The sequence below is a fragment of the Oryza brachyantha genome, chromosome 1 (genome assembly GCF_000231095.2).
Source record: "Oryza brachyantha chromosome 1, ObraRS2, whole genome shotgun sequence".
NCBI classification, from domain to species: Eukaryota; Viridiplantae; Streptophyta; class Magnoliopsida; order Poales; family Poaceae; genus Oryza; species Oryza brachyantha.
This window is the reverse complement of record NC_023163.2, coordinates 30,844,110-30,905,057: the sequence shown is the minus strand read 5'-3', so window position 1 is coordinate 30,905,057 and position 60,948 is coordinate 30,844,110. Positions and strand designations below refer to the sequence as shown.

The 60,948-nt window shown below is 41.4% G+C and overlaps 4 protein-coding genes across 10 annotated transcripts in view; 3 read left to right on the top strand and 1 right to left on the bottom strand.

Moving 5' to 3' along the window:
* The first annotated feature begins 8,799 nt into the window (after nucleotides 1-8,799).
* On the top strand, nucleotides 8,800-13,094 carry LOC102702233 (zinc finger CCCH domain-containing protein 12). Its single transcript, XM_006645165.3, has 7 exons — nucleotides 8,800-9,048; nucleotides 9,604-9,764; nucleotides 10,147-10,209; nucleotides 10,759-10,878; nucleotides 10,962-11,258; nucleotides 11,845-12,171; nucleotides 12,705-13,094. Exons 1-7 carry the CDS (start codon nucleotides 8,877-8,879, stop codon nucleotides 12,885-12,887), a joined length of 1,323 nt encoding a protein of 440 aa, XP_006645228.2. The 5' UTR covers nucleotides 8,800-8,876; the 3' UTR covers nucleotides 12,888-13,094.
* A 7,160-nt stretch (nucleotides 13,095-20,254) lies between these two features.
* Nucleotides 20,255-22,942, top strand: LOC121056316. 5 transcript variants are annotated; one of them, XM_040529945.1, is made up of 3 exons: nucleotides 20,255-20,454; nucleotides 20,540-20,794; nucleotides 22,648-22,942. In XM_040529945.1, exons 1-2 carry the CDS (start codon nucleotides 20,380-20,382, stop codon nucleotides 20,789-20,791), a joined length of 327 nt encoding a protein of 108 aa, XP_040385879.1. In that variant the 5' UTR covers nucleotides 20,255-20,379; the 3' UTR covers nucleotides 20,792-20,794; nucleotides 22,648-22,942. The 5 variants fall into 5 exon arrangements, with proteins under 5 accessions (XP_040385879.1, XP_040385878.1, XP_040385877.1 ...); XM_040529944.1 differs by lacking the exon at nucleotides 22,648-22,942 and adding an exon at nucleotides 22,210-22,641; XM_040529943.1 differs by lacking the exon at nucleotides 22,648-22,942 and adding an exon at nucleotides 22,206-22,641.
* A 2,135-nt stretch (nucleotides 22,943-25,077) lies between these two features.
* On the bottom strand, nucleotides 25,078-27,946 carry LOC102708210. Of its 2 annotated transcripts, XR_005813486.1 has the most exons (3): nucleotides 27,686-27,942; nucleotides 25,343-26,799; nucleotides 25,078-25,249 (listed from the first exon to the last, which is right to left on the bottom strand). XR_005813486.1 is itself a non-coding variant. In XM_006646547.3 (2 exons), exons 1-2 carry the CDS (start codon nucleotides 27,940-27,942, stop codon nucleotides 25,410-25,412), a joined length of 1,647 nt encoding a protein of 548 aa, XP_006646610.2. In that variant the 5' UTR covers nucleotides 27,943-27,946; the 3' UTR covers nucleotides 25,078-25,409. The 2 variants fall into 2 exon arrangements, 1 of the variants encoding a protein (XP_006646610.2); XM_006646547.3 differs by having other exon boundaries at nucleotides 25,078-26,799; nucleotides 27,686-27,946.
* Nucleotides 27,947-47,934: 19,988 nt separating this feature from the next.
* LOC102707645 (THO complex subunit 2) overlaps nucleotides 47,935-60,948 on the top strand; it is a 16,507-nt gene continuing 3,493 nt past the window's right edge. For both annotated transcript variants that reach the window (XM_006646545.3, XM_015843654.2), the window contains exons 1-30: nucleotides 47,935-48,201; nucleotides 48,308-48,433; nucleotides 49,422-49,463; nucleotides 49,591-49,650; nucleotides 49,759-49,821; nucleotides 49,918-49,998; nucleotides 50,575-50,649; nucleotides 50,740-50,787; nucleotides 50,888-50,956; nucleotides 51,062-51,195; nucleotides 51,651-51,726; nucleotides 52,590-52,780; nucleotides 52,949-53,029; nucleotides 53,164-53,365; nucleotides 54,037-54,225; nucleotides 54,307-54,387; nucleotides 54,480-54,599; nucleotides 55,551-55,610; nucleotides 55,732-55,859; nucleotides 56,033-56,129; nucleotides 56,208-56,336; nucleotides 56,412-56,515; nucleotides 57,375-57,552; nucleotides 57,661-57,812; nucleotides 58,423-59,029; nucleotides 59,122-59,226; nucleotides 60,068-60,223; nucleotides 60,295-60,375; nucleotides 60,487-60,562; nucleotides 60,643-60,908. In XM_006646545.3, coding sequence (XP_006646608.1) covers nucleotides 48,055-48,201; nucleotides 48,308-48,433; nucleotides 49,422-49,463; nucleotides 49,591-49,650; nucleotides 49,759-49,821; nucleotides 49,918-49,998; nucleotides 50,575-50,649; nucleotides 50,740-50,787; nucleotides 50,888-50,956; nucleotides 51,062-51,195; nucleotides 51,651-51,726; nucleotides 52,590-52,780; nucleotides 52,949-53,029; nucleotides 53,164-53,365; nucleotides 54,037-54,225; nucleotides 54,307-54,387; nucleotides 54,480-54,599; nucleotides 55,551-55,610; nucleotides 55,732-55,859; nucleotides 56,033-56,129; nucleotides 56,208-56,336; nucleotides 56,412-56,515; nucleotides 57,375-57,552; nucleotides 57,661-57,812; nucleotides 58,423-59,029; nucleotides 59,122-59,226; nucleotides 60,068-60,223; nucleotides 60,295-60,375; nucleotides 60,487-60,562; nucleotides 60,643-60,908 — 3,924 coding nt within the window. In that variant the 5' untranslated portion in view covers nucleotides 47,935-48,054. The remainder of the gene's footprint in view (nucleotides 48,202-48,307; nucleotides 48,434-49,421; nucleotides 49,464-49,590; nucleotides 49,651-49,758; nucleotides 49,822-49,917; nucleotides 49,999-50,574; nucleotides 50,650-50,739; nucleotides 50,788-50,887; nucleotides 50,957-51,061; nucleotides 51,196-51,650; nucleotides 51,727-52,589; nucleotides 52,781-52,948; nucleotides 53,030-53,163; nucleotides 53,366-54,036; nucleotides 54,226-54,306; nucleotides 54,388-54,479; nucleotides 54,600-55,550; nucleotides 55,611-55,731; nucleotides 55,860-56,032; nucleotides 56,130-56,207; nucleotides 56,337-56,411; nucleotides 56,516-57,374; nucleotides 57,553-57,660; nucleotides 57,813-58,422; nucleotides 59,030-59,121; nucleotides 59,227-60,067; nucleotides 60,224-60,294; nucleotides 60,376-60,486; nucleotides 60,563-60,642; nucleotides 60,909-60,948) is intronic.

Here is a 60,948-nt window from a genome sequence, read left to right as displayed (position 1 = left end):
AATTTAAGGAGAGATAAAGAATCATAGGATTTTTTCAATGAGTTTCGACCTCATGTTAAAATTCCTCCAGAACTTATATGAAAAGTGGCATTCCATAGGAATTTCTTAGGATTTCATATGATTTATTCCTTTGATTTAAAGGGTTTTGTAGAAAAAATTTTTATAGGAATAAAAAATCCTCTAAAATTTCTATGAATTTTCTTTGAATCAAAGCGGACCTAAATAATAATAATAATAATTTACAGGAATTTCTCTTGCTTGATGGTATTACTACAGCTAATGTCGGTAAATTAAAAGGAGATTGGGTTAAGGCCTGTGCTAAGATCAAGTACAGGAATGAAGTAGTACTAGATTATTAACTTCATTTTTTATTTTGCAATAATCTTTGCTTCAGGGACTTCTACTGCTCCCTTTATATTACTTATATTCAATATTTGATTATCAGTCTTATTTAAAAAGTATAATTAGTATTTTTATTGTTATTAGATCATAAAATATAAATGATATTTTATGTATAACTATATTTTGGCTTTTTTTTCATAAAATTTTCAAATACACGAAATCCACAATTATATTGGAAGGGAGGCACTCCCTATGTCCTAAAATAACCTAAACTTCAAGAAATTGGAAAATTATTAGTCATCTAGAGTGTTATTCATGATTTATCATCTAATAAAAATAAAAATATTATTCGTAAAGAAATTTTGAATAAGACGAAGCGTCAAAGTAGCTTTTTAAAAAGCGAAAGATTGATTTAGGGCTTGTTTAGTTTGCAAAAAGTTTTTGCAAAAACATCAAATCTAAGTTTTTAGACATCCATTTGAAGTATTAAACGTCCTCTAATTACAAAACAAATTTAATTTCAGGTTCCGTTTGGAAACCACGAGACAAATCTTTTGAGTCTAATTAATCCGTCATTAATGTAACATTTATGGCTATTTATCGTCTCTCGATTTCTTTGCTGCATAACTATATAACTAGTTTTAATGTTCATGTATATTTTATCTTATTTAGGTGTCAAAAATTCGATGCGAATGTTTTTGCGAAAACTTTTTGCGAACTAAACGGGCCTTATTTTAAGCTTGAGGGAGCAGTAGGAATTAACTAGAGAAACTGGATGAGAAGCGGATGTTTCTCCGATTCCCTCCCTGGGATTTGGACCATCATTTGGGTTCTGATTAGTTTATTGGGTCGTGTGGAGGCTGATCAACCAAGTACAGTTACTTCCATTATTATCTCAGAAGCTGCATTTATCAAACCAAGTCGGAGTACTCCAGCAGCAGAGCTAACAACAACAGAGCAGTGAGCCATAACTCTAGCTCTGCAAAAAAAGAGGCGATCACCAACACGCAGCCCGAGACAGCACGGCGGGGATTGCGCCCACGGGGACGGAATTCTGGAGGTCGCAGAAAAAGGAACGCTCGATCGATCCAGGAAAAGGATGAACAAACAAACAAAAATAACCCAACTACTAGAACCTTTGAGAAGACGAAAGATGCAATTTCATAACTTGAGAAGAAGCCAACAACACATACTGCTACTTCGAGCACGCACTAAGATTCTAGGAACAGAGCAAAACAAAAGGAAACGCAGAAACTGGAGAGGAGGAGAGAAGCAACCAATCGGCAATGGAGCAGCTACGGCGTACGTAGAACATCTGAGCAGGGGGGAAGGTAGGACGCATGCCGCTTACCCGCAACACTCGTCGCCGGCGACCGAAACGGAAACCCACCGGGGGGACGGGCAGAGCCCCGACGGCGCCTCTGCTCCTGCACTAGACGAGCACGGGCACGATCAGCGCGTGGAATGGCGAACAGCAGAGCGTACAAACGAACACAGGGTCGGGCGCGACGGATCTCACCTGCTCGGCTGGGCAGGCACTGGTCGCGGCGGCGGGCGCGTCGACGGTGCCGTGCTCCTGCTGGTGGTGGTGGTGGTGGCGGTGGGGTTTGCCAGGGGAGGGGCACGAGGGAGACGTGAGCAGCGGCAGGTGGGCGACGACGAGGTGGAGAGCGAGAGAGAGAGAGAGGGGGGGAGGAAGGAGACGAGGCGGTGGTGGGGACGAGAGGTTTTTCTCGCTCGCTCTTTTGGCTCTTCTCGGCTTTCGCTTCTCAAAAAAGTCTGTGTGTATCTAGGGAAGAAAGGGGAGAGATGTTTGTGAGGGTTTCAAGGATTTAAGTTTTGTTCTGTAGCTTGATTCCTCGTCATTTGTGTTTTTTATAAGGATGAAAACAATTTTTAATCCTGTATTTTGCCTTTGTGAGGTGCAGCAAATAAGATGAGTCATATTTCCTGAAGTGCAAAGGCAAAGCAATGTATTTTGTTTAAATATATTGTTTTTTCAAGTTAATATAATCAATACTTATTTAATCATATCCTACTGTTTTATGTCCTATCTCTAATATAGTAACCGAACGGGTTGAATCGTACACAATCGTAGCGAGATTAGTAGTTTTTAGGCATGTGCATAAAAGAAATAAACAATGAGCTTCCTAGTTCCAAATAAAACAATATTTGAGGGCTATGTTTAAATTTATTATCATGACTCGTTCTTATTTATGGACGGTGTACGTGTTAATGAAATGCTTAATACGTCATAGGCAACATGTGAGAATATAGTATTATATATATTTCTACTGTTTACCAGTAACAGTAGACTAGTCGATTTTACATTTAGGCAGTAGTATCAGGATTCACAATCTAAAGCTTAAGGAGCTCTTCGAATAGTTGAATAACCTAGTTCACTTATCAAAATTTTGACAACAAACATGAGAATATGTACGTTTAGCCAAGTTTTTAAGAGCAAGTGTAAGGAGTTGCTTTAAGAGTTAACCCCTGCACATGTCACTCTATCTAGTAATGTTAGTAATGTTTAATGTCTTATGCGGATAAAATTAGAGACAACAACCACCTCCCTCACTATACTTATCTACCAATACATAATATTTTTGTAAGGTTTTTCACTAGAAACATTCAAAATAAATCCACATAGGCCCATTGATAAAAGGGAATTTTAATTTTTTATTCTCCTCTCTCATATATACAGTATGTTACGAGAGAGACTAAACTAACTTAATAAGGGAAAAAAGTAAAAAATGAATTTCTAATCTTAAATTTAAAGTTAATTTTGGTGTTTTTATTCGCTAAAAATATGTATATAAAAATAACCATAGTTTTTAGATCACTAAAAATATGTACATAAAAAAATTATTCACAAAATATTTTTTAGTTATAAATATCTTATTTGTTACCACCTCCGTACATAAAATATTTGACATCGTTCACTTTTTTTATACATATTTGACCATTTGTCTTATTTAATTTTTATTGTAAAATATGTATATATATATACATAAAAGTATATTTAATAATAAATAAAATTATATAAAAATTATTAATTATCGTATAATTTTTTTAAATAACATAAATAGTTAAACATGTATAAAAAATTAACAACATTAAACATTTAGGAACGGATGAAGTATTTTCCAAATAAATCAGCCCCTGGAAGCCCCGTTGATAAATGCGCGGCAGTGTCCAGTAGTATCGTTCCGAACAACACAGCGCCTGAAGCCAGCGTCCAGCCAGTTGGAGGCCTCTTCCTTCCGTCCGGCCATCCGGTGCAGCAAGCAGTGGAGTTTGTTTGCCGCAGAGGCGCAGCAGAGCAAAAAGCGCCCCTCTCCAGAGTCCAGAGGAGGGACCACGCGCTCGATCGCGACAGGTGTTCCGTGTTGGACACGGATCGGACGGCCCATGATCCGTCGGTCCAGCGGAGGGACGACCGGATGGAACCGATGGATGGCTTCCTCCCTTCGCCTATCAGGTCAAGTGCATCTGCCATGGTTTGGGTTTGGGTGGTCCAGTCCCGTCCGTCCAATGTTCAAACCACCACGACTTGCTCTACTCGCTGCTCATGATGGCACGTACGACCACGCACAATCATACGGCTGCGAGTACACTCGAATCTCCTCGATCTCTTTCTCGATCAGTTTTTTGACTCGAACCTGTGGCACTTTTTTTGCTTGCAGCGCTCATCGCCATCACCATTTGATGCCTCATCTTTTGGTAGAAAATTTAGCATTTTATAACATTTTTTTGAGTTTCTCCTGGTTGTTGTTTTTTCAACATTACCTTTTTACCATTTAAGTCGCTAAAAATAAGATATAAAGATTTATAAAAAAAATTACCCCTGATGTGCTGTTTGGCATTTTCTTTTTGGCATTTGGTCAACCGACGTGGCCCTTGGCTCGTTTTGGTTATCGCCAAAACTGAAAAACTTCGGTTGCGAGAAAGGCTACAGCGTGGGGGCAAGGCGTGGCAGGGTGGCAGGCAGACTGGGAAGGGAGGATGATCCTGTTGCTGCGACGCGGGGCCCACCCGTCCCCGGCCTCCTGCAGGCAGCGCGATCACGGGGAGAGGCGCAGCAGGCTGCAGGGCCCGGCCACGCAGGGCGTGCCGATGCCGTGGGGTCGAATCGAATCGGATCCTGAGCCGTGTCGCTTCTACGCCTGCGCTGCGCTATGGCAAGATGAAATGTTTGCTGATTTCTAAAATAGAATTGTATTTTATAAACGATAAGAGTATCAGTAAAAAAATTATAAATCTATTTTAAAAATTGATATGATAAGCTTATACATATCTAAAAAATGCGTTATCGAGATGATCGAGAAACATGTGTGTAAAAGATGTGCGTAAAAGATAAGAAACAAGCTAGCTCGAAGAATGCAGGGTACCTCCATAGCTTGTTGCAATGCCTTTGCTACTAGTTGCGATCAACCCAGTTGCATCCTATGATGTGCTCTTCTCCCTTAATTAAATCATATACTTTTTTCAAAAAAAATACGAGCTTATCTCATATTACTAGATTAATAATTAATTTAATAGCTTACACCATTAAATAACTATTAAAGTAGTAGTCAGATTTTTTATTTTTTAATTTCAGTAGTAGAAGAATACAAGTTTAATCCTCCAAAACTTGCTCTACCATAGGGTCGCTCCAACTAGAAACTTCGGAACATAAGAATTTTTACACCAGACAATTTAAATTTGTTAAATTCATCTAAACATTAAAACGGTTTAGGGCATATTCGTTTTGAAAGGAAAAAACAAAGAATCCAATTCTTAAGAATTGAATTCCTTTGAAAATCATTTTTTCTTTCCTACCCGTTGTAGAGAAAAAACATAGTAAAATTTTAGTCTATTCAAACCTGTTGAAAAAATTCCTATAAATTAATATTGTCAAACATTTCTATTCCTATTCCTATGGGTTGCAATTGCTTCAACCGAATAAGCCCCTGGTTTGTTAAATTCATCCTAGACGAATAGATGCTTGCAATTGCTTCAACCGAATAAGCCCCTGGTTTGTTAAATTCATCCTAGACGAATAGATGCTCTGTTGCTGGAATGGCGTGATCACGTGAAATGTTCGGGTCGTAAAGGTATTTTTGGACCGTTTGGCTCTCCCCGCCGTCTTGGCCTCTTTTAGGCCCAAACAAGAGAGTGTCGTGTGGCCCAAGCTGGTTTGTTCCGAAGTTACTGGGCCCATGCACCCAAACCTAATGGATGGGCCGGCCGCAGACAATGGACCCTGTTAGTCTGCTCCGTATTCTACCGTTCTACCTGGGAACCCGGCCCACTTTCTTGTTCATTATTCATTCACAGGAATCATGCCGCGTTCTTCGCCCCCGCTTTCCAACCTATATTCTCTTTTTTTTTCCGACGCCACGCTTTGAAACGGTTAATCGGTATATTATTGTAAAAAAATCTACATAAAAATTGTTTTAAAATTCATATGAATCTATTTTTCAATTTTTTTATAGCGTACAATTAATTTATCATATACTAATGAACATTGCCTTCCTAGATCGTCTCATCTAGTGAGCACCTGAATATTAATTTTTTCATGTGGTTAATTACAATAAATAATTAGAGCTTCTTTAGAACATATAAAATTTACAAGATTTTTGCATTAAGCAGTTTAGCTCTTCAAAAATACCCATAAAATCCTTTGAAACCGAATAGACACTTAGCTCACACTGTCTATCTCAAAATATTAAAAAATAGTATTGTATTAGATACATCCTAGTACTATGAAGTTGAAGACAACAATCGTATAAAGTTTGATGCCTGGTGTTATTACCCTCAGAAAGTTATGCAAAAAAAAAATGTGCGGTGCTTTTGCTTACAAGGAAAAATAAAATAAAATGTCCAGGAGCACACATCCAACACCATAGTTGCCCACCGCAGTAGTGGCACGGCAACATGGCGCTCACACAGACAACTAGATTGGTCCATGCATGATCGGTGGTGGCCATCACGCACGAACACACACACGCCGGTGCAATTGCTTTTGCTTCATCCGGAAGCCGGACGACGATGACGACGGCGATGGGAAGGGACCAGAGCCTCCAAAAATCACCGATTCGCGGTACGGCGAGGAAAAAACAAGTGGTCGGTGAGCAAGAAGATTATGGGGAAAGAAAATCAAAATATACGTATCAAATGGAAGAGAAACAAAGAAAATAAAAAGGGATGGGACTATTCTTGTCTCGCTAGAGACTAAGCGCCTGTCCAGAAAACCTAAGATTATGAGAAATAGTCAGTGAAAAGCTAGCAACCAATCAATTTTTTAGAATCTGAAAAAGCTGAGAAGCTGGGTCCACTCAACGTGTAGAGCGGACTAATGCAGATTTTGGAAGCAGGGTGTTACAGTTGTTATCAGAGCATAAACATCCGCTGTACGATGCATGTGCTTTATACCATGGTCTGCACCGGAGGAGGTTCTAGACTTCTAGGCCTCTGCCATGTAAACGGTGAGCCGCCGGGACGTCAGCCCTTAAAGGGGTGAGTGTAACAACTCAGCCCGTTTAAAGCCTGTTAGTACTTAGTAGTGTGTTTGGCCCATGTGACCCAGAAATGGAAATGTAGTGGGCGTTTAATACCACCTTGGGAGTTTAGATGGAGGAGGGTCTGCTTATAAGCCTTGGTTCTCCAACCATGGTATCTTCGGATTAACTCTTTTACATAAAGCAAGGACGAAAGTATAAGCGGGATACCATGCGAACGCTAGAACAAAGAATATGGAAAAAACATTGAAACCCAGCTTTTGGCTTCTAGTTCATTTTCTAGATTTTACAACTTCAGATTAATAGAATTAAGTGTTGTTTAGAAAAGCTCGTGACTTTTAAAGATTATGTGAGAAATCCCTCGATAGATTTTACAACTTCAGATTAATAGAATCTAAGCGTTGTTTAGAAAAGCTCGTGACTTTTAAAGATTATGTGAGAAATCCCTCGAGGAGACACTAAGACTTCTAGAGAGCTTGTAGAGAGAAAAAAAAGGAGTAAAGAGAGAAATAAAAGAGAGAAAAGACGAAAGAAAAAGAAAATAGAGGAAAGAGGGGAGGGGAAAAGGAAGCCGAAACGACTGGCTGAGGTCACTTCACTCCCACTCCCTTGCTCCTCTCCTCACAATTCACACCCGAACAAAAAGAAGGCCCGAATGCACATATGGCGAGCCGAGCGTAGGAGCAAAACAACAGAGCCGAACGTCCCCCACGCACACTGGCACGCATACACACGAGCATCGCCGGACATAATTGCTACGTGCACTACACAATATAGTTCATGCACAATTTGGCGGAGAAATACGTTAGCATACAAATAAATGTAAATAAGTTCGAACCTTTTGATGTTTCGACTAAGCCAGTTGTGATGTCGTAGTATATCCTAATAGCAGTAAAATATTTGTAAGTGGCTTTTCATGTTATTGACCATTTGATGCAACCGATCGGTAGGAGTGTTCAATTGCAACCCAAAATATTTTATTTATCTTTGAGGTGCAATGTTCCTAAAACCGCAAAAACCACGGTGGTTCATGCCTATAGTTGTGGTGCATTTATGATAATTCAGCAGTAGTAACCCTAAATTCAAATAAAAATTCAAATAATTAAATTTGGTGTGGTTTTGCACTGTTCAATAGCGGCAACCACGGTAACATAACGGTGCACCTCTCTTGACAAGTAACCCATGGTTTCTTTCACTACAGTTATTTTTATATAATTTGCTTTTAATTCTCATAGAGACATATATAAAAGTTTATCCGTAAATTATTTTTATTTGTAACAAGTCATTTTATTTTTACTTTAAAAATAAAAGGATTGGGGCATAGGTTTTAATATTTTGATATAAAGAGAGTATTTCAAAGTACATTTTATACATCTGTACTATTATAACTACTGAACTAACATTCCTAGTTAGTGAATGGAGCTAACTAACAATAAAAACAAATATGAATAGTACCTTCAGACGTCACATAAGGTGTTTCTAAACTTCCAACCAAATTAAGAATTTAGATGATCTTCCATGTCCCTGCAAAGACCAAGGCTCCCATCATTTCGCTCTTTGGAGAAATAAGCGAAAATGTGTTTTTGCAAACGACAAATAATTTGCAGGTAAAACTTTTATATACGCGTCCATAACGATTCAAAAGCGAAATGTGTAAAAAAACTATAATAAAAAATCATAAAATTAAATTTAAAATTAAATTCTAAAATTTAAATTTTAACTTATAAACCGTTGTAACTGCGAAACAATGGAGCCCAAACAATCCTTAAACCACAACGCTCTCTTTGTGCCCCCATGCCACGCAAGCACCGCGAGCGCGCGAGTGCACGTAGCACGCGCGCACCAAAAACAGGAGAGAGAAAGAGAGAGGAATAAATACAAGGGGGCAGCGCAGGCAAAGGGCGCCCCCTCTCTCTCTATCTCCCCACCGCGCCACCACCGATCACTCTCGCCACCGCCTCGCCGGAGCTCCGGGGATGGCACCACGCGCCGCCGCCCCCGCGATCGCGTGATGGAAGCCGCCCGCCGCCGATGGACGACGCCGGAAGGGCCTCCTCCGCTCCCGCGGTGGTGACGGTGACGGCCTCCGCCGCCGCCCCCGCGCCTCCTCCCCCTCCTCCTCCGCCTCCGCCTCCTCCCTCGCAGCTCACCGCCACCGCCGCCACGGAGTCTCCCTCCCCCGACCCCGCCGCTTTCTATGGAGGTGGGGACTTCTCGGGCGCTTTGATTTTTTGCTTCTATCAGCACGCGTGATTGGTCGGGTTTGTTTGGACGATGGAATTGGGGTTTCGAAGGATGAATTCTGAGCAGGTTAAGCTCGGATGCTTAGTGTTTCGCGATTTTTTTCCCGGTGGAGTTAGCGGGTGCTCTCCTGGTGTTTTTGCTATGAATCACGGAGTAACAATCCTTCGAAATTGTAGCGTAACCACAGCTATTTTTTTTTCGAGTGTGCCGTTCTTAAGGTAGTCGCGTTACTCGGGTAGGTGGGGTTTTGGTGGTGTGCTTCATTCTGTTCAGATAGCGATATGTTTATCAATTTTCCTTCTCAAGGGAACTGGCGCTATCGTCGAATTTCACTGCTACAGGTGAGAGAAGTGAATCAAGTGGTGTTTGGTGCTGCTTGTGATGTTTCTGCCGTTGCTGGTGAAATGTGGGTAGTTTCATAGCGTAGCGTTACTGGCACCGAACAATTTCATCTTGTGCACCTGTTGGTATCGAATTTTTGTGTTTCATGTGGTGTGTGCAACGTTGGTTGCAGAGGGTATGTGGCAGCAGATGACCATGAGCGGCAGTGGTGCTATGCAGCCTGGACCATATCCTGAGAGGCCGGAGGAACCGGACTGCACTTACTACCTCAGGACTGGGTTGTGCAGGTTCGGCATGAGCTGCAGGTTCAACCATCCTCCGGATAGGAATCTGGTGAATAAATACTTTGTCCCAGACTGTCCTTATGTAGCAATATTGTGTAGTTACCACACTTATTCATGGGGTAGTCTCGGTCAGGACATCATCATTTGGGTGTAGTTTCGAATAATAAACTGAAACTGGGGAAAAAGTATGCAATGGACCATGTTTAGCTGTATGTCACTCATGCTACATGACATGTAGAGAGCCATTTTCCTTTTGATAACTGCCACCATCAGGGATAGGACATTTGTGTTGCATAGTGGTGCATTGCAGATTTAAAGTAGCGACTGCCGGTTTTCTGTAAATTGTATCTTAAATCTTCTACTGATTATTTTATCTGATTTCTTATCTCATGTTTTTATTCTCAAGTTAGATTGAATCTGTTTAATGTTAGGCTATTGCCTCTGCCAGAATGAAAGGAGAATATCCTGAGAGGATGGGGCAACCAGAATGTCAGGTAATGATGATTACTTCATCTGCCATTCAGGAGCATGTTTAGTAGTAATGGGTTTTACTAGTACTACTACTAAGGCCATGGTTTATTATTTAAAATGCCTAGCCAAGTAGCAATGTACTGCTTATGCGTTCCATGAGAAGAAATGGTGTACCATTTCAACACATGGTTTGAAAAAAAGTGTGGCTAGGAAGGAAGTATTGAATTTGTGGACCATAGGTTGAGAAAAGTTTGAAGTTCATGTGAGGGCCTAGATCCCTAGACATTATCTGTATTCTTTGCTTCTCCTTGTGAAAACAGTAACCAGACAACAATTACACACATTAGTTAAGAATTTATGCAGCAATAACAGAACAGCTTGATGATTAGCTTCAATTTCCTTCAAATTATAATTGCACACTTGCAGGTTACCGTTTTGTGTAAGAAAACTGTCTATTTTTATTTGTCTATGTTTCTAGAGTTGACATTGTGCAATCTAGGGTGTTATACAATTTTTTTTGTTAAGTTGGACAAGTATTGAACCGAAAGGATTTCTCAAAATTTTCTATTCAGTATTATCTGAAGACTGGAACATGCAAGTTTGGGCCTACATGCAAATTCCATCATCCCAGAGAAAAAGCTGGAATCGCAGGGAGGGTGCAGTTAAACACATTAGGATATCCACTCCGACCGGTTTGTAGTTTATTGCTGCAGCACATCATCTTTATAGTCTTTCTGTTTGATGTACTGAAGTGAGGTCTGTTTTGCTGTTGTAGAGTGAAAAGGAGTGTGCATATTACTTAAAAACAGGACAATGTAAATATGGGAATACATGTAAATTTCACCATCCAGAACTTTTCAATGCTATGGCTTCTTCACGTGGTTCTCCTATTTATCCTTCTGTACATTCCTCTGCAACCACGGGTCCACCTTCTTATGCTGGAACATTGGCTAGCTGGGCTTTTCCAAGAGGTTCTTATATTCCAAGCCCGAGATGGCAGAATCCCTCAAATTATGCACCAGTGATTGTACCGCAAGGTCTTGTTCAAGTGCCAAGCTGGAATTCATATCCTGTAAGACCATTTATTCTCATAGTCAGATTTGTAGTCTAGATATTTCATTTTCCCGATCATGGCATTGTTTGCATTGGCACTCTGTTAATTTATTAATAATCTGGATTGATCCTTAATTGCTCCCAAAAGTTTTAGACCATCATGGGTAAAAGAAGAAAACTGAATTGTAAATTATATCATTAGCTTTAGCGGTGTGATGTCACCAGAACTATACTGAATCGCAGGTCACTAGTAATGTTGCATTTCAAATTCTAGTTCCTATAATGATATTTTCTCTCATTCAACTAGGCATGAGATAATTTTAATAGAAGTAAAGGAGTCTATTCTATGTGATGATTGCTGAACAATTTCGTTTTTGCTGTGCACGGACTAATGTTGCTGCTGCTTTTGTTTATATAAAGATTGGATTGTTGTGTGCTACTGTGTTTCTAATTGATTAATAATCCTTTTAAGATCTATTAGCTGAAACATGCCCTACAATCTTAGTTCCTTGAATTTATTTAATAATGTTAAATTGAAACCCACTCTTACACCAATTGCTGGAGTCTATTCTTGGAGTTGATTTTTGTGGTTTTGCTTTTCCAAGGGCCAAATGCTGCCTGTTTCATCTTCTGAGAGTCGACTGCAGTCCCCAGGGGCTCAACAAACCTATGGAACTTCTCAGCAAGCTGACGCCAGTGCAGGCAATCAGGGAATGCTATCACCCTACAGATCTAGTTCATATCCTGGACCTCAATATGCATTGCAGAGAGAGAATGTATTTCCTGAGAGGCCTGATCAACCAGAATGTCAGTACTACATGAAGACTGGAGATTGCAAATTTGGTGCAGTGTGCAAGTTCCATCATCCCAGGGTGCGGTCAATGCCGACTCCAGATTGTGTATTAAGTCCAGTGGGTCTTCCACTACGTCCGGTAATTTATTAATGACCCCCTTTTCTTTCGTTGATCTGTACTTCAGTTTTATGTTCCATGGTTTATCACTTTAATGGCCATTGTGGATCATTGTACTGCCTCATCTCTTTGGAGGCTCAAGGGTACAGACTTTCTAAGTTCCTTTTTTCTGCCCAATCTTCCGTTGGTACTGAGATGAATCTTAGAACAAAAAATGCACTGCCTGCACATAAAGGTTCAGAGTCACCACACATAAAAAAAAAAAAGAAGCATGCTTCATAAATTTTTTATGTTCTCAATTAGGAGTTTATCTTGCAAGGTTATACCAAATATTTTTGACATGCTGCAATGTCAAAATCACAGCTTTTAGTTCCACTGTAGTAGTAAAAACCTACCCACTGCATATTATACTATCAAGATAACACTTCCTAAAAAGCATTGCTACAAATATAAGACTTAAATCTGGCAGCAGTGTGCTTATTAATCTTTGATTGTTCCTATAACACCTGATAGGACCTTTTGATCATGACAAAGGCTGTTTCGAGATTTTTCAGGGAGAAGAATTGTGCAAGTTCTATTCTCGTTACGGCATCTGCAAATTCGGCGCAAACTGCAAATTTGACCATCCATCAATGGCTCCTCCGATGGGAGTGTATGCCTACGGCTCTGCCTCGGCTAATGTACCTATGGTTCGTCGTCTCATGCAATCTCCATCCGCATCTGCGTACACATCCTAAGGTCGGCGTCATGGCTGTTGTTGACTCACCGTGATGTTGTATAAAAAAAAAAGAATCCATCGCCACGCCGTCTCAGAGCGCTGTGTGAATGATGTTGCCCCCCTTCCTAACTCCCCGGAAATCAAGTTCTGTAAATTGAGTTGCTACCGGAGATGTACAGTTTATTTTTTTTGTTAATGCAGATCTTTGGGAAGCGAAATGACGTTTTAAACTCTCAGGCATTGCTTCATTTAAAATATTGATTCATGTCAGGTTGCAAAGTAAAGTAAAGCTGAGGAACTCAAATCAGATGATTCTTTTTTCTTATAGATGCAATACATGTTTAGTTACATGGAACCTGTATTATCACCATCATTTACCATCTGCAAATGCACATCCTCGCTTCCTGAGGACCTCAGCCACATGCATGGTGATTGGTGAAGGTGAAAGGAAGATCAGAAGGAGCTACAATGCAACTGAATCCGGCTGTCACACATCACCATCATTGTTCTCTGTTCATAAGCATAAGCAGCTTCCTTCCAACGACCAACATTAATGCTGCCATGATAAGGTGCCGAACCTGGTCCAACCAAGTTTCTCGTGGTAAATGCCTCTAGATCAAAACAGGTACATGTAAAATCTATTTTGAGGTGACAGGTCCCTGTAGAGATCTCTCTTGTCCCCGTTTTGCTCTTCCACTCATGGAGTCTACTATTCTATCTTGTTATTCATGAAAATATTCATATAATGCAGTTCCATGTATTGAGTGCAAGATATAACAATTAGGCATTTAAGGTCCGATCGTAGTAACTTGTGTTCTTTTCTTCCGAAGATTTTAGATGATATGATTTTGTATGACAGCTATTTAAGTATATAAAGGCTAAATTAACTACTAACAATTTAACATTTTATTTTACTACGAGCTGATGATGAACTTTTGTAAATTTATTTTTCATGAAACACATTGTTTAACAACACCTTAAAAAATATAAAATTGGGAAAGAATGGACCCTAATTATCAGTTACAACAAAGGTTGCGTTCTTTTTCAACGCCACAGTGAAGACTCTTCCTCGGTTTTTACCTGCAATTTTTCCTGATTATTGAACGGTGTGTTTTTTTAAAAAATATTATATAAAAGTTTATCATTCTATATTTCTAAAGTAGATTTTTAAATATATATTATTTAATTTTATCGTTCACACTATTAAATATCTTAAAAAAGTTAAATAATCCTTTTCGTCTTTTATACGAGAAAAAAAACAACCAAAGAGAAATAATAACCGAACGGAGCCCCAAGTTTGAAGGATGTATATCCTCTACGGTACTGCACCTGTATGACTGATTGCTGATAAGTGAACCCCATAGATTATAGGCTCATATGTCAGTCAGTCTGTAGTAGTAAAGACTATCTCAATTCAAGTTTAGCGGACCATGGATATTTCACTGGTATTCATCACAGATTGTCGGTATCGGCTCGATGGATCTTGGCAGCAAGGACCCGACAGATTCCCCACAGCGCTCCACCGCCAAAGCAACACATACACGTACACTAGCCGAGGAGGAGAGGAGACCCCATCTCCTGCTCCTGCACTTGCGAGTACAAATCGGCACAATTTTTTAGGCCTTTGTTTAGTTTCTAATTTTTTTCCAAAAACATCACATCAAATATTTGGACACCTAAATAAAGCATTAAATATAGATGAACCAAAAACAACTAATTATACAGTTATGTAAGAAATCTTGAGACGAATCTTTTGAGCCTAATTAGTCCATGATTAGCCATAAGTGCTACAGTAACCAACATGTGCTAATGGCAGATTAATTAGGCTCAAAAGATTATCTCGTGGTTTCTAGGCTAACCGTGAAATTCGTTTTTTCATTCATGTCCAAAAATCCCTTCCGACATCCAATCAAATATTTAACGTGACATTTCTCTCAAAAATTTTCTCAATCTAGACACCGCCTTATATATAACCACTTTGCAAAATCTGCAGGAAGCAGACGCCACCCGTTGCGTCAGCATGCGCATCCCATGCTCTCACCAAACCTTGTCGCCGCTAAAGTTTCATGGGCGATCCCCACTGAACACAGCAGATCAGCACAGTGCCACTTTTTTTTTCTCGGTGTGGTCTGGAGGGGTAATTGATGATAGCAGTTTTTTTTAAGTACCAGCAAAACATCCATGTTATTTTTGAACAAAATATATTTTTAAATTAGATGTGTTTGTTTCACTTGTTTCAAATATGTGGTCTCCATTTGTTTGAAACAAATGTTGAACTTTTCCATAATATGAAGAAATATCAAGGCCTAACTTATAAAAACCGGCTTTTATAAATTTACCATTGGTATTTTCTAAATTACAAGTATATCACTGGAATGACATTCAGTGATATTTTTATGATTTTCTATTGGTAGTTTTGCAAATATTTTATACTAGTGGGAAATTTACCATTGTCTCTAATAAGAAGTAAGACAATGGACCACACTGGAGGCTTTTAAATGAGTATAGAAATTGTACCGGGGGTATGCCGGTATATAAACTTATTGTGCGTGGAAAATTGTATATGAACAGGTAAAACACTCATTTTAGCTCACGGACTTATCTGATGCGCAGGAACTAACACCGCAAACAACATTTGAATTTAAGAGCCCGACCTTTTTTTATTTTTATACTTATAGGCTAAATTTAAATTCAAAACTTAATTTCAAAATTGATTTTAGGATTTTTTATCATAGTTTATTTTTCAGCCATATCTTTTAGATCACTATGAACATATATATATAAATATATATAAGAGTTTAACCTAAATTATTTTTTAATCATTAATAAATTGTTTTAGTTGTACTTATAATTAGTAAAAAGATGGATCTGTAAAATATCTCGCACACATGAGGAAGGCACGAGCCATGCTGTATTTACAGATGACTTAGATTGAGATCAAGTGCAGCTGTGCAGTACATCTATAACCGCAGATGATCTTATCCATCCATTTTCTACGTGAAGAGTATAGATCTCATACTATATTAGATTGTCTACAGTAAGACCATGTCTTTTTTATTAAATTTTTTTCAGATGATCTTGTCCCTTAAAATTAGATCAGTTTGATTGCTGTCACGTCCGCATTTTTATCCCAAACCTAAATTCATAAAAACAATTAAAATAATAATTGGCTTAATTAACTCAGTAAAAATACCTCTAAAGAAATTAATTAAATTAAATCGAAGTTCGCAAATAGATTAACAGGATTTAAACTCAAATTGTAGAAGTATAAAATTTGGCAAAACAAATTAATTTAAAATACAGTAAAAGTGGGGCTTTTCTTTTTCCCTCTTTTTTTCTTTCTTTTTCCCTTCCTTCCCAAATTGGGCCAAAGTCCAATTTGCCTCCTCTTTCTTTTCTTTTTCCTCTTCTCCTTCACAGCCGGCCCATCTCCCCGCGACGGCCACCCCTCTCCCGCGCGCCCTCCCCTCCTCCCGGCCGGGCCGCCTCGGCCCAGCTTCCGCGCCAGCTCGCCCAGCCCGCGCCGCGCGACGTCTGCCGCCACCTCCCTCGCGCCACTTATAGGCGGGGCCCACCTATCAGTGACCGGTCCGGGCGCCGGCCGAGTCCGCCTCCGCCCCACCTTCGACGCACCGCCGCAACGATCGCCGCAACCGCCGCCGCCGAGTCCGCCTCGTCACCGACTCGGTCTCCAACTACCTCACCGCCCTAGCCGGCGCCTCTTCCCCCTATAAATCCCCCTCTCCCGCGCGCCGCCGCAGTTTTTCTCCATCCGCTCAAGCCGCCGCCGCGCCCGACCACCCTCACCGCCACCGATCGATCTGCGCCGTGCGCCGCCGCCCTCGGCCACCGCCTCCGTCGTCGTGCGTCTCATTCCGCGGCCATCGCAACCACGCCTTCGTCGTCACTGGCGGGTATCCCCAGCGCTCGCGCTTCCTCCCACCACTCGGCCGCCGCTGCATCACCGCCGTCTCCGCGCCGCCGATCACGCGCCTCGCTGCCGGTCGTTGCCGCGGGACCGCGTCATCACCTGCGCCTCGTCCTCGCCGTGCTTCCTCCGCCTTCGTCGCCGTCGGTAAGCTTCCCCTCTCTTCCCTCTCCCTTTCCCGCTGCCAGCGCCGCCGAGTTCTCCGCTCGCTACCGTCGCCGGACGCCGTGGGTCGCCGGAGTCACTGCCAGACCGTCGCCAGGCTCTGCCGTTGTCACGCCGTCGTCGCGCCACCCGCGCCTTCCCGCGCGGCTACTTCCCGCGATCGGACGCCGTCGCCGTGCCACACGTCGTCGTCGTCGTGTGCCGCGCTCGGGCGCCGCCCCTCGCGCCGTCGACGCTCCCGCTCCCCGACCGCCGTCGCCGCGCGCCGCCCCATCGCCGTCGCCGCCGGCCGCCATCGACTGGGCCGAAGCCGACGCCTGCGCCTCCCTCTGTTTTCCCCTCACCGACCGATGGTCCCCACCGGCCGGTTCCCTTCTCTCCCTCCCCTCTCTCACCGCCGGGTGGGCCTGGCTTGTCAGCCGCTCGCCGGTCCTCCTCCCTCCCTCCTCCCGTGGGGCCCAGCTATCAGCCGCCCACCTCCCCTTTCTCCCACCGACAGGTGGTCCCCACCCGTTAGCGCCTCCTCTCTCCTCCGCTGACGTCAGCGCCCCTTTTAATTACGCAATAATTGATTTAGGACTTTGCTGTTTAGTTAAAAAAACTCATAAAACTTCTAAAATTCATAAGTAATTCATCTAGTCTCCGTTTAGGGCCATCCAAATTTCATTAAATTCATAAAATTGTCAAGAATCCATTAAAAATACTTTCTTTTACTATTTCAGTAGAGTTTATGCCTGTTTTATTTATTTTTGTGCTTTGTCATTTAGATTCGGACCCCACCGAAGAGCCGGTTTACTTCGAGATCATCGCCGAAGTACCCCAGGGGCCAGAGCAAGGCAAGTGGCACTCATCTTTGATCATATTGAACATATTATTGCAAATCCCCCGCTTTATTTATTCAAATATGCATTGTTTTAATTAAAGTTTTTACTGTATTTATTTCTCGGGTAATCCTTATTATTATGTCGTTGATTATCCAGCTTTATTCATGCTAGATCAGGGGTAACTTGACTAGAGTTAGGTCTAGGTTAATGCTTAGCCGTGCTTAGATCAAGTAGCTCATGGGATCATTTAATAATCATGTTTAGTTCAGAATAGCTGTAATAATGATTTATTATCCGGTTCAGGTTAATGGCAACTAAAATATTGATAATGGTGGGCTGTGGGTGCATGGTTTTGAGAGTCGCACCATAGTAATTAAGGACCGGTTCACGGGAAACCCTAGAAGTAATTAAGTGCTAACCACATGCCGAATGGGTAAGGTGGGATCTGGAGCATGGCTTCGAACTATTTGACGTACCAAGGCAAGGGTGGGTGTGATGGAGTATGGACGGACAATCGTGGTGTAACGAAAGCCTCTGCTGCTTCCAGATCTACCAAGGCACAAGAGGGGACTGCCCGACTTGGTGTAAAGGAGGGGGTGAAACCTAAAGTGCGATGCGATTAAATAGGGAGGGTTATGTGACAGGTCCTATCACGGTCTCCTTTCCGGTATGCCATGGTGGTATGTCGGCGCACGTTCAAGTGCAGTGAAGTCGTGTCTTGTGGGTACAGTAGTACACCTCTGATCAGAGTATAATCTATTCAAATAGTCGTGCCCACGGGTACGGGCGGACTCCCAGCTTTACTGTGATTAGTGAACCTTTAATGACCTGGGTAAACTGGTTTTCACTTGGGACTACTGCAACGTGGTGTAATGTTGAGTAGTGGTTGGGCCTGTCGTAACGTGATGTAACGTTGGACAGTGTTGTGGTATTTTATAACTGTTATTTACTTATCATTTAATGTATTTAATTACTTTTATTCGATTTAATCTCTGATATTTATTTTAAATGCTGCTTTATTGCAACTAACCCTAGCCCCTAGTCTGTCCTTGATGATCCTTATGCATTATTTATTACCCTCTTTTCCATGCTACTTGTGGAGTACGGTGGTTTGTAATCAGTCTTGTCCAATTTCCCCCTCCAGAGTTAGAAGTGGAATCTGATGGAGGTGACTCTCAGTAATGAGCTGGTCTGCCGTCTAAGCTTTGCCTGTGGACTGGAACCGTACCTGCTGGAGCTAGTCTACCTTTCTTTCCACTGCATTTTTGTTAGAACAAGTGTTATTTTCAGTTGTTTCTAAGAACGGTGGTTATGTAATCAACATTGTCTTTTTGTATACCCTGCCTGGTTCTGGACAGGGATTTTAATACATAATTAAGTTCAGAAATTCGTGTGAGGAATTTCTGGGCGTGACAATTGCTTAAGTTGCAGTCATACCGCCGACTCCATAACCGAATCCATGTAACCTCTATAAAAAGTTGATGGAAAATCACCCCATCTTCTCGCTCGTGCTTATGTTTATAAGTTAAAAATTAAATTATTTTTCGTTTACAAATACACCGTGGCAACAAATGGTATGGCGATGGTGTCATCATGACATGTGTGCGTCCCAATGACTTGATGAGAGTTGTGTGTCACATGGCATCCTGAAATCTTGACAGATAGTTTCACTTAGAGCATGTAGAATAACAGATTATATGTCATCTATAAACATATTTTAAGTAGTTAAAAGAGTATAGAGAAGGGCAACATGTTACAGATTTGTAGCCAGTTGTAGCACGGGCTCTAAGACACGTGTGTATGACAAGTGAGACCAAATATTAATAGTGTTGTATATGTTTATAGATAAATATTGTATGAATTGACTATTAAGTTGGCTATAGAAAATTTTGAGCAGGAGACTTTTGAATCTACAATTAATCATCTTTCAATTAAAAATATATAATTATTAATTAATTAATTATGATTTGTTTTATTACGAAAGATACTTTGAAAATATTTTGTATATTTGCATAACCATTTAAATAATACGAATGATTAAACGTAAATCAAAAATCAACCGCGTCAAATAAATAAATAAATAAAACTAACGAAGTAATGCGAATGTGCAGATTAGCTTATACTCTCTCATTTTTTTTATTCTATGTCATTGACTTTTATATCTACGGGATCAATCATCTCATTCAAAAAATTTATCCAAACATATCAAATTATAAGTCATGCTTAAAATTCTTACTATAATAAATCAAATCATAACAAAATATTTACCAATTACATACAATTCTTAATTAAGATTAATAATTAAAATAGATCTAAAATCATCGTTAAATAAAAAAAATCGAAGGGATGACTCTCTTCCTGCTATTTTCCCCCCTTGTCCAGGGAGGCTTTCTCAGTTTCTCGCTCCAGCAGTCAGCACTACCGCAGTCAGTTTCCCTTCCCTCCCCCTCCCCCTCCCCCTCCCCCTCTCGATCCGCCTTCCTTCCTTCCACCTCCGCCTCGCCTTGGCCTCCTTCCCTCCCTCTCCCACCAACTCGCTACCTCCAAATCTCCCACCCACCTCAAAACCCTAGCACGGCCAGGCCGCAGCAGCAATGCCCTCCCACACGGCGCCGGCCACCTTCCTCCTCCTCCTCCTCCTCGCCACCACCTCCTCCAGTTGCAGCAAGGTAATCATCTGACTCAGATCGCGGGGGGCGGCTTGCTTGGTTGCGGACTCCTCAGGTTTCATTCGTCGTCGTTTTCGTGATGCAGGTCGGCGCGGGGGCGGGGGCGGCGAGGATGGTGCCGGAGGCGGGAGGGTTCAGCGCGATGGTGCTCAACGAGACGCGGCGGAGGCTGGGGAGCTTCCAGCTCTGCGCGCCCTGCACGTGCTGCGGGGGATCCCATGGCAGCTGCATGCTCTCCCCGTGCTGCTACGCCATCAACTGCAACATCCCCAACCGCCCCTTCGGCTTCTGCTCCTTCACGCCCAAGTCCTGCGACTGCCTCGGCTGCAACCTCTAGAAGGTGTGCCCTCCCCCCTCGTCCGCGCCATCTGCTTCTTCCCCCCCCCCCCCCCCCCCCCCCCCCCCCCCGCGAATTCGTGTTTGAGAGTGATGAGTAATAGTGAAACTAGTAGAGTGAGAGAGTGGGGGGTAGGAAAGGATTATAATGTCTGCCCCCATCGATGCTTAGTTAAGTGATGATTGTTACTGTTTCTAGCTATTTTCTTTCGATCATTGTTATATGGTGTATTGGTGTAGTTGCTACGATGAAATTGGTTAAGGAAAAAAAGAGGGTGATTTGGAGATTGGTAATAGGATTTTGTTGTGCCGTCGCTGTCCTTTACCCGTGGCCCGTGGGGTTTTTGTTTCTAGATTTTGTTGCATGGATGTGTGATTAAGACTTTATTGCAGCTAGTTTTTTTAGTGCTGAGATCCACTGCCTTTTGGTGGATGGTATCTCTTCGGTCTCAATCACTGTCCCCAAATGTGAAAAAAGGTCAAAATTGACTAACAAATTTCAAAGTGATGAAAGTTGATACATGGTGTTCTATTTACCTTTTGTTTTCTTATATGTTGTTTTCATGATAAAGCAAAAGTATGGACTATGGATGTAATTTTCCTCAGCAACATAATTTTCTGCTGACTCTGAAAACCAATGTTTTGTTCACCGCGTAGCTAAATTCGGATCAGTTAGCATATTGATGAAGCTATACTCTTTCGTGTCAGCCGTTTGTAAATACATGGAAGCATTAAAGTTAGTTTTGTATGCCTGATTGATTCACCACTGTTTGAGTTTGACTCTTACGCCAGTCATGAAGATATGTTGCTTGGTGATTTGTTAAAAGTGACACCATGCCTTGTTTTATCCTCTACATGTTTCACTGGATCCTAGGATTGACTTAATGACATGTGATTTTATTTTAATGGAATAGAACTTATAAGGCCGCGTTCGGGGAGTAGACCGTAAGTTAACTTATCCGGCGCGAAAAACGTACTAATAGATTAGTACATGATTAATTAATTATTATTATTATAAAAATATAGAATATATTAATATGATTTTTTAAAACAACTTTCCTATAGAAAATTTTTGCAAAAAATACATTGTTTAGCAATTCGGGAAGCGTGCGCGCGGAAAACGAGAGGGATAAGTTAACTTATCTGGTAGAACGAACGCGGCCTAAGTATATCTTTTTGACCTGTAAGGAAGCCATTTAATCCTTTAGCTATTATCATCTTTCCTGATCTAAAAAAGTAGCATCACACTAGTTTCATGGTATTTTAAGCATTAGTAGCAATGACTATTCTTCTTCAATTCAGCTTCACACCTTTTGCCTCCACACTGTTTGATTAGCTTCATACATGTACATTGAATTTCTATTTGTGAACAACAGAACAAGTAACAGAGAACTGCACAAACACATACATTGTAGGCAGGCCATGTTCCTAAGCAAGCTATGTTGTCCGCTTGAACAATGAAGATATTCTGAAGCCATAACGCTTGATTCTGGCTTGGCTGATGCTGTTCCTGTGGCAAACATTGCTAGTATTGTTACGCAGCTGTTCTGCTACAAATCTGTGTTCCCTCCTTTTTCAGGTGGTTTTGAGGACTATGGGGCATTTGAGTTACACGTAACACAAGTTAGGAGTCTGCATTAAAAAAAACTTCATTTAGCTTGTGTTGTTCATAGGTGGTGCCAAGTTATATGGCAAAAGAAAGCTGATGGTCCAATCATTCAGTAATCAGTAGTCATCTATGAGACTGAGTATTTAATAGAAGTACTTGAACTTGCATCTCCATCATACCTATTCCATACCTGCACGCTCATTGTTGCCTATCCTGCACACAGTCTAGTTCTAAAGCGAATAATGCAGGTTTGGCCATGATTGTGAAGTGACTTTTGACCTTATGCTGCAACTGCAACTAGTTTATGCTTGCACTTTCATGGAACTGGGAAAAGTAAGCTCAGAAGGTGAGTGTCTATATACCAGATTGAATTCCTCCTTGCTTGTCTCAACCGTCTATTTCTCACCTTAATCTACCCACTTACTTTTCATTTTTCCTTGGAACTAAACTGTAAGCCATCCGTGTCCGCACTTGTCATGTTGAGTGACTAACACTGATATGTCACTGATATTTGATGTAGTTATTTAATTTGGGTAAACGAAAGGTACTATATTAAACTGTGTTGTGCTGAGATATGAGCCCATGGAAACACCCCGGCGATGGTGAGAGTAGGGGTGATTGTCGAACAACAACATATTTGCAAAAGAAAAATAATTTATAAATAAAATTTATATATATATATATATTCTTAGCAATCTAAAAGGCAAAGCTAGAAATTAAACTCAAGTAAAAAATTTTCCTAAAATCAAATCTAAATTTAAGGTTGAAATTCAATTTTGGCTTAGAGCGAGTGGCTACAAATCTATAGTCAATCTAATAGTCAATTTATACAATAGCTATCTACAAAACATGCACTATTATGTCCAATCTGTCATACACACGCTGTGTCTTGGAGTCCGTGTTGTAACTGCCTATAAATCTGTAGCCCACTCATCTTCTCTCCTATCTTTTTAAAATATGTTTATAGCTAGTTTATAGTCTGCTATTGTACCACCTGCTCTTGTAAGCACAAGCAGTAGCGAAAAGATAGGGTGAATGTGAAGCAGAGAAGATTAATCGATGCAAATGGTTAAGCATTCTATGTTTCTTGTTCCTTGTGGGACATATAACTTACGAGTCCCATGAGCAGAGAGCCAGAAATGCATCAACATCAAGAAAATTTAGGAAAACCATGCCGATGCTTGCTTAGAGCAAGGCTTATAGTCAGTAAACCGGCCGTAAGACTTTTTATAGTCTTCTTTCAGTCTACCTATATACTAGTTAGCTTTTTATCATTAATATATGACACACTTATCTCTTATAAAGTTTTTTTTGTTCTTGTACCCGAGCCGGCTGTAAACTTATAACATGTTTCTTCTCTCTCCTCACATTTCTTATTCACCTCAACATTTAGTCGACTTATAGATTGCTATTATACTTGCTTTTAGTTGGATTCACCGATTTAAGTTGACTTTGATCTTTTGTGCCTCCAGCATTCCATGTCTGAACTTGACATTAATATAAATTTCACATTGTCAGAGATAATCGACTGCATGCCCTTATTGTGAAAAAAAAAAGAGCTATTGAACTAAAATGATATCAATCTTAAGTACAGCACGAAGAGAATGTGGCCAAAATGGATGTGTCTTCTCTGACGTACTGTGCTCTAACGTGGTCACTGACATGTTTGCCAAAGAGATGGGACTCATATATCAACCGCTCTTCAATACTCTAGTTAGAGGACATTAAGTTAGAGCATTTGTCCTGGTCAGAGGACAGCATTTGTTTCCAGCCAAAATATGGGAGACCAGAATTTGTTGTAGGCATGCGATTGCTGATCACTTGTTGGTCATCCATCGTAATCTGAATGAAAAGCATCGTCAGCCAATGATGCCTGAGCCTGACTGAGCCAGGCATTTTGGAGACAGGATGCTTCACAAGAATCCAACAGAAATATTGAAATGGCTACACGTACACGTACATTTGTGCGAACAGGATGGTGAGGTATGGGCCAGCATATTTATAAATAGAAAATAATTTATAAATAAAAAAATTATATATATATATTCTTAGTGAAAAAAATAAACTATGGTAAAAATCTTTAAAATCAACTTATTAAAAATTTAATGAAGCGAAAAGACGGGGATGTTAGCCTGTCGTTGATGAACTGAACGCTGCCTTCCTTTGAGAAAAAGATGAACTGAACGCTGTATGAAATGTACTGACTGCTTCTGGTGGCACAGCAGCATACAAATGGGAGGTGTTCACTTTGTTCTGCACAGAAACGTTTGCATTGCCATTTTCCAATTTGGCATTATTCTGCATCCAGGGTTCCAGGCAACATGTGAAAATATAAAGAGAACAAAGGCATGCTATTTCTGATCCGCAGTCTCACGTGGGTCCATTATAACGTGCTAAAGCGTTATCATTTTCCCTCTTTTTTGTGAAAAAAAATCTAGAAACTATAGTCATGGCATTCATTACTTTCATGCTGCAATATATTGTCTTTCTTAGGAGGAATAAATTTATTTTCATTAGATAAAAGCAAATGAAAACAATTTATGCGTTGACGTAACAGCAAGCAAAGTGAACATAAGCATCAATCCCATGGAACGCAACGAACTACAGAAGCAGCATATTTCTGCCAAAAAGGAGTTAATAATTGTAGAAATGTTAAGTTTAAGTAGTGAACTCAAAACTACAGTACAAGCTATATCAATTTACATCCAGAAAGCCTACAAACGAAATACATCACTTTGCAAACAGCTCAGGCTTGATGCCTTGAAAACATTTGACCTGTAACCTTCTATAATGTTGGACTTCTCTTTTCTTTCTTCTTTCTTTTTTTTTCCTTTATTTATCCAAGTCATTCTGCACACACACACAATGCCGTAGAGAAAGAATCAAGGAAGAGAGCATCGACTTACAGCGGAAAAAAAAAACATGAGAGCAGCGAATTCCCACCGAAAGTCTGCATGTTGTGCTGATGCTGCACTATCATTTCCACCCGAAAACCGAAAGGAGAAAACCATCAGAACATCCATTTTGGAGAAGATTGAACAATGCTCCGCCTGGGCTTTATCGGCTGCTGCTGTTCCATTGAGTTCCTCTTCTTCATAGCTGAGGATACTGTTGGGCTCAAATAGTCATGACTTCTCTGTGGCAGAGCAGTGTACTGTGAGTGACTCTTGCGCACAGGGACCAGTGTGTGCTGCTTTCTCAGGGTTCCGTTCTGCATCGTCGACGTCCTTGGAGAGCTCCACCTGCTGTAGGTGACACAACTCTGGCTCCTCCCCACATGCTTCTCCCTGGGGCTTGGAATATTCCTGCTCTCCATGGTTTCGGCCGAGTACATAGTTTCCTCCTCGCTACTGAATTGGTCTTCATTTCGATACTCCAATAGCTCAACTGGTGATGAGCTCGACTGCCCCTCACTGTTGCAATCATCCTGCAGAGGAGCTACTGGAGCCTCCCTTGAATGAGCCTCACAATTTCGGTGCCATATTATCCCCGATGGAAAGGCGTTGTCTCTAGATTGATTTGTAGGCTTGGAAGTATCCGCATTGTTCTCATCAGAAAGCATTTGCTTCAGGGGCAGTGGTAGAAAGATGGTCTTCGGAGCGCTAGGAGGGAAGTTGATGTCCAGCGGTTGAATTGACCCAGCATCTCTCTGGCCTTGGCAAGAACTTTGTCGGGGTGATTCATATATCTCTGGAGTAGAAACGCCTTGCTCATTGTTTGTGCGTAGATCAACCAGAGGGTTTGCATCATGCGATATCCTTGCATTGGCCGAGCTTCCTGACCCCTGCTGATGTTTATGCTTTGAAGTTACTTGTGAAGAAACAGATGTATCATCGTTCTCGTCGTCTGCAGGCTTGAACACATGTCGACGAGTGAAGGAGGTGCTTGAATGATCGCTCCTGCTGGACATCAATCGAACAAGGGGCAACTTTGGCTTGCTAACTTCATCCAAGTTGCCCTGCCAATGCTGATACAGCCAATCGCAAACTACAGATATGGGGATGCCAAATTGCATTCGGTGATCTTTCTTTGATGAATGTGATGAAGATGAGGATGTAGAAGATGACCTTGTGGTGGGGGAGGAGGCCAACTTCATGGGATCACAGATCATGAAGGCTAAGTTCCCTTGGGCATCAAAACCAGCAGAGCCAGGGCACCATGTAACTCCATCCGTTGAGAGCTTGATGAGGTTGTCTGTGCCAATTACTACCTTCCCCTCACCAATCACCAGTTCCTTCTTTCCTGTATGACCCAGAAGGTAAACAACACTTCCATGGTCTAGGCTTGGTTTGCAGCATGTTTTCAAGTAGTTAGGTTGCTGAGCCTGCACATTTGTCTCATTCTCCGCAGGATCAAGACCAACTATTGTAAGATCAAGTATTGAGCTAGTAATGAAGAATCTGCACAAATAAACAAAGTTCAGAAAGAATGTGAGGACATAATTGGAAACACCAAAGTAAGAAGCAAGCAGTGAAAATTCCACTCCAACACACAAAAAAAACACGCATGCAACAATCATGAGGTGGTAATACTTAGAAAGGAGAGAGTTTTTGATTGAGCAACAAAGTTCAGCTTGCATGATCTGACATAAATGAAAAACAAGACACTTTGAACTTTTCTTGTGCTAATTTTGCTGCTTTTTTATCATGAACCACTTATTGCTTGTGGGTGTCACAACTTTTCTTGAATGTCCCTCATAGTGATAAACTTTCCACCGAAGAAAAGGAACACATTCACCCAGAAACCACAGTAATTCCGTGTGCCCCTTGATTATTCTATCTGTTGACAACCAAGAATTGAAGGCCTGTGCTTGCTACCTACTCCTCCAAATGCCAGCAGCACTTTTAACACACACAAAAAAAAAATTACTATCCAACTGTACAAAGCACCCCCATTGCACTATCCAGCTTGTGAGCATCATCATGATGATCAATCGCTTACTTGGAGTTCACAACGACGATCTCGCACAGAATTCTCCAACCACCAAACACAAATTTAAGCCCCCACAATTGACCAGCAATTCCCTCTCCTAATCATCCGCATTATGGGCAATCATCAGCGGCACCACCACCGACAAATCCGCCCAAATGTGGGCCCCGCTCGGCAGCGGCTTCGCCATGGTTGCCGCGACGGCGACGCAAGCAAAGCAGATCTCGATTAAAACCTAAATCATTCTGCAATGGCAGCGGCCGGCCGGAGGGAGAAAAGCGCTCGTGCAAATCCGAAATCTCGCGGCGCGGAGGCCGCACGCGCGACCGGGAGCGGGAGCAGCACCGACTCACTCACCTGTGTGGCACGAGGCGGGCGGCGAGGCGGGCGTGCCCGAGCAGCGCCTCGGCGTCCTCCGCGGCGGCGGCGGACGGCAGGCTGCCGTGCGTGGTGAGCAGCAGGTTGCGGTGGATCAGGACGCCCGTCCCGCCGCCGACGGCGGCCAGCGCGGCCGCCTTCGCCGAGAAGATCGCCGCCTTGACCCGCTCCGACCTCCCCCCTCCTCCCCCGCCGGAGCAGAAGCACCACCCCGCCCCCTCCCTCCACGCCCCCATCACCCCCTCCCCCCCCCCCTCCCCTCCCCTCCCTCTGATCCAACCCAGCTCAGCTCCTCCACCCCCTCCCCTCCTCAACTCCACATTGTCGCGTCACCCGCCTCCGCCTCCTCCTCCTCCGCCGCCGCCGCCGCCGTACGGCTTCCACAGGTAGTTGTTGGTGTGCTTCCGTTTTGTTTTTTCTCTCTCTCCTCTTTTGGATTCACCCGCTTCACAGCTCAGCTCAGCTCAGCTCAGCTCGGCGAGGAGAAGAGAAGAGAAGCGAAGCGCGTTGAAGCGAAGGCGAGGTGGGGTTTCGTATTAAAGCTGACCACCACGCCGACGCGCGCGCCCAGCGGCGGGGGGGCGGGAGCGGGAGCGACCGGGCCCCACCCCACTCTCGCCCAATGACGCGTGGGGCCCAATACGGGAGGGCCCCACACGTAAGTGTGTGAGCGGGTGGGTGCTGGTGGGGCCACCGTGCGTGTGGGGGAGGGGGAGTTGGAATAATTTTGCGGTTTTCGGGTGGGGGGTAGGGAGGCTTTTTGCTCCGCGCACCGACAAAGTTTTAACGGCGCGTGTCTCTGACAGGTGGGCTCCAGTCTGACGGTGTTTCTCTGGTTGGTGGGGCCGCGGGAGTTACGTGCGCGGGGCTCGAGGGCTGATACGCCTTTGCCGTAGGAAGGCGTATCGAATGGAAATACGCTTCGTCTGGATTTGTAGGAGCTGGTAGAATAGCAAGCTACCAGAGCATATTTAAATAGATAAGCTGGAAGAAAGAAAAGAGGTGGACTACTAATTTTTTATAGTCAGCTGTGCACAGATTTTAAGACACAATGTGTATATGACATGTGAGACCATGTACTAATGTTTTATAGGTAACTATTGTATGAATTGGCTATTAGATTGACTACAGATGAATTGGAGCTAGTAGTTGACTATACTATTGAACTTGCTTTAATGGTGATAGCGTGGAACCCAAAATTGCAAACATTTGTATCATGATTCTTTTTTTCAAAATAAAAAACGAAACATAATACAAACGCAAGTAGCCCATGATTAAGATACTGTTATTATGGTAAAATAATGAGGTTGATCTGGCCATCTGGGTATGCAAGGATGCAGAAGCGTGGAATCGATATATGTATAGAGGGGTGGGCGAGTTTGATACGGCCCAATCCAATTTTCGTCATAAGATGTACTCCTCCATTCGTAAATATATGACGTTGATTAACGTTAAATATAAAATAGGAGAGTATAAATTATTATCAAATTTTAAATTTTTAAACTTAATTTTGTAATCAAGGGGTTGTGGTGGGGTTCTCTTTTACGTATTTGCGTACAAGTCATTAAGAACGTAAATATAAAAGATTTAATAATTTTTACGCTAATATGGCATTTGGCGTACCTTAATCGTTCAACTGATGGAGTCCATAAACTGTTACAGCAGCAAAATATTTCTCCCGTTCTATGTCATAAAATTTTCTGGGTTTACTTAGATTTATTTATGTATTAATATATATTTTGTATATGTGTCTAGATTTATTAGCACAAATTTAGACATATAAATATATTTAGATAAAATCAAAAAATCTTATAACATAAAACAGATATAAAACAGATAGTACTTATTAATGGTGGTAAATCAAGATGGATCCGAGGGACCAAAACTGGCATCCTAAAAGTACGTGTCCTGAAAACACACACTACCAGTAGTAATCTAGTTTTGTACTTATGTACGATGTTTGTATCAATGTATCAAGAACAGAGGATTGAATGGCAGTAATGTATCGTGCCGGCGACATGTTGTGCTAAACCTAATCAATCTCGCCTCCAGTACGACTGCTACTGCTAATTGGAGAGTAGTAGGAAGAAGAAACATGTACTTTGTATTCGCTTGCTGCTCGTGCAAGGACGATTTGTACGAGCAAAACGTTGATTAGTGGCGGCAAGATGACAACATGTTGCCATGAGTCCATGATGAGAAATGATTTGGCTAAACTACGTGATTAAACCTCTCCAAGCCATTGAGCGGTACAGCTAACCTACATAGCTCTATATATGCGTGATGTTTGCAAGAATTAATGCATTTAACGTGTGTTGTGGTTCAGGATCGAAAGCAAGGTGTCATGTTAAGTTGTTGTGTCTAGCTGAGTTTATAGACTTAAGGGTTTGGGTTTGAAATTGAATTTGAAGATTAAAATACAAAATCTACCATGGTTTCTGAAATTATATCAGCTGCAATGGTTTGAAGTAAATGGCCATTAATTAATACTGCTATAGCCTATAGTGTCCTATGTGAACAATCTAGATTGGTTCCACAAACCAGAAAACCGTTTCTACTTGACAAGTAGCAAAACGTCTGTAGCTGGATGGCCTCCCCATCCATTGATCTTCCCCCTCCTTGCCTTGGAGCTCTTTCTTTGGTCATGGCGTCATGCTTTTTCGGCTTTTCCACATCCACATGGTGAATACTAAGCGTAAATCCTAGTAGTATTCTCATGGTTAACTTCATCAATCTCTACTGTATTTATTTCCACCTCTCTATATAACATCCCAACCTCTGGTATTGCCGTAGAATTGAAAACATCAATTTCTATTGTATTTCTCTCCAGGGGTGGAACCAGAAATATATTAAGCCTAGGGCTTAACAATAAAGTATAAATTTTTTTAATAAATTTTAACTAAAAAATTGTAATTTTTCAATGTGATTTTTGGGCCAAGCGTGGGGTTCCAGCCCAAGCTGCTCCACGCCTGGTACCGCCCAATTCCTTCCACCTCTCTATATAAAATCCCTACCTTTTGTATTGCTATGGAATTGAAGGGTACCGATCCATATAGTTTAGACGGTGAATGCATCCATATGTTGGTTTATCATTAGTGAAGTGTTCTCTGTAGTATACTACTCCGTATCTATTAATATTCCTATTTCACATCCCACTGTATTACATCTATATTTATATGACTAATTTGTGAAAAGTCTAGACGGTTTACGAAGGAGTACCAACATATTCATTCCGTTCACCATTTTGTGAGGTATCGGTTGTTTTGTAATTTCTTAATATCATAGTGGTGGACTTTATTTTTCACAAGTTCCATTTCCTTGGAAGGTTTTTTATTAAAAAAAATGGTTACTGTTTAAAAAGATGGGAGGTATCAGCTAGCACGAGAAAAATCCATGTATCTGCACCAAGCTAGCATGTACCGTATACATGCATTCATCATTATGCCAATGCCAGCTTTAATTTTACACCGTATCTGCAAGCTAGGTAACTCAATGCAATGTATATACGTACAAACAAATTAATTACCCCTACAAATCTCTCCGAACCCACTGCTAATTTGTGATTTTGATGACAAGATATATATGATTTGAAAATTTGAATTTTCGTATCTCGATCTGCAGACCGCCGGTCAGGTTGAATTCACATAAGAGTCATACTTTGCTACAGCTGTATATGCGATGCCAAAATAATTATACGCTTAATTTGCTAGCAGGCTAGCTATAGCAGTGGAACAAAACTAGAATTAAATGAGTGTCAAAATATGACTTTAAACAGTGAAAAAGATAGAACAGTATGGAAGTTGACAAAGGATGGCATGTTTTTTTCAGTGAAACCCTTTTACACAGCGTTGAAGCTTTTCAATCAATAAACTATCCATTTAAACAGCTTTGGAGATTTAAAATCCCTGTGAAAGCAGTGGCATGTCCAATATTTTTATTTGGGTTGTCCAACTTACATAGTTTTCAATTTTTAAAAAATTAACATATAATATATATAATAAAATTATAAATTTGATCAAAAGTGTATTTTGCATAACACGCTTAAGCTAGGATTTTTTTGGGTGGTCCGAGACCACCCTCTAGCTTCACCTACGTATGAAAGTGGAAGTTTTTGTGTGGTTTTGACACTAAAGAATATCATCTCACCAAAGACCGTGTTTAAAAAAGAGGTCGGAGGAAAGGAACACAACTATGAATTATGTAACAATGAAGAAACGATCAAGCATTTGTTCGTACGTTGCAGTTCAGCGAAATTTATTTGGATTAGGGCTGCTAAATGTGCCTTTAACGTGAAAAATTGTGAGAGCTTAGATGACATGCTTGGTCGCTTGGATCCTGGCTAAAAACTTTGACAAGGAATTAATGCAGAAAAATGGCGGTGCTATATTTGGTTGCGACACTGTGCTCTATTTGGAAAATAATAAACTATGCATGCTTCGAAAATGTTTACCAAAGAACCCAGCAGGAGTAACTCATTGTGTAGCTAATTAATCATATACAGTCTTGCACTCTTGCCCGATCCACAGAAGTCAGCGGAAAGAGCAACGAAACAGAACTAAAGTCTACAATACGAAGGACATGGCGTTTCAGGACACACAGGCTGAATGGATAGAAGAGAGGTGGAGCAGGTTGTTGCGGTATTCTAGTATAAATTTGAATTAGAAACTAGATTTATTTTTGAATTGAGGGTGTAACTTATTTTAGCTCTTCGTACAGAAATAATCGTCAGGTGTTAGTGATTGATGTTGTAGTCTATTGGCAGAGGATGTGAACTCATCCAACCTAAGAAGCCCCAATTGTCACTTTCGGCCCATGAGACCCCCACTAGGCCACACAACTTCTAACACAATACAATCTTCACTGGATCCAACAAATAAGTTCACGTGGTTAATGCATCTCACACAAATTGTGGTACTTACTTTGAGGCACACTTGAGATACTGGAGCTTCATGGAGCTCTGTGGAGCCTCGTGAGATCACGGTCCCCACAACCATGTCAGCTTCGGCAAGTTGTGATCACTAGCCACGTCGCTATCTTAGGTATATTCTAAATCACGTAGAAAAGGACAATGTAAAATTAAGTTCAATCTGTATTGTTTTGTCCCTATGTGTCATGTGGAAGAAATAGTATGACAACCTCCGTTTCTAATAGCAGATGGGAGAGGAGTGTCTACCTCTCTTCCAGAAAAGATGTAGATCGAAAAAGCAAAGTCCAATGTTAAGTCATTTTCTTGTTGAGCACTTTAGCTTATAAACCCGCTGGTTTGGATTATAAATTGAACTTTGGATAATTTAACGCAATGAATACACGGTTCGAAATTAAAATTGTGGGTTCACGGTACACAATTTCTCACTGTTTTCTTCCTCGAATGGGAAAAGAAATTATGCAAAACACATACTCTATAATTAATTTGTGAAATTACGCGCATACTTAAGAAATTCTCCCTCACTACCCCTCCCAAAGAAAAGGCCTTTGTGGCTTGACATGCATGGTTTGGGAAGTAGTACCCCCAATGTCATGACTCATGCTCATCTTGTTCATCGGAGATACTACTACGTATATGTCAGCTCTTTTGTAGTTTCAAAGTTTTCATTTCATTGAAAGGTTTTCTCTTTCAAAAAAGCGGTGTAACCTTCGGTTATCCACATAAGTCCAAGGGCATCCAACTAGTATCGGTTCGAGGGATGGTAGGTTAACTTATCCGTGCAGAAAACGTAGTAATAGATTAATACATGATTAATTAATTATTAAAAACTATAAAAACAAATTAATATGATTTTTGAAAGAACTTTCCTATAAAATTTTTTTATAAAAATACACCGTTTAACGGTTCGTAAAATGTGCACGTGAAAAACGAGGATGTTAAGTCACCTTAGCAGCGGTGGCGAACGCGCCCCGCTAGGGCTGGGCACTGGTTGTTTAAAAAGAAGGGTAGTAGTATTAGCAACCACGAGAAAAACCCATGCACCATCACACTATAGCTGCGTTTACACCGTATCTGCAAGCTAGCTACCGTCAGGCAATGTACGTACTGGTATATACACAAACAAACAAATACTCCACCATTAACCGAGTTAACAAGCCGATAACCCACGCGTTCCCGCGGGAAATAAATATGGTTACAGCGGAAAATGGACGTAAAGGACACTATTTGTAAATGGTGTTTTTTTAAAACACTAACTTATCATGTTAATCAACTATATGAACAGTGAAAATAGATAAACATTGCAATGGTTAATCTGCAGATAAACGGTGAAAGCAGATGATCAGTACGGATAAACAGTAAGTGAACAGTAGAACAGTAGAGCTGCTGCGTGGTAGTTGGACAGACTCTTCACCAAAAACATTAGTTTGTATAGATTCATATACCACCTTGATCTGGGAACCTCTCCGATCACAACCAAGATATGATTTTGATGACAAAATATACCTCCGACGATGTATATATATTGTATATGTGTCCAGATTCATTAGCACACGTATAAATTTAGTTGATATTTATAATATAAAACAGAGAGAATAAATGATTTGAAATTTAAACTTGCGGGCCGCGCTCAGGTTGAATTTACACACAAGTATCCATTGCCAAAATAGATAAAAGCTTAATTTGCTAGCAGGCTAGCTAGCTAGCTTAGCCGGACGCTGTAAATTAAATTAGCACTAAATAACAGTTGTAGCATCAATAAGTTACTGGTCTCCGGGGTAAATTTAAGCGGAAAATTAACGCTGAGGTGGTGTGAAATTGCATGGATCACGTTAGGCTGCTGCCACGTATGCAGTGTGGTACCCACACCCCACAGCCCGATCACGTGTGGCTGCTGCCACGTATGCAGTGTGGTACCCACACCCCACAGCCCCCCTCCCGTCCGCGTGCATGCATGGACACGTGTCCATGCAGCCATGGGCCCCACCACCTGGAGTCAGGCGAGGAGCGTGCGGACGTCGACGCCCGCAAGGCGCTCATGTACGTTTTTTTTTTTTTTGACGTCGGAGCGTATTTTGACCTTGGTCGTGTACCTGTACAATACGTGTGTACATATACGTGATAACTGTACTGGTATTGTTTTTTTTTTCTCTTTCTTTTGGAGGAAACTTGTACTGCTAGCTGTATTGTACTGGCGTTTATAGGGAAAAGATTAATTGGCTGTGTTATGTGTAGCTGTTTTTCTTATACGTTTTTCCATTAGCTATTTTCATGCACTTCATTTGCAGTAATGTTTTGCCATTCTTAAACGTGCTCACCTATGTCGCAAAAATAAATCTTTGCCTTTATGCTATCACAGACACAGGATCTTGATTTGAAGTTGCATACACACATCAAGTGTTATTTTTTGCATGCTCCATGGACGGATGAATTTTGTTCATCTGATCATCGTTACGAGGAACAGTTTCCATTATTTCCGTCGTATAGGCTGTGTATAACTGTACACATTTATTCCAGAAAAGGCTATAAACTACACTTGATGTTTTTCCATTCTTGTTCCATGGACACATTCATATAGGTGAAGTTATGGATCTTATCATTAGAAGTTCCACATAAACTCTGATATGTATATTCAATGGATGAATAAGATATGTATATAGCACTAGTTAATATATAGAATAGACTCAGAATTTCTTAACCAAATGATGCAGTCTTTCATATGATTGTTCATCCGGAAGAGCCATTACATGGAATGATTACAAGTGATAAGTTAAAAAAGATGAAATGAAACTCAGGAAACTAAAAGATAAACTTGACAGTCAGACAGCAGTCAACTGCAAGTGGCTAGGAGCGATGTACTGAAATTGAAGACAACAAAAGTAACGGACACGCTGCACCATATCACGCTCGATCTCCCCGGAGCATCGCCGCCGGCGGTCGGCCACCGTCGCCGCGAGCCTAGCGGCGGCGTCTGCCATAGCCGTAAACCGACGGCGCCACCTCCCCGCCGAGCCACGGGAAGGTCCTGATCCTTCTCAGTGGGTAGGACACGTCGGTGGCGCCGGCGTGCAGCAGGAACTCGGCCGGCGTGAACGACGCGCCGTGGCAGCTGCACAGGATCCTGCCGGCGTTGTCGGCGTCGTTGCCGCCGGCGCCGGGGCTCTCGGAGACCCTCCTCGCCTGGTAGCCTACCACCGTGCGCCCACCCGGCCCGTCGCCCGTGGCCACCATCACGTCCGGCGGGCATCCCACGAGGTAGACCACCTCGTTGTGCACCTCCTGCTGCACCACCGCCGGCTCCTGCGGCGCCGGCGGCTCCCACTCCGGCTCCTGCACCACCGGCGGCGCCTGACGGCCATCTGTGTACGGCACACACACGCGCACACACACACACACAAGAATACATAAGCACTAGATCTAGCTGAAAATCAAATCAAACAAGGCGGCGATCGATCGACGCATATATATATCTATGCACGCGTAACATGTAGTATATATATCGATCTCACGCTGTGCCGCCGCCCGCCGGCGCGACGACGGCGTGCCGGTGGTAGGGCACGTGGCGCCGGGGAGTCGGGCTCTTACTACGGCGGGACGACGCACGGCCTCGTCCGCGCGGCTGCGGCGGCGCCGGAACCGGCTTGTACACGTGCTCTGGCAGGTCGTCCTCATAGTCGTCGAGGTCGCACGACGGCGTCGCGCGCATCCTCAGCGTCCGTGACCCGCTCGGGGGGTAGTAGGTGATGCTCGACCCCGTCGCCGACCGCCTCGACGCCATGGCTACCGCTACCGATCGAGCAAAAGCTACCGCTCCTAGCTACTGCTACACGGTGCGCGTCTCACGCGGTCAGTCTCGCCGGCCGCTTGCAGTTGCAGGTGACGAGCGAGAGGGGATGGCTCTGGCCGCTCCCCCCTGGGCCCGTATTTATACACGGCGGACGGCCGCCTCCGCCGTTGGATCCCCCCCCCCCCCGTCGATCGGACGGTCGAAGGCGCCGCCAGCTCGGTTCCACGCCATGCGTCCACCACCTCTGCTGACAAGTGGCAACTACAGTTGGCAGTTCCACTGGTGTTGCTACACTTGTCCAGGGGCTTTAAATGGGGGGATAAACATTGGTTTTTGCTTCCAAATTTGGGATGAACAGTGTTATCTTTTGTTCAAGTTTATGTAGGAGAAAAATGGTGTGTGGCTCACTTTATGATATGCAACCATCACAAACGGATTCAAGGATATATGCCGAGGTGGAAAAATATAGGTTTTGATGGTGTGGATATTTTCTTTATTCGAGATTACGTGTAGAAATGCTATGCTTCATTTTGTATCCAAGAGCATTGTCGATGCAAAGACATGATTCCTAGAGATTATGGTATTTGTCCATATATAGATTTGGACAAACCCTAACGTATATGTAACCATCATATTGAGCGGGATATTCAATTTGTCTGAACCTTTATAGGTGTTACTCCAACTTGCACGGAACAAATAATTAATAGTTACTCTGGTGTGTTGGTGTGTTTGACGTGGGAACCAAATACGTACAACATGCATGCAGCGCGGGAAAATAAGTGCTAATGATTGGTGGGTACACATCTATATTAAAGAATATAAATCCTTGTACGAGGTTTCAATATTGTTTGTTGCTACACTTGTCCATGGTCTTTAAATGAGGGGATAAACATTGGTTTTGCTTCCAAATTTGGGATGAACAATGATTTCTTTTGTTCAAGTTTATGCAGGAGAAAAATGGTGTGTGGCTCAACTTATGATATGCGAGCATCATAAACGGATTCAAGGATATATGCCAAGGTGGAAAAACATAGGTTTTGAGGGTGTGGATATTTTCTTTATTCGAGATTACGTGTAGAAATGCTATGCTTCATTTTATATCCAAGAGCATTGTTGACGAAGATATGATGCCCGGAGTAGGCGATATATTCGGTTATTTCCCCATATATAGATTTTGACAAACCCTAGTGTATATGTAACCGTCATATTGAACGGGATATTCAATTTGTCCGAACCTTTATAGGCGTTACTCCAACTTGTATGGAACAATTAACTAATATTTACCCTAGCGTGCTAACGCGGGAACCAAGTACGTGCAACATGCATGCAGCGCGGAAAAATGAGTGCTACTGATTGGTGGGTACGTATCTATTAAAGAATATAAATCCTCGTACGAGGTTTCAATATTGTCTGTTTTAATGCTGCGTTGTCTAAGCTCGGGGTATGGTATTCGGTTTTGTCGTTACGTGCGTCATGTTGATAGCTTGTCTCAATGCTTGTGCTTATGTACACGTGGCGTAACCATGTTTCTTTCTAATAATTTAATAGAGCAATAATGAATCTCAATATGAAGCATGTACTATTCTCGTGAGATTCGGGGCACATAGAAATCGACTTAAAAAGAAACACACCGATACACATCGTCTAAATGATATTCTATTTTTAAATATATATTTTCCATTTAAATTTCTCTTGTTGCGTATCTTCATTTCCTTTCATCTTCCTCTCTTTCTGGCCACCCCTAAACTCACATCCTACAAAAGGTTAAATTTTAGGAGACCCTTTGTCTAAACCATCACATATCTGGAATAATAACCATGTTTGGCTTGACAGATCCTTGCTCAAAATCAAGGGCCAGGCAGGAATCATAGGGTCGGATGTAAGATCTTTCTTTTTGTTTGAATTGTCTATGAACATATTTTGATCCAAGGAAACTATGATTTTTATTTTCTTTTCAGCCTGGTCCATGGCTCATTCCCTTGGGAAAACAACAGAAGCTGTTCTCTCACCAGTTAACTCTCCACCACATCACCACTTTGTCATATATGGCACTCATTTAATACAAAAGATATGAGTTTAGCTGGATCATTATGGATGCCAACACACAACCAACGGTGATCAGCCAGAGATAAAGGTGCCCATTCCACTCAAAACGTTTTTCTCCGTTCAGGCCATTTTGTCATTTTGAAGTACTTTTTGCAAAATAGATCTAAACACTAGGATAAAAAAATGACAACTTTGTATTTGACATTTGGTAGTCTGGACTAGCAAATTTCGCGCAAAAGTGCATAGGAACACGGACCACCCCTCACGGACGGGCAACTTTAAAAAAATGACAACTTTTATATGTCTCTAAACACCAATTTGCAAAAATACAATACCAAAACTTTTGCCACTAAAACTTTTGTCATTTGCTATTTGCGATTTCAAATACCTCTAACCAGTACCGAGTCAAATTGTCATTTTTCTCAATACAGAGTGATATGGACCATCGAATATAATATTATAAAATTATAATCGGTCCCCACATTTAGTACTATTTTGTCTGTTACAAGATATATATGAAGTCACATTGTCTCTGTGATACTTAGCCATTGGATAGATAAGGCTTCAAATTTGCTGCCTAAATTACTGAGCAGTATAGAGTGTTAGTAAATTGTTAACAACCTTAATTGTGAGTCCGGGACTAGAGATTTGAGGCTTCTCCTCATGTGCCATTACTATGGGCCTCCACCAGGTGAGCCCAACAGCTTCATCGTAGCGCGAGTGGGTCCACGTGGAAGAAGTTTCATCGTGGGCCTTACGTTGGTTTATGGGCGAACTTTTTCAATTTTTTATTTTATTTATTAAATAATTTACAGAATTGATTTTACATTTCAAAAAATCATAAATCTAACCTACTACCGTCCCCTAAGAGGACGAAAAGCTTATGTGACATACGACGAGGGCTAACGGCAGGAACGGACGATTCTGCATTTAGCCCTTTCCGCCTTCTGTAAGTGCATTAGGTGGTTTTTGCAAAATGGTCACCTTGCCTCCCTCACCTCTTAGCCGTGCTACCATATTTTTTCATTTCCCTTTGTCGCCCTTACAGTGGGCCGTAAGGGGCTAAATATAAAAAAAGCCCAGGCCGCCATTTGCGGTCGTCCCTCGTGGTCGGGCGGCTGTTTGCCACGTCGCCTTTTCGCCCTCCTAGAGGGCAGCATGAGGTTACTTTTGTGATTTTTTAAAATACAAAATTAAATTTATAAATTTTTAATAAATAAAATCAAAAATTCAAAAAATTCGTTTATGGGCTTTGTTTGCTGAGGAAGTGGAAGTAAAGGAATAAATTCATTTAAGGTCTCTTAACTCGACAACTAGTTTAATTTTTGTAATTGAACCACAATACCACATACAACAACTCCCTCAACTGTCAAAACCGGTGCAAATGAGATCCCTCGGTGGTTTAGATGACGATTTTGGCTAACGTGGCGCCTATGTGGCTGGTTTGACTTGGTTCTCGTTAGGGATGAAAACGGACGGAAACCACCTTTATCGTTTCTATTTCCATATCTTTTTTGGAATTGGAATCGAAATCGGAAACTTCGGATATGAAAACGGAGTGAATTCGAATCGGAGTGGATAGGGTAACGGAAATTTATCGCACTATAAAAACTCTCAAATCGAGGTTTCAATTTTTTTCTAAAACAGCAGATCAAAAATTTCAAACATTAGCAACTAACCATATCACTTTTTATCATTACAACCAGGTTCATAGGTCAGTTTGTTAATGATCATCTAAATACCAAATATAGTCTATAATTTACAAAGTATTATAGTAAAGTGCAAATCACGTAGATTATTATAAAAGTTTACAAATCATATTATAAAATAAAGTGTGCATCATATAAGTTTATACAAACTAAAGTGTTTGTATATATGTTTTGATTAAGGACTTAAGGCTAACTTACTGAAGTGGGTTGGACCATATTGGTCGATATTATGAATTTATGTCATATAGGCTTGTAGAAAAATTCCGAAAAGTTTCCGACTGGTTCTGATTTCCGATGAATAGTCCCCTTACCGTTTCCTTTTCCAAGAAAAATTTTTGAATCTGTTTCCGTTTCCGATAAATTCCAAAAAAATTCCGACTGATAATTTCCGTTTCCGAAAACTGGTCCGGACATTCCGAACCGCTTTCACCCTAGTCCTCGTCCTATGTGGCAGTGATGTAGCACTAAAAACAAAACATAAAAATTATAAATTATGAAATGTGAGGCCCACATACAAGTTATACAAAAAAAGTGGGACCCACACTCCTCTATCTCCATGGTGAGCCGACGCCGCCTCTTATCTGTCCCAACCATCCTTGACACGCCAGATGAAGATCGAGTCAAATTAGCCACGTAGGTGTTGTGACAGTGGAAATCATCATCCTAACCACCTTGAAACCAAAAACAATGGGTCCCTCGACTGTCAAAACTAGTGCAAAAAAAGTCCTAAGGTGGTTTGGACGGTGTTTTAAATGGCGTGCAGCAAGAACTTGGTCGGGGTGAACGACGCATCGTGGCAGCTACACAAGATTCTGCTAGCGTTGGCAGCGTCGTTGCCGGTGCCAGGGCTCTAAGTGATCCTCCTGGTCTAGTAGCCCACCCCCATGCGTCCACCCGGCGCGTCGCTTGTGGCTACCATGACGTCCGGCGGTCATCCCACGAGATAGATCCCCTCGTTGTGTCGCTCCTGCAGCACCACCATCGGCTCCTGTGGCGCCGACAACTCCTACTCTGGCTCCTGCACCACTGGCGGCGCCTGAACGCCATGTGTGTACAACACACACACAAGAAGATATAAGCACTAGATCTAGTTGAAATCAAATCAAATCAAAATAATCCCTAAGGTGGTTTGGACGGTGTTTTAAATGGCGTGCAGCAGGAACTTAGTTGGGGCGAACGACGCGTCGTGGCAGCTACACAAGATTCTGCCAGCGTTGGCAGCGTCGTTGCCAGTGCTAGGACTCTTAGTGATCCTCCTGGCCTGGTAGCCCACCACCGTGCGCCTACCCGGCCCGTCGCCCGTGACCACCATGATGTCTGGCGGGCAACCCACGAGATAGATCACCTCGTTGTGTCGCTCCTTTTGCACCACGATTGGCTCCAGTGGCGCCGGTGGCTCCCACTCCGGCTCCTAGACCACCGGCGGTGCCTGGACGCTATGTTTGTACAACACACACACGCACAAGAAGATATAAGCAGTAGATCTAATTGAAATCAAATCAAATCAAAATAAGTCCTAAGGTGGTTTGCATGGTGTTTTAAATGACATGCGTCAGGAACTCGGCCGGGATGAATGACGCGTCGTGGCAGTTGCACAAGATTATGCCAGCGTTGGCAGCGTCATTGCTGGTGCCAGGGCTCTTAGTGATCCTCCTGGCATGGTAGCCCACCACTGTGCACCCACATGGCCCGTCGACTGTGACCACCATGACGTCTAGCGGGCATCCCACAAGATAGATCACTTCGTTGTGTCGCTCCTGCAGCACCACCACCGGCTCCTGTGACGCCGACCGCTCCCACTCCAGCTCCTGCACCACTGGCGGCGCCTGAACGCCATGTGTGTACACACACACAAGAAGATATAAGCACTAGATCTAGTTGAAATCAAATCAAATCGAAGTAAGTCCTAAGGTGGTTTGGACGATGTTTTAAATGGCGTGCAGCAGGAACTCAGCCGGGGTGAATGACGCGTTGTGGCAACTGCACAAGAGTCTGCCAACGTTGGCAGTGTCGTTGGCAGTGCCAGGGCTCTTAGTGATCTTCCTGGCCTGGTAACCCACCACCGTGCGCCCACCCGCCTTGTCGCCCGTGACCACTATGACGTCCAGCGGGCATCCCACGAGATAGATCACCTCGTTGTGTCACTCCTACTGCACCACCATTGGCTCCTGTGGCGACGATGGCTCCCACTTCGGTTCCTGCACCACCGGCGGCGCCTAAACGCCATGTGTGTACAACACACACACACACAAGAAGATACAAGCACTAGATCTAGTTGAAATCAAATCAAATCAAAATAAGTCCTAAGGTGGTTTGGACGGTGTTTTAAATGGTGTGCAGCATGAACTCAGCTGGGGTGAACGACGCGTCGTGGCAGCTGCACAAGATTTTGCTAGCGTTGGCAGCGTCGTTGCCAGCGCCAGGGCTCTTAGTGATCCTCTTGGCCTGGTAGCCCTTCACCGTGCGCCCACCCGGTCCGTCGCACGTGGACACCATGACGTCCGACGGGCATCCCGCGAGATAGATCAACTCGTTGTGTCGCTCCTGCTGCACCACCATCAGCTCGTGTGGTGTCCGTGGCTCCTACTTTGGCTCATGCACCACCGGTGGCGCCTGGACGCCTTGTGTGTACAGTACACACACATGAAGATATAAGCACTAGATCTAGTTAAAATCAAATCAAAAGAAGGCAATCGATCGACATATATATATACACTAGCAAAATGCTCATGTTTTGCTATGGATATGTATTACAAAATGTTATAGGCATCTAATATCACTTGTTTAAACAAAATATGAACTATTCCTGGAAATACCATGGGCTAATTTGCAAAAAAAATTATAGAAATCAGTGCGGTGGAAGATTCAGTGTCACCATTTCTAGAGACATTTAAAGTATCGTAGATATATATGTGCATGTGTGACATGCATAAAACATGTAGGATATATATCAATCTCACGTTGTGATGCCGATGCGACAATGGCGTGCTGGTAGGGCCAAGCAGCAACATAGGGTCGATCTAAGATATCCCATTTTCTTTGAATTATCTAGGAGCATATTTTGATCCACATACCAGTTAAACAAAAAAAATTGTGGGATCCACACTCCTCTATGTCTCCATGGTGAGCTGGCGTCCCTCTTATCCCTCCCAGCCATCCTTGCCCCCACATATTTGTTTTATTTTTTTAATTGTTAAATTTTGCTTCATGCGCCACGTTAATGCCACGCTAGATGAAGACCGAGTCAAATTAGCCATGTAGGTGCTACGACAGCTGAAATTATCATCCTAACTACCTTGGGACTTATTTTACACCGGTTTTGATATTTGAGAAACTTGTTGTATCTGGTTTTTCAGCTGGAGAACAAAAATCATATTCGTTGACAAGTTAAGGGACTTCGGGTGAACTTATTCCGGAAGTAAATAGTCCGTAGAGTCATGGGTCCATTTACTTTCGTTTGGGCATCATGGGCTTCACATTAACATCTAATGCTGACACAATAGGGCCATGCACATGCTCACTTGCAGTTTGTAGAAGGAATAAATTTATTTGATGTCCCTTGTTTTATAAACAAATTTGATTTTTGTCCTCCAATTAGAAAACCAGAAACAATGGGTCCCTCGACTGTCAAAACCGGTGCAAAATAAGTCCTAAGGTTGTTTGGACGGTGTTTTAAATGATGTGGCGCCTATGTTGCTAGGTTGACTCGGTACTCGTCCTGACGTGGCACATAAAGAAAATTTTAACAATTAAAAAATAAAACAAAATATGTGGGCCAACATGTCAGTCAAATAATAAAATTTTAAAATAGTGAAACTCACATGCACTTTGTCTACATCTTTGAAGTCCCTGAGTTGTTTTCTATAGGGGGTGAGTAGGTGTTTCTAAAAAATTCTTCAAAGTCGCAACGGTTAAATGACTCGGACCGTCTGGCTGGGGCTCTCGGGTGAGCGCGAGAGTGCTGGCTGGATCATCCGGTGAAGAACATCGGACCGTTCGACCTTGAAAAGAGTGGATTATGGGAATCCCCTTTACATGTGAAGTTCACGGGAATATGCAGTGAAGATTTGCAGAAGATAGATAGACAAACGAAGTCAACAACAATAAAGCGAAAGAACAAGATAGATACACGATGAGTTTTTTCTCGAGTTAAGATATTTCAATCCTACTCTTCGTTGAGGTGCCCATAGAAGTCGGATCCCTTTCGATCTTATTCTTCACTCAACTTTCTCCAACAAAGTCAACACGAGTCTCCAAATCAACATCCCTAGGTTGACTGATTATTAACTGACCACCAAGATCGAAATTAAGCAATCACTCTCAAGTCTCAACACTAGGTTGCGATTTGCTATAACCTGCAACTTTCTAGGAGAGAGCTCAAGTTTTTCACAAACTGTTAGTGGTTTTGGTTATGGAGAGAACACAATTAGCCGATAAAAAGCTTATCCAAATGAGTCCAAGTTTAAGAAGGAATCGTGAACACCAAGATATGACGGTTTAATTTTATCTAATGATTAGACCCAGTTTATGAATTTTGTTTTATCTCTAGAAAAGTTTTGTGTCTGATTAGGATTAGGTTTCCTTTTATCTTTAGAAATGTGTATCGTATCCAATAGGGACTATAGTTTGAATCCAAACATGACTTGCTATTTCCTTTTATCTAACAAAAAACATGTGTCATGTCTAATATGGACTAGTATTCATCCATGGGTATAAATATATACATCTGGGGTCATTGTAAATCATCTATACCTGCATACACATATCAAATGCAAATTTCAACGAACCGACACCTTCCTCACCGATATTTAATCACCTTTGGAACTTGACACCTAACGCAGGGCTGCATCGCTTCGATCTCCGGTATAGGGGTAAGTCTTACGTTCCGCCGACCCCGACAATCGTATCGGCTAGATCAAAATTGTCTCGGTTCGGTCCGATTTTCTAATATGGGTGTACGGTTGCTTTTTATCGTATCAGTTTCATCTTAAGTTGCTCTTGTATCTTGGGTTAATCTAGTCGACCACTTTAGGTGATCTATGTTGATTTGAATTTGCTATTTGACATCTTCAATCTAATATTGCCTCGGTTCAGTCCGATCTATTAGATTACGTTTATCAAATAGTTTTTATCAGGTTGATGTATCTTGCTCACTATTTTATCAGAGTTTCAGTCGATAAGATATCAATCTTTAACTGTCTCGGTTGGTTCGATCTTCTAAAATTATTAGTAGTAAGCTAGGTTAGATATTTTATAGATCTTGATCGATCATCATCTGGTTATAGATTCAGTCTGTATATTCATCGGATTTATATCGATAATATATCTGATTGCCTTACTGCATTTCTTTTATATCAATCGACTTTATTTAGATTAATAGCTATTTGTGTTGCATCAGCTTATGAGCAGAGATGGCAACATGGAATTTATCGTCGGGGATCACTGTCGTGTCCTCGTCCTCGCGAACCACGATGGGGCTCATAGTTAACCCATCCCCGATCACCGCAGTGATTTTTTCACCGTAGTTTTCCCCGCTCCGTGAGACGACACATCGGTGGACGAGTGGAGAGGGATGGGGCGGCGGCGTGTTGCTGTGTCGACGGTCATGCGAAGAGGAGGCAGCGCGCGACGAACAGTGGCCCGACGTTGTCGGGCGGAGAGGGGTGGCACACCAGTGAGGAGCTGGGCGAGCGGAAGAGGAGGCGGTGCGCCAATGGACGATGGCCCGATGCTGTCTGGCGGACGAGCGGAGAGGGGCAGTGCACCGCCTAGGAGTTAGGCGGGCGAAGAGGAGGCAGCGCGCTGGTGGACAATGGCCCGACGCAGTCTGGCGGACGGGCTGCGCGCCGACGGGAAGGCGAGCGGGCGAAGAGGTGGGGGAGCCGGTCCGACGGACAGGCGGTGTGTGGTGGAGGCGAGCAAATGGAGAGTGGCTAAGTGGAGAGGAGGGTTAGGGTTAGCTGATTTATGCCTATATACCATGTCTTGTGGGCTTTATTTTTTGGGCCAATCCATATCCAAAGTCTAAATTTCATCCCTCCACAATGCAAACGGGTCATCGCGGGGAACGGGGACGGGGAGTGGTGCACTGTCCCCGTCCTCGCCATCCCCAATGAGGATTGGATTGAGCCTATTTGATTCCCCATGGATGGCATATCTTAACCATCCCCATCCCCTAATGGGTGAATTCACCGTGGAGAATTGGGTATCGGATCCCCATTGCCACCTGTACTTATGAGTATTACATGTTAGTTGGTTTTAGCCGATTATACCGAATCAAACCGGCTATGTAGACGCCACGTCAGTGAAAACCGTCGTCCAAAACGTCTTGAGACTTATTTTGCACTGGTTTTTAACAGTTGAGGGACCTATTGCGTATGATATTGTACATGGACAAAAATCGAACTCGCTGCACAGTTAAGTGACCTCAAATGAACTTATTCCTTTGTAGACTAAGGGGGTTGACGCTTGTGAGCCCACTGCGTCTAGTTCATTTCGCCCCATAAATTCTAGAATTTTTGCAGCCTTCCTATGGGGTGTTAAATATGACATGATAACAACACATTTATCGGTGTAGAAAAAAATTATACTTGGAATCCTTAACGCCCTCCCAGAGGAAAGGGCCTAATGGCAAAACTTTCCGTATGATTTGGTATGGACATATTTATTTAAGGACAACATCTAAACTTTAGAAAAATGATTTAATTGTCAACGGTTAACTAACAACCATATACTTGAAAAACGTGCACAACGAGAGTTACGTTGATGACGTCATAATGATACCTATCGACGTCATGGCTGCTACCACAGGTGTATCATGTTGACTCGTGCTGTCATCAGCGCATATAAGAATTACATTAGCCTAAGGCCGCGTTCGGCTCCACCTGTTAGTTAACTTATATCTCTCGTTTTTCGCGTGCACGTTTCCCGAACGGCTAAACTGTGTATTTTTTATAAAAAAAATTCTATAGGAAAGTTGTTAAAAAGTCATATTAATCTATTTTATATTTTTTAATAATTAATAACTAATTAATCATGTACTAATATATTACTATATTTTTCGCACCGGATAAGTTAACTAACGGACCCTCGTCGAACGCGGCCTAATTCCTCTAATACCATGACATAAAAAAAACAACCACAATATTTTTTTTTGCCAAAACTTATAACCACCATAACGACTAAGTTAGTTATTGTTGGCAATTAGCACCGTCGAAGTGTTAATAATTGGTTGGACTAACCCATAATAAAATTCATTAGGAAGAAAACAACATCGAAGATTCAAACCCATTTACTTGCACAAACCATTTATTCAAGACAATACGGATATGAACTTAACATGCACTACCCGTAATTTGTTTGTATCTTAATAGTCCGTTTGTTTCAGTAGTTTGGTTGAGATTATGCGTGCAAGTTATCTTGAGAAATGGATTTGATTGATTTTCAAAGAAAAACATATCATATAAACTTTTTACACAAAACATATCGTTTAATAGTAAAAAACATGGTCATGGAGAACGAGATACTACCTTATTTACCGTATTATCTTCCTGAAAACGTACTTACTGTTTCTCTCAGACCTGGGTTAGCCTCCGGTTTGCCACACTTACCGTATTATCTCCCTAAAAAACGTACTTCGTAGTTCCCGTATTATCTCCGTGAAAACGTACTTGGAGGTTCCCGTTTCCTAGCCCACGAGACGTGTGACGAGAAAGCCACAGCACCGTATGCCCGTCATTCACAAATTTCGCGCAGACCTCCACCTCCGTCGCCGTCTCTCTCCCTCGCCTCGCGCCGCCGCCGCCGCCTCCGCCTCAGACCTCTCCCCCCTCACATGAAACTCTAATCCCCCAAAACCCTGAGCCCTGCCCCCGTCGCCGCCATGTCGCCCCCTCTGCAGGCGCCCGACTACAAGCACGTCACGGAGGAGTGCCTCCGCGAATGGAAGAGCCAGTCGGCCGCCGCCGCCTTCCGCGTCCCCGATCCGGTCCCCATGGCGCGCTTCCTCTACGAGCTCTGCTGGGCGGTGGTGAGCTTCCGCGAGCTCCGACCGCCGGCCGTGTGATTAGGTTTCGCTCGGCGAGATGGTTTGATCTGGTTTCTCGAGTGCTGACTGGGCGCGTTGGGCTGCGCAGGTGCGGGGGGACCTGCCGCCGCAGAAGTGCAGGGTGGCTCTGGACTCGGTGGAGTTTGTGGAGGAGGCACGGCGAGAGGAGGTCGGCTCGGTTCTCGCCGACATCATCGCCCACCTAGGGCAGGATGTAAGTATACTCAACTACTTTAGTGAACTTCCAGTGGCTCTGTTGAATGCATTTCATTTAGTCAATTTGCGAGAGGAGTGACTCTCCATGCAAGACTGAGTTGAATTGGTTACTATGTAGTGCATGTGTAAGCTGAATTGGCAATATGTTTTGAATTACAAGGTTACTTGTTTTGATGATAGTAGTTTTTTCAGTGGAATTGCTAAGATGTTGTTGCCATGCTCTAGTTTTGAGGCTATGCTGTGGAAAAATTATTCCACTGAAGGTAGGGAACTCATCATTTCTATGGTCTTACTGGTGAACATGAAAGTACCAGTGTATGGAAGAACATAAACGGGCACTATAGTAGTTGAGAATCAATGAATATGCTTCGGATGCTCACAGATAGCCTGAGTGTATTTTAGCTATAAACGCTTTTGCATATGAACATGCATTGTTGCTAGCAGCATATCCCTTCTCTTTGCAGTGATAGTGTAGATCTTTGGTGAACTTATATGGAATACAGACAATAATCCTCTAAAAGGAAAGAAGCTTGTTTTAATGTTCATTATGTATTGCACTGGATGTCCTGATCTGTGCACTAGAGCAAAATTGAACTGATATAGTTATTATATACCCACAGAGATTGAACCACTAAGGTGTAGCTAAGTACTTCTGTAAATGTTATAGGAGGCTGTATTTGCGAGATCCAAGGGTTCACATCCGCCTTCTTCCATTCAGTCTTTTGCCACATCATATCTTGCTATTCTTTGTGTTTGCCTTGCCAGACGGCTAGTTGCGCACTATCATTATGCTTCAACCTTCTTCCTTTTGACTAGTAGGATAGTATGTTTTATTGCATGTTCAATTGTTCACGAGGACTAAAGCTCCAGATGTATCTTTTTCAGAACCATGTAGCTCAGCTTTACCCCTGAATCCTTTATGGTCCTATATTTTTGGAATGATCTGGTGTTAGCCTTAGTAGTTGAGCTGACCTATCTATGTGCAGGTTACAATCTCTGGTGAATACCGCAACCGTCTTGTCAAAATGGTAACTACCCTTTAGGATAGTCTTCACCTATTCTGCCATTCATAATATTAGTAATGCAAATAAAGTTTCTTTCTTCTCTCATTTGCTTTGCAGTGTAATGTTCACTAACCCACAGCCTTCATTGTAGACTAAATCATTTGTGGAGTCATCGTTGATTGTGCCTAGGCTTCTTCAAGAAAGATGCGAAGTAAGTGCTGTTTTCCGTTGCACCAGGGCATCACATGTTTGTTGCTACCACTTTCAACACTAAGCATGACACAAACCGTCTCCTTTTACTGTATTTGCATACTTCAAGGAAGAATTCCTCTGGGAGGTTGAACAGAGTAAGTCAAAGGGGCAAGATTTGAAAGCCAAGGAGGTATGTGCCACATAACAATAACTATTGAGTAGCATCCTTCTTCTTGTCTACCAGCCTTGTTTTGTTTACCACAGTTGCTTGAATTATTGGTTATAGGTCAGGGTCAACACACGGCTCCTTTATCAGCAAACCAAATTCAACCTTCTAAGAGAGGAAAGTGAGGGCTATGCCAAGTTGGTAAGTATATCTATCTGCAAGCCTGTTATCTTTGTGTTAGTGATAAACTGGAGTATTTTCTCTGGAAACTTCAGAAACCAGAACCGCTATATTTTCTATGCACTATTTGAAAGGAGTAGCAGAACTTAGAAACCTGTGTTTGGTGTTCGTCCAGTCACTACACTCCCTTAAATGACTAATTAGTGTTTGACCTTAGACAAGTTAGTCTATATTTATGGGGGTATCTACAAATAAGCTTGATAATTTCAACATTCCATTTATGATGGATCTAAAACAGTCTTTTTGATCACAAAATAGTGGAAAACATAGAATATATGTTCTTCATAGCATTTTTTTTTAATTCATCTTCCATGAGAAGGCACACATGTGAATTTTAAATACTACACCCGCAATCTGTTATTGCAAATATATTTGCATTTTTATTTTTGGTTTTGTAATTACTGATTATTGCCTCACAATTGAGTGGGATTTACAGTTAGTTCCTTAACTACGTTTTCTCCTGATGTTTGTATGATGACATACTGAAGTTTGGTTGTTTTTTTAACCTACTTATCACATTTCTTCTGGATTATTCAGGTAACCCTCCTTTGTCAAATTGGTTCAGATTTGGCTTGTCAAAATTCTTCTTCAGTTACTATCAGCATTATAAAGGTGTGGTCCAGAATACTCCTTAATTCCTCCTATACTGTGATCTAATCATTCGAGCAGCTTCGCGAACTAATGCTATATTTTATATGGCAGTCATTGATTGGGCATTTTGACCTGGATCCAAATCGTGTATTTGATATCGTGAGTTTCAATTTTCTGACCACTTAATTGTTATGCCAAGTATTGCCTGAAAACGTGTTACTGAAAGCTTCTAATTATGTTATTCTTGTACTTCTGCTAGGTTCTGGATTGTTTTGAACTATATCCAGACAGCACCATCTTTTACCAGCTTATACCTCTTTTCCCAAAGGTATTCCTTTTAATATAACAATGTAAACCTCCTCTAAAGCTTAAGCTTATTAACATACTTCGTACAGTATTTTAGATCATTTGACAACTACCTTTTATTGCGCAGTCCCATGCTGCTCAAATATTGGGCTTCAAGTTCCAATATTACCAACGGTTGGATGTCAACAGCACTGTTCCACCTGGGCTTTTCCGGATAGCAGCTTTGTTGGTCAAATCAGGTTTCATTGACCTTGATAGCCTGTAAGTTTTCTGGCTCTCCTTTCTCCTTGACTTCCTGATGGTTATAGTGATGTTAGACATCACCCAAAAAAACCCCTGCAATTTGTATTATTTATAAAATTATCCGCTATGTTTTAAAGAGTATTATTTTTTAAAACATACATCCTCTAATAAGGTTTATATGCATGTAAATTTAGTATTTATGCAAATATTGCCTTCATATTGGGATTACCCTCCAACTTTGCAGTCTACTTTTTATTCAGTGTTTAGTTAAGTTGGTTCATATTCTTTTAATAGCATGATAATTTTATTTCATCTGATTCTAAATTCTGTATGGCACTGAAGTTAGTGATTGCTTTTACTTTCCTGATTCCTACTACATTATATGAGCGCGACTTTGTCTTGCTACTGCATATCTAATTGGAGATGGCCTTTCAACTCTTCCTCTCATGACTTATTTCTGAAACTTGTCGCAGCTATGCTCATTTACTTCCAAATGATGATGAGGCATTTGAGCATTTTGAATCCTTTGTCATGAGGAGAATTGATGAGGTTAGTGTTCATTTTTTCCTCCTGAAATTTTCTTTTTTGGAAATATTTGCTGTAATCGAGGATTGTATAGGAGACTTTTATGTATGCCACCTCTTTACACCGAAAATGATAAAAATATCAATTCGGCGGTTATACTTTGATAGTGCCATGCCAAAATATAACAGTTGTACTTTGATATTTTTCTCTTGTATATAACAAAATAAAACCAATATTCATGTCTTTTAAATCATGATTGGCCTGTTTGAAATGTATTATTCAGTAGATCATTGCCACAGATAATCTACTTGATTATAGGAACAAATTAGATATTTGAATTTTGAGAAGTAAACTTAACAATTAGCTTAGCACAATTGGTCGAAGCAATGCAGTAGAAGAAAGTATTTTGAGAAAACATTTTTTTAGGAAAATGGAGCAAATAATCTGTGGCAATAATCCGGTGAAGCAAGTGAAAAGAATGGGGCTTCTGTCTATGCAAGAAGTGCTACCATCATAATTCATAAAGACACATTCGTTTGGATCGACACTTTTGTTGACTTAAGCTTTGAAATTGTAGTTCCTGTTCATCTATATTTTTTCACATAAGTACCTTTCTGTCAACTAGAAATAACCGTGATGTAGGAAAACAACTTTGGTTGCGTAATGGCAGAATTTTGTTTCTTGTGGCTGAGTAGCTGGAAACATTTCAAGCTGAGCATGCAAATTTGCTCATACTTTCTGGTGAATTCATTGGAGAATCTACTAGGTTAAATGGTTCTGCAATTGAAAAAAAATAAGGATTTGTTTGTTTGTTGATCTTTGGTAATTCTATGGTTGTAGGGCATATTGCAGTTTCTGGACCTTAGCCCGCTGTTTCTTGATTTCAGGCTAGTAAAATTGGCAAAATAAATCTTGCTGCCACGGGAAAGGACCTTATGGACGACGAGAAGCAAGAAATTACTATTGATTTGTACACGGCATTGGAGATGGAAAATGATATAGTTGAGGAGCGAGCCCCTGAGATTGAAAAGAACCAGAAACTTGGACTTCTTCTTGGTTTCCTGTCAGTTCATGATTGGTAATGTACACGTGTTCCACAGATTTTACTTCTTGTGTCATTAAATCATGGAAGTTTTTAACAGCTTTTTACTTGATAGGTTGTATAATTTCATTTTTATAGCTATCCATTTATCCTTCTTTGGACTTGATATAATTTTGATAACTGAATTGTACCATTGTTTGCCAGGGATCATGCACAGATCCTCTTTGACCGTCTTGCACGCCTAAATCCTATTGAGCATGTTGAAATCTGTGACGGTTTATTTAGGTTTGTCAACTCTCTGCATATGCTATTAGCAGTCTCTAACATTAAATGTAATTTGTGCAAACAGGGCATATGGTGATGCTTGAGTAGTGCCTTGTATTACATTATGTTGTTCAACTTTGTTTTCCTTCATGCAGAATTATCGAAAGCAGTATTTCTTCAGCGTATGATATAATTTTCCAAACATATTATAAGATGCATCGTAACACTGGTGCTCATATGATGGAAACATCACCTTCCTCTTCACAAAGTTCTGTGGTTGATCTGCCAAAAGAGTTCTTCCAAATGCTTTCTGCTTGTGGACCATACCTTCATCGTGACACACAATTATTTCAGAAGGTAGTGTTGTATATATTCTCTGTTAATGTTTTCTCATCCTAGTACACGCTTGATCATGACATACTTGTTTCTGGCTTATGTTTTTACTGGAGTGCATTATTGGTTTGTGCTGTTAATATTTGTGTAAACGACTACTACATGTGCCCCAAAATATAAAACTCAGTAACTTCTAGCATTAAAAAATTGTCCCAGAATATAACGACTTCTCCATCTTCTTCCTCATCTCAATCAATCACAAACATCCCATTTGATTTCGCCACCTACCTTCTCATATAATTAATCACAATCACCCTCTATTTAATTCCACCCCTCCTTAATCCCCGTGAAAAACTCCAGAAGGTGCTTATATTTTGGGACAGAGGGAGTACACGGATATTCTATCACTATTTTGTTTATTTGATTAATGGTTCCCGTGAGGTCTGTGACTAAAGTCTTTCTTTGTTGGTTTGCATTGCATAAATAAAGCCAAAAACCCTGTCCTTGTTACTTAGCTGTAAACAAATCAGTCATAATATCTTGCAGCCTATGGTGCAAAAGGTTCTATTGGCAAGTTGTTGCATATTCAAACAAGCTATTGTATGAATTGTTGCAATTATGCAGTATCACCTGGAGTGTCTATTTACAAGTTTTTGCATATTTTATCTAATGTCCATTCTGCATGTTAACTACAGGTTTGCAGAGTACTTAAAGCATACTACCTCTCATCAAAAGAGCCAAACCGCACAGCAGGTGTAGTGTCTCCGGACTCTCGGATTGAAGAAGCACTTGGATCATGCTTGCTTCCATCATTGCAGCTTATACCTGCAAACCCTGCTGTTGATATGGAGATTTGGGGAGTTCTTTCTCTTCTTCCTTATGAGGTTTGTAGCCATGTTCATGGTTAGTTATACTGCCGAATTCTGTTATAATCAATTTTGTACAATTGTATTGCTCATTTTTAGGCCCGTTATCGCTTGTACGGTGAATGGGAGAAGGATACTGAACAAAACCCAATTGTCCTTGCTGCAAGGCAAACCGCAAAGGTTGATTATCTGTTCCATGACTGAGGTTTTCTTATCTTTCACCTGCCATTTTAACTTTAGCTGTCAATTAACTGTCCTTATTTTTTGATTAGTTGGATACCAGAAGGCTCTTAAAGCGGCTTGCTAAGGAAAATCTTAAGCAGCTTGGCCGCATGGTGGCTAAACTTGCCCATGCAAATCCAATGACTGTACTGCGGACGATTATCCAGCAGGTATCTTGAATGAACATTATGCACATATAATTGCTAGTTGCGATAAAGTTATGTAAAATATGTTTATCGCACTGCAGTTAAACATAATGCTTTACTTTAGAAACATGAGATATACCTACTTCCATTTAGACCAGTCAATGTTGTTATTTACTTATTTTAGTAAATGACTTATACCACGTTCTTTTTTTACTTCTCTGGTTTTGGAGGTAGCCAATCCACGTTACATCTTACAGATTAATCCTAACTGCATTTATCCCCAATATTTTTTTACACCTACATGTGCTTAGCAAATCCAAGCTTTTCTAGTTTTGGCACCCTTCACCAGCTTGTTGTGCATTAGATGTTCTCATTATGATGATTCAGATTGCCCTCTCAGTGGTGACATTTCTATTCTATGTAATCTTGTATTTGGCATGCACCGGACCCCTCAACTAATGCCTGCCATCGCTAGGTCCTCCTATGACATGTCTGAATGGGAAGGGGCAAAACAGTCAGTTCGCATGACAAATCTGAAAAAAAAATGGAAAAGGAAAAAAATATACGGCTCAAAGTCCCCCAAATGGCATTCTAACCAGTATGGCAACCTATTGACTATTGAGTGCCATTTTAACAAATCCATTCTAGTGAGTGGCATATTGTCAATTTTCTTGCAAGTAGGGGCATGCCATTTACAACTCTTCCTTAGTCTCTGTGAATCAGCACAATCATTGTTAATTGTAACTATGCTACCATAATTTTGAAGGAGAGGATTTGTAGACAGGTATTACTGGGTTAATTGTGATATCCAGTGATTCTGCGAGTTCACCTTAATATTCTTTTTTTTGCCTCTTTTGGAAATGGTTCCTTAATTGTTTTGTTCAAGAAACTCCTGATTATTTTTATCATTTTTTTGTGCTTTATCTTCGCCACTTCCTTTTTTTTTACATTTACAATGCACCTTGCAATTTTCAGGTTGAAGCATATAGGGACATGATTACTCCAGTTGTGGATGCTTTTAAATACTTGACTCAGGTATTTGCCATGTTTGTTCTGTATGCTTTGTGTATATACTCATGTCATTCCATTTTTCTCTATGTACATCTAGTTCTGTTTTATATGGGCTCATTTTTAAATATTCTTTTTTTAATTGCAGCTGGAGTTTGACATCTTGCAATATATTGTAATTGAACGCTTGGCTCAAGGTGGCCGTGAGAAACTTAAAGATGATGGTCTTAATCTGTCAGATTGGCTTCAGTGTCTTGCATCATTTTGGGGGCACCTGTATGTATTTTTGGCTTCTGAATGGCCAGTGCATTTTTTAACACATGCTTTCCCCTTTCCAGTAACAGGATTATTATCCTTTTATTTTGTTGACTCTTATTTGTGCATGCCATCACGAGTGATTAACTTTGTTCCTCTATTGATGAAGTATTTTAATCAATACATTTTAACAGGTGCAAAAAGCATCATTCGGTGGAACTGAGAAGCCTTTTCCAGTACCTTGTTAATCAACTGAAGAAAGACTCAGGCATTGAACTTGTTGTACTGGAGGTATAATTGCTATCTTCAAGATTCCTTGCTACCTTGGAATTGTATGAATCTGAAGTCTAACATGATCATCTCTTGCAGGAACTCATTCAGCAAATGGCAAATGTGCACTACACTGAGAACATGACTGAGGAACAGGTCGATGCTATGGCTGGAAGTGAAACATTGCGGCTTCAAGCTTCACTATTTGGATCAACAAGAAATTCTAAGGTCTCGAAGCAGCATTTCTACCTTCACAATTCCATGTTGAGGTCCATTCACTAAAACAATATACCTATTTTGTAGGTTTTGAGTAAGTCTACAAATAAGTTGAGGGATTCTCTGCTTCCAAAAGAAGAACCTAAACTTGCGATTCCCCTATTACTGCTTATTGCTCAGCATCGATCCAAGTAAGGTTTTCTGCAACAACTCTTTGTTGTCCTACATATGCATATTGCCGTTCTTTTGAACCTTGATGGGGCACACATTGTCTCTATTTCTCTTATGCCTTCTGACTACGTGTCTACGTGGACTTAAATCTGTCATAATTATGCAATATGATAATTACTCACTCTGTTTCAAAATATAAGCACTTCTAGCATTTGAATTTGAATTTTGTACCAAAATATAAGCACTTCTAGCTCTAGCCAGAGTACAGCTTGTCCATCAATCACTTCCCATTTTAATCTCTTCACATCTTACCCCCAACCACCCTCCCACCTCTAACAATTCGCCATTTAATGAGGGGCACTGGAGTCTTTCTTCCTCAGCCTTAATCTCTGCTAAACAACCTAGAAATGCATTTTGGAATGGAGGGAGTAGATGACATGACATACTAAGGCTGCATTCGTTTGGGGATTAGTAGTCCGCCGTGGAAAACGCAGTAATAGATTAATACATGATTAATTAATTATTAGTTATAAAAAATTTAAAAATAGATTAATATGATTTTAAAAGCAACTTTCCTATAGAAAATTTTCGCAAAAAACACACTGTTTAGCAGTTCGGGAAGCGTGTGTGCGAAAAACGAGGGAATTTGGGCAAATAAGCAGTGCTGCCGAACGTGGCCTAACAAGATATGAACAGCAAGCTATGCAGTGAATATTCTGTCCAGATGCTTATATTATGCCTAGAAAGCACCAAATGACTAGTGCTTTATTATTTTCAATTTTCGGATTGCTGTATAATTTCATGTGTTGATCCTTGTGATTTTCATATTCAACCCACTTTGGTTACCAATATTTAAACTTAGTATTGCTATTTTTTCAGGATTATAATTAATGCTGATGCCACATATATCAAAATGGTCAGTGAGCAATTTGACCGGTGCCATGGAATATTACTTCAGTATGTTGAGTTTCTTTCAACTGCTATAAATCCAACAACTTATGTTCAACTAATACCTCCGATGGAAGATCTGATCAATAAATATCATATCGAGCCTGATGTAATACACTTGTACTATGTGCCTCTTTACTGTTTGTGTATAGGATTATCCCCTTATTTATTGCACCTCTACTTTAGTAAACATTCTAGTACTTTCACTCCAATCTAGGTTGCTTTTCTTATATATCGACCTGTGATGAGGCTTTTCAAAAGCACTAATGGTGGCGACACCTGTTGGCCACTGGATGACAATGAAGAAGGGGAGTCTGTATCATGTGATGATCTGATATTGCAGCTTGAAATGTCTCACAAGCCAATAATGTAAGTGTTTTATGAACATCTTTTTATGAGTTTGCATGATGTTTTACTCCGCAAGAGATGCTAATTGACATTATGCCATAATCACAGTCCTTTAATATCACATATGACCTAAATAATGTGTGCACTAAATACTATATTCAGTTCAATAATAGTTGTGCATTTCTACGTTTATTCAATATTTGAATATTATGAGTGATCACATTTCAGTTATTTTATTTTCACCTTTGTGTTGCTGACTTACACACAAGATTCAGTCAACATGTCTTTTCATAGATTAGTTTTAACGTCACTAGAAGTGTAGGCATAAGAATAAATGAAAATAATGAAAAACGGATGAAGTGAGACCATATGCCCTTGAGAGCATCAGAGCAGAATGAATTATGAGAATTTGATCCCCTTTTGGTTGACCGAAGACAAGGGAAGACCTTGGGGTCCAGACTCCTGAAGTCTGGTAAGAACGATTGAGTAGTAACTGTACCATAGTTCTTGAGTAAGTTTTACCATCAGAAATCTATGATTTAACTTAGTGAATATTCCTTGGTCAGAGTTCAAACTTTCACTTATTTGACATATACATGTCATTTTAACTCTGTTTTCTGTTTTGCTACAGGTGGTCAGATCTTCTTAGCACAATCCGGAAAACTTTGCCAACAAAAGCCTGGAATGGTTTATCACCTGATTTGTATGCTACTTTCTGGGGGTTAACACTTTATGACCTTCATTTCCCCAAAGATCGCTATGATGCAGAAATAAAGAAATTGCATGAAAATCTTAAACAACTGGAAGATAACTCAGATAACTCTAGTATTGCAATCTCGCGACGCAAGAAAGACAAGGAGAGAATCCAAGATTTGCTTGACAAATTGAACAATGAATCTCAGAAGCACCAGCAACACATTGCATCAGTGCTCCAAAGGCTAGATCGTGAAAAGGTTAAGTGGTTGAGTTCCAGTCCAGATGCTCTGAAGATCAACATGGAATTTCTCCAGCGTTGCATATTCCCTCGCTGTGTTTTTAGCATGCAGGATGCTGTGTATTGTGCTCTGTTTGTCCAAACACTGCACTCACTTGAAACTCCATGTTTCAACACGGTGAATCATATAGATGTTTTCATCTGCAAGACTCTACAGCCAATGATCTGTAGCTGCACAGAGTATGAGGCCGGAAGGCTTGGAAGGTTTCTTCATGAAACACTGAAGATGGCCTACCATTGGAAGGTATTTTATTGCCACACTCTTTTCATACTTTTATTGGACAGCTTTTCTGATGGTTGTTTAATGCTTCTAAGTATTCATGTCACCTTTTGCAGAGCGATGAATCTTTGTATGAGCGTGAATGTGGAAATAAGCCAGGTTTCGCTGTGTACATCAGATTTCCAAACAGCCAACGCGTATCGTATGGCCAGTTTGTTCGAGTATGTACTCATCCCTTGCAATTATTTACATGCATAATTATTTTTTGTTCATTATGTTTTGTCCCCTCAAAATTCCAATGTGGAAAAATGACCCAGAGGAACCACAATATAACTTAATTTGTTTGTCGATCACTAAAAGATACAAACTCTAGGGGCGTGTGCTAAATATATATACTTGCAGTAGTTATGTTAGGACAGGTGGATAATGACATGGAACCCCAGTATGGCATGATATGGTTTCTCTAGACGTTCCAGATGTGCTTCCTGGCTGTACATATACAAAAGAAGTATACATATAATTTTCGCTCGAGGAAGTTATCCCATGTTTTTGTCAATGGCAAAACCACATGGGAAGTAATCTCATGGTTATATGATAACATTGTACCTCTTATTGTGATTCACTGGATGAGGTTTCAGACAATTTTGATGGCATTAAGTTCTTGGATTTACGATTTTGAACCCCTTCCCATACTCAGAAACTATGTTAGAAGAACTTGGCCTCATTCAACTAAATCAGATGTTTCTGATACCTGTCGAATGAGTCCCATATGGAGTTATTGCCTCCATTTGGAAAATATATTTAGTAAACAAGGTTTTGCTACTTGTCTAGTTCGTTATTGCGTCCATTTGGAAAATATCCATTGAAAACCTACTGATTCCAAAGTCCAAACTTGGGGGCTTATGCTGCATGTGGATTGGTCTTGTCTGATTTTGTAGTAGATTCATTTGCACCTGCAAAATCATGAGGAAAAAAAAATCCTACATCCAAATATTAGTCATCATTAAAATTTCCATTTTCTTCATGTTATACATTTTTAACATCTTTTCCATGCTCCTGAAGGTTCATTGGAAGTGGAGTGGAAGAATAACTAAGGTGCTGAACCAGTGCATGGAATCAAAAGAATACATGGAAATCAGAAATGCCCTTATTGTGCTCACGAAGATATCTAGCATTTTTCCTGTGATTCGTAAAAGTGGAGTAAATCTTGAGAAGCGTGTATGTACCAATAATAAGTCACTATTGTTTGTGCTCTTCTGCGAAAGTTTCTCACCAGTATGTCTTACCAGGTTGCGAAGCTCAAGGGGGATGAAAGGGAAGATCTGAAAGTTCTGGCGACTGGTGTAGCTGCTGCTTTGGCAGCTCGTAAGGTAAAATATTGTGTTGCACCTTAGCATTATTTTCTCTGCCTACCAGGAGACACCTGATTTTATAATTTTATAATTATGACATGTACATGTGGGCTTTTGGATCTTATGTAGAGTTCATGGCTATCTGAAGAAGAATTTGGCATGGGTCTCCTTGAACTGAAGCAAGGGCCAGCAAAAGTTTTACCTGGTACATAGAACGTACAAAAGGTGCCACGTCTTTTCTTGAAATTATTAACCTAAAATGACTAATTTTTGGATCTCCTGTAGGAAATCAATCAACAGATCCTTTGACAGCAAAAGATCAGAGTGTCCGTGCGAAATCCATAGAGGGTAGGCATGAAAGATCAGAAGGTGCCATGAAGTCTGATGCTCAACAAAAGAAAAATGTCTTATCGTCCAATGGATCTGAAAACCAAATATCATCTTCCTCTGCACAAGGAAAAGCTTCAGGGGTTATACGAGGCTCTGATGAACCTCCCAAACTTCTTTCTGATGAGGGAGTTAAGGTTTCAAAGCCTTCTGCAGAATCTGAGGTACTTCCCTGTTTACATGTTTATCATATAAATGATTTAA

Coding starts and splice junctions, on each gene's coding strand:
- LOC102702233 (XM_006645165.3), top strand. CDS start 8,877: ATGGACGACGCCGGAAGGGCCTCCTCCGCTCCCGCGGTGGTGACGGTG. Junction 9,049..9,603: donor CCCCGCCGCTTTCTATGGAG/GTGGGGACTTCT, acceptor CGTTGGTTGCAG/AGGGTATGTGGCAGCAGATG. Junction 11,259..11,844: donor CAAGCTGGAATTCATATCCT/GTAAGACCATTT, acceptor TGCTTTTCCAAG/GGCCAAATGCTGCCTGTTTC.
- LOC121056316 (XM_040529945.1), top strand. CDS start 20,380: ATGCCCTCCCACACGGCGCCGGCCACCTTCCTCCTCCTCCTCCTCCTC. Junction 20,455..20,539: donor CCTCCTCCAGTTGCAGCAAG/GTAATCATCTGA, acceptor TTCGTGATGCAG/GTCGGCGCGGGGGCGGGGGC.
- LOC102708210 (XM_006646547.3), bottom strand. CDS start 27,942: ATGGGGGCGTGGAGGGAGGGGGCGGGGTGGTGCTTCTGCTCCGGCGGG. Junction 26,800..27,685: donor GCCCGCCTCGTGCCACACAG/GTGAGTGAGTCG, acceptor TTATTTGTGCAG/ATTCTTCATTACTAGCTCAA.